This window comes from Leptodactylus fuscus, unplaced genomic scaffold (genome assembly GCF_031893055.1).
Source record: "Leptodactylus fuscus isolate aLepFus1 unplaced genomic scaffold, aLepFus1.hap2 HAP2_SCAFFOLD_174, whole genome shotgun sequence".
In the NCBI taxonomy this organism is placed as follows: domain Eukaryota; kingdom Metazoa; phylum Chordata; class Amphibia; order Anura; family Leptodactylidae; genus Leptodactylus; species Leptodactylus fuscus.
In genome coordinates this window covers 80,677-150,464 of record NW_027440196.1, presented here as the reverse complement: position 1 = coordinate 150,464, position 69,788 = coordinate 80,677, and the positions used below count along the sequence as shown (strand labels likewise).

General features: G+C 46.2%; 1 protein-coding gene across 1 annotated transcript; it reads left to right on the top strand.

Annotated features, from left to right (window-relative positions):
- Window positions 1-25,988: 25,988 nt before the first annotated feature.
- Window positions 25,989-39,483, top strand: LOC142187295 (uromodulin-like). Its single transcript, XM_075261518.1, has 6 exons — window positions 25,989-26,037; window positions 26,385-26,399; window positions 29,791-29,976; window positions 30,055-30,156; window positions 37,538-37,761; window positions 39,337-39,483. Exons 1-6 carry the CDS (start codon window positions 25,989-25,991, stop codon window positions 39,481-39,483), a joined length of 723 nt encoding a protein of 240 aa, XP_075117619.1.
- Window positions 39,484-69,788: the final 30,305 nt, after the last annotated feature.

Below are 69,788 nucleotides of genomic sequence, written 5' to 3'. Positions count from 1 at the left end.
AGTATCTACAAGTATCCACATATACATATAATACATACACATAGAATACATATACATATAATACATAGAACACATACACATAGGATACATAGAACACATATACATAGAACACACACACATATATACACTGTATATATATATATATATATATATATATATATATATATATATATATATATAATACATAGAACACATATACATATAATACATATACATATAATACATACACATAGAATACATATACATATAATACATAGAACACATACACATAGGATACATAGAACACATATACATAGAACACACACACATATATACACTGTATATATATATATATATATATATATATAAATACATAGAACACATATACATATAATACATATACATATAATACATACACATAGAATACATATACATATAATACATAGAACACATACACATAGGATACATAGAACACATATACATAGAACACACACACATATATACACTGTATATATATATATATATATATATATATAATACATAGAACACATATACATATAATACATATACATATAATACATACAGATAGAACACATATACACATAATACATACGCATATAACACACATAACACATATACATATAACACATAACACATAGAACACATATACATATAATACATATATACATACACATATAATCTAAACTCTATATAAATTGGTTTGACAATACTAGTCCAGATCTGTAGAATATCCATAAAAAAATTTAAGCCGGAAAGAAAGTCGCACAAACAGTTTTCCTATAATTTCACCCCAATTCTAAGTCTTTCTCCATCTTCCGTGTACATTGTACGGAATAATAAGTGTTAGCATTATGACGTGTAATTTGTTACGAAGTTATTGAGTCCTCCTTTGGGTCTGTGAAGGGAAAAATGTAAAAAGTTCTGGATTTTGGGAGGTACTGAGCAACAACAACACCAAATGGCAGTAGCACAGAAGGGGTTAATATGTTCACAATTAGAAGATCATGGCGTCATGTCCGTCGTCTCCTTTCTGTTCACAGTGTAACCTCGACCGAGCAACACAAATAGAAACATCACAAATAAGAATGGAATCCAATCTAGGTAATGTAAAAAAATTCTTAAGATGTTCAGTAAAAAAGTGTTGTCCGGGCGGATATATGGCGGCATCTATAGCGTTGTATCACAGGAGAGGTCACAGTATGGCGCCATTTACACCTGATAACAAGAGGGGCAATGGTGGGGAGAAGAAACTTCTAGAAGTGCATTTATTAGAGATGAGCGAGTACCGTTCCATCCAGTAGCTATAGGGGTGAGAAGGAACCTGTATACTGTCATCACCTGTACACATCTGAATATGCGTCAGGGTGGCACAAAGGGATGGGGACGGGGATGTGGAAATCCAGCTGGGGATACAGGCCGCCGTCGAGCTACTGGAGAGGGGCAGCCAGCAGTGCCACAACATCAAGCAGGGTGCAGGGTACAACGCTGACCAGGCCCGAGCACCAGGAACAGGTGTTACATTGGATAGCGGATATTGCTCCAGTGGTATTTGCACCAGCCAGTCGGCCATTACCTCCAGGCGTGCAGTAACACAAGAGTCTGCCCCTCCTGGCCATGTAGTGGCTGTGCACCCGCAACCAGCATGTCCCGTCCTCAGTGATAATGACCAGGCAGAGTTCCATGTTTCTGTGCCAGCTCACAAGTTCCTCGTCCTCCTCCAACACCACCATCACCATTAAAAAACAATTAAAATCACCCCATTAAGGCTCACCCCAAGGGCCAAAAACTAAAACACTGCCAGTACAAGGCTCAACTCACTTTTTTGATGATACAAGCACTAGATGACCGCTCCACCAAGGCTCACCTCACTCCAAGGGCCTCAATCTCTGCAGGTAGAGGCTGAAGTCACCTGAAGGGCCCCAATCTCTGCTGGAGCTCAGCTTAAGGGCCGGGAACTTCATTTGTACGGGCTCATGTTAAGGGCCATAAAAGTGAATTTTGGAAGGTCTCCCCACATCACACACATCCACATATACATATATAGATGTATACATATATACACATCACACACATATATATATATATACACACACACACACACACACATATACATATATACACATCACACACATCCACATATACATATATAGATGTATACATATATACACATCACACACATATATACACACACACACACACACATATACATATATACACATCACACACATATATATACACACACACACACACACACACATATACATATATACACATCACACACATATATATATATATACACACACACACACACACACATATACATATATACACATCACACACATATATATATACACACACACACACACACATATACATATATACACATCACACACATATATATATACACACACACACACACACATATACATATATACACATCACACATATATATATATATATACACACACACACACACACACATATACATATATACACATCACACACATATATATATACACACACACACACACACACACATATACATATATACACATCACACACATATATATATACACACACACACACACACATATACATATATACACATCACACACATCCACATATACATATATAGATGTATACATATATACACATCACACACATATATATATACACACACACACACACACACACACACATATACATATATACACATCACACACATATATATATACACACACACACACACACATATACATATATATATACACATCACACACATCCACAATGACAGGTCAGGGGGGGACTGAAGGATTTCCCATTGTCTATTCCATCTGTGGTTGTCATGGGGGACGTGATATAAAGGGGGGCTCGGTAATGTTTGTGGAGCTTACATTGGGGTTTGTGTCCCTCCATTTGGGGAGTAAAGAAGGTTTCCAGGTATTTCCCCCCACTGTGATAGAGGTTGTAGTGAGTGTGTAAAGTGTGTAGTTGTTAGGCTGTGATAGTGGGGTAATAGAGGGGCTTTGGGGTGTTAGATGCCCCCAGACATGCGCCCCCTGCTTGCCCAGTTACATTGCAGAGGTGTTGCATCATTTGCTGGGGTGTCATAGTGGACTTGGTGACTCTCCTGAGGTGAATGGTGGGATCCCCTGAAACGGAGCATTTTCTCCCATAGACTATAATGGGGTTCCAGATCCCTTCCAACAATTAGTAATATTCATCTGGTGACCGCGCTTTGCCCATCGCTAGTAAGGACATGGTTTCCGGCCTTGTTGATGGAGATTTCTATAAGATAATCCATTACTGGAGATCAGCGAGGACTTCAGAGAGTCTGAGCAGCGCTTCTAGTATAACATGGCTAGGCCAATGGTCTGGATGAGTTATATGATATCAGACATGAGGGAATATATTTCTTGTATTTCACATTTCTGGTAATTTCTCTTTCAGATGTGAGATAGTTCGGTAACTCTGGAGACCGCACAGGTAAGATCAATCCTACAAGTAATCCAGTGATATCGGACATTATATTCTCTACATTACAATCACCCTCCTCAGTGCATTTTAGGGCTCGTTCACATCTGCGCCCGGGGTCTCCACTGGGCAGGAGACAGAGACCTGCCGGCATCTTTCAAACCCATTCATTTGAAAGGTGTCCGGCCGTGAGTCCGATTCGCCACAGAGAGCATAAAACGCTCACCGGCGCTCACGTCCGGACTCGGCATGACAAGTTGCATGCAGAAGATGGAAACTGAAAGCGGAGACCTGAACACTGGTGTGAACCCAAACCCAGCGTCACCAGAACTAGAAACTCAGCACGAGGAGGGTTTGACCCGAATATTGGACAAATTAAAATTGCCACCACCAGTATGTCTTATACTCTCTTAAGACCCCAGAGTATATTAAGTGGAGGCCTAAGGGAGGTGTAAAAAATAATAAAAAAAATGATTCTCCCCTTTCTTTACCTCTTCTGAGCCTCCTCGTAGTGACCGCCAGTCTGTGATGCCCACTCATGGCGTCTGGCACTCTGCACCTTAAATCCAGACTATAATTGGGCCTCCGCGGTCACATCGTCAATCATGGTCTTAGAAAAGAGAACCAGACGCCTTGAGGAGGAACACACCGACCATGGACACCGCGAGGAGACTCAGAAGAGGAGATGGAAGCTGAGTGTGAATGTTTATACATTGTTCTCCCTCCCCCGGACCCTCACCGAATACTCTCCGAGAGCTAAAGAAACCCCCAAGTATATAATGTCACTTCTGGTTCTATCAAAACTTGTTCAAACTAAAATGAATCTGAGCCCGGAGTCACCTGAACCTGAAACAAACCCAATCATGGGAGGTGCGCCCATCTCTAGCCAAAAATACATCCCACAGTCCCTCATAGTAACAGGTAGACGATCACTTTATACAGCAGATAAAACCAGCAGATCCCGGGATTATCTGCGGCAGTGAGTGCAGGAGAATATCTATAGGGGTCACATAGGTTGTGGTCACACTCCGATGCCTGGGTGGGATCCAAGGGTCTCTCCATTGTAAGGGGTCTCTCCATTGTAAGGGGTCTCTCCATTGTAAGGGGTCTCTCCATTGTAAGGGGTCTCTCCATTGTATAGGGTCTCTCCATTGTAAAGGGTCTCTCCATTGTAAGGGATCTCTCCATTGTAAAGGGTCTCTCCATTGTAAGGGGTCTCTCCATTGTAAAAGGTCTCTCCATTGTAAGGGGTCTCTCCATTGTATAGGGTATCTCCATTGTATAGGGTCTCTCCATTGTAAGGGGTCTCTCCATTGTAAGGGGTCTCTCCATTGTAAGGGGTCTCTCCATTGTAAAAGGTCTCTCCATTGTAAAGGGTCTCTCCATTGTAAGGGCTCTCTCCATTGTAAAGGGTCTCTCCATTGTAAGGGGTCTCTCCATTGTAAAAGGTCTCTCCATTGTATAGGGTCTCTCCATTGTAAGGACTCTCTCCATTGTAAAGGGTCTCTCCATTGTAAGGGGTCTCTCCATTGTAAAAGGTCTCTCCATTGTAAAGGGTCTCTCCTAATCCTGGCCTGAGATAGCTTAGGGCCCAGTTATACATCTTGTATTGGGGCTCAGGAGCTTCATGTTACCAGTCCTGTATATATTAGTATACGGCTTATTGGTGGGCCCGGGATTTGGAGGCCGCTGGTTCTAGTAGTACAGAGAGTTGTAGAGAAGAGCTGAGAATGTGGTGTCCTGTATTAGTGACTAGTAGATGGTTTGCTGTGATATAATCTGCCGTGTATTCCTCTCTCTAGCCGCCTCCTGGCCTGTGTTGGCCACCGCTCTGCTTGGACTGACTATGAAGCTCCTCTAATAAGATCTCTGAGAACCTGGAGATGGACGACATCATGGACACTATGGCCACCACTTGTAGTTACCGATCATTTTTTTCTTTGTGAACTATGGACAATGTCTATTTATTAAGATATCCTTGTAATTCTCCTAAACCTCGCTATCCCTGTGCTGGTATTGGCTTCTTAGTCCTAGACATGGCTGCCATCTTCTACTCTTCTCACTAGTCCTGTAGACCTGGATGTATTTCTCCTGTAACTGTATATAATAAATGTATACACCTGTGCACAGTATATGAGGTCTGGTCATGGACAAAGCCAATGTTTGGTGTCACTTATTATTGGTATCACTAGAGATGGCTGCACTACTTCATTCTGAGCCGGGCTCGACCTGAATATCCCAAATTGTTCAGTTTTTAAATGGGATTAGTCTCGGATGAAGTGAAGTGGCCTCAGTGACTTGCATTGTGGTACATGATCACACTCTGGGGTCTCTGACCATTGATTCTCATCTTCCTAAACCTCTCTTGGACCTCTTTGTCCAGCACTTTCTCTCTCTCGATCTCCTTGTGACGTCATGATGGTCATCGTGCACATGTATCAGGTCAATCATGAACATTGCTGGTCCTTTTATTTGGTTTGGAAGCGCCGGAGACAGCTGAGGACTACACTTGGCTATGTGCCGACTACCATCAAGAATGAATGGAGCTCAGGGCGTATGCTCGGCCTCCTGTCCACTAGTTTCGGGTGACACAGCAGGAGGGTGGTGGCAGCCACAACCCAACGTGCAGCCCCAACACCCAAGAGACCTGGGTAGATCTCCGGCAAGCTTGGCTGGTGGCGGCACTGGCAGACACATATCTGGGGTTAGAATGGTGTTCAGGCAGATGACTACTGGTGGCTTCAATGATGGGTGCACGTACCATACACAGAGGGAACGGACCACACTTCCAAAATATTCAAAACAAAGAGGAGGATGGGACGGCAAACCAGATGTTCATCGTGAAATAATAGTTTTGTTTCCAATCCATTCACATTATGAGTGCGTAGATGATATCCACAATAGTGATCTAGATCTTATGTACAAATACAGAAGAAACATCTCAGGAAAAACCAAACATGGGTCTCGGTAGAAGCAGGGGTGCGGACCCAAACAGTCAAGACAGGGACACAAACTGTGCAGCAAAAAACAGGAAAATAACTAAACCTTGACTTCAGGCACAAATCAGCAAAACAAAAATACAGCCTTAAATTCAGGCAAAAAGAAAAAAAAATCCTGCTCGTCCGAGCGAATCACTAAACAGAAGTCATAATCGAGTTATACGGGTGGCTTACTACTGACCACATGAAAAAACTCAAGTACAAATTAGTGTCACCAGACTCAGGGTTACAGGACAGACCCAGCCACCCCCTCACTCCATGGATCTGCCCTGAAGTGCAGGCTCTGCAACCTTGTATGGGCCAGTAAGTATCCAAGGACTAACCCCTGGGACTGAAACCTATTCCAGACCTGCATTGGACCACACATACTCAGGAATCTGGGGCTGACGTAGCAAAACTCCAGCACTCTGCCTTTCACCTTCTCACATATGCCTCCCCCCCTTGTTCGGACCTGTAGGGGCGGACACTTTTGACCACAACAATAGGTCCTGGATAGGGCATTGGTATTCCCCTGCAGCTTGCCTGTCCTGTATTCCATCATGAACTTAAAATTTTACAACATTAGAAACCATCTGGTGACTCCGGGGTTCCTCTCCTTAGTGCGGCACATCCATGTTAGAGGGGAGTGATCAGTGACCGGCTTATAGTGTCGGCCAGGAGGTTGTACCTTAGGGATTCCCGGGCCCACTTATGGCTGAGCCCTCCCTCTCCACAATGCTGTAATGTCTCTCCGGGGGTGTAAGCTTCCTACTCAGGACTGGTGACTAGGTGTTCTTCACCACCCACCATTTGGGACAGCCCTGCCCCTAACCCTACATCAGAGGGTCAGTCTGTATCACAAACTCTATGGTAAAGTCAGGTGTGACCAAATCCAGTCCCCTCGGCCTCTTCACTCCATGTGACCATGACAGAATTAGCCCCCTTAGTCAGGTCTGTCACTGCGTCTGCAATAATTGCAAAATTTGGGATGAACCTGTGGTAATAGCCCACGATTCCCAGGAAAGCCCTCACTTGCTTTTTATTTTAGGGCCGAGGCCAATTTTGAATGGAATCCATTTTGTTACCCTGGGGTTTTATCGCCCCTCTTCCTATTACATTCCCCAGGCATCGCCCTCTTCCTATTACATACCCCAGGTATCGGCCTCTTTCTATTACATACCCCAGGTATCGGCCTCTCCCTATTACATACCCCAGGTATCGGCCTCTTCCTATTACATACCCCAGGTATCGGCCTCTCCCTATTACACACCCCAGGTATCGGCCTCTCCCTATTACACACCCCAGGTATCGGCCTCTCCCTATTACATACCCCAGGTATCGCCCCTCTCCCTATTACATACCCCAGGTATCGGCCTCTCCCTATTACATTCCCCAGGTATTGGCCTCTTCCTATTACATACCTCAGGTATCGGCCTCTTCCTATTACATACCCCAGGCATCGCCCTCTTCCTATTACATACCCCAGGTATCGGCCTCTTCCTATTACATACCCCAGGTATCGGCCTCTCCCTATTACATACCCCAGGTATCGGCCTCTCCCTATTACATACCCCAGGTATCGGCCTCTCCCTATTACATACCCCAGGTATCGGCCTCTTCCTATTACATACCCCAGGTATCGGCCTCTTCCTATTACATACCCCAGGTATCGGCCTCTCCCTATTACATACCCCAGGTATCGGCCTCTCCCTATTACATACCCCAGGTATCGGCCTCTCCCTATTACACACCCCAGGTATCGGCCTCTTCCTATTACATACCCCAGGTATCGCCCCTCTCCCTATTACACACCCCAGGTATCGGCCTCTTCCTATTACATACCCCAGGTATCGGCCTCTTCCTATTACATACCCCAGGTATCGGCCTCTCCCTATTACATAGCTCAGGTATCGCCCCTCTCCCTATTACATACCCCAGGTATCGGCCTCTTCCTATTACATACCCCAGGTATCGGCCTCTTCCTATTACATACCCCAGGTATCGGCCTCTCCCTATTACATACCCCAGGTATCGGCCTCTTCTTATTACATACCCCAGGTATCGGCCTCTCCCTATTACACACCCCAGGTATCGGCCTCTTCCTATTACATACCCCAGGTATCGCCCCTCTCCCTATTACACACCCCAGGTATCGGCCTCTTCCTATTACATACCCCAGGTATCGGCCTCTTCCTATTACATACCCCAGGTATCGGCCTCTCCCTATTACATAGCTCAGGTATCGCCCCTCTCCCTATTACATACCCCAGGTATCGGCCTCTTCCTATTACATACCCCAGGTATCGGCCTCTTCCTATTACATACCCCAGGTATCGGCCTCTCCCTATTACATACCCCAGGTATCGGCCTCTCCCTATTACACACCCCAGGTATCGGCCTCTCCCTATTACATACCCCAGGTATCGGCCTCTCCCTATTACACACCCCAGGTATCGGCCTCTCCCTATTACACACCCCAGGTATCGTCCCTCTTCCTATTACATACCCCAGGTATCGCCCCTCTCCCTATTACATACCCCAGGTATCGGCCTCTTCCTATTACATACCCCAGGTATCGGCCTCTTCCTATTACATACCCCAGGTATCGGCCTCTCCCTATTACATACCCCAGGTATCGGCCTCTTCTTATTACATACCCCAGGTATCGGCCTCTCCCTATTACACACCCCAGGTATCGGCCTCTTCCTATTACATACCCCAGGTATCGCCCCTCTCCCTATTACACACCCCAGGTATCGGCCTCTTCCTATTACATACCCCAGGTATCGGCCTCTTCCTATTACATACCCCAGGTATCGGCCTCTCCCTATTACATAGCTCAGGTATCGCCCCTCTCCCTATTACATACCCCAGGTATCGGCCTCTTCCTATTACATACCCCAGGTATCGGCCTCTTCCTATTACATACCCCAGGTATCGGCCTCTCCCTATTACATACCCCAGGTATCGGCCTCTCCCTATTACACACCCCAGGTATCGGCCTCTCCCTATTACATACCCCAGGTATCGGCCTCTCCCTATTACACACCCCAGGTATCGGCCTCTCCCTATTACACACCCCAGGTATCGTCCCTCTTCCTATTACATACCCCAGGTATCGCCCCTCTCCCTATTACACACCCCAGGTATCGGCCTCTTCCTATTACACACCCCAGGTATCGTCCCCCTTCCTATTACATACCCCAGGTATCGGCCTCTCCCTATTACACACCCCAGGTATCGTCCCCCTTCCTATTACATACCCCAGGTATCGGCCTCTCCCTATTACATACCCCAGGTATCGCCCCTCTCCCTATTACATACCCCAGGTATCGGCCTCTTCCTATTACATACCCCAGGAATCGGCCTCTTCCTATTACATACCCCAGGAATCGGCCTCTTCCTATTATATACCCCAGGTATCGGCCTCTCCCTATTACATACCCCAGGTATCGGCCTCTTCCTATTACATACCCCAGGTATCCGGCCTCTCCCTATTACATACCCCAGGTATCGGCCTCTTCCTATTACATACCCCAGGTATCGCCCCTCTCCCTATTACATACCCCAGGTATCGGCCTCTCCCTATTACATAACCCAGGTATCGGCCTCTTCCTATTACATACCCCAGGTATCGGCCTCTCCCTATTACATACCCCAGGTATCGGCCTCTCCCTATTACACACCCCAGGTATCGGCCTCTCCCTATTACATACTCCAGGTATCCGGCCTCTTCCTATTACATACCCCAGGTATCGGCCTCTTCCTATTACATACCCCAGGTATCGGCCTCTCCCTATTACATACCCCAGGTATCGGCCTCTTCCTATTACACACCCCAGGTATCGGCCTCTCCCTATTACATACCCCAGGTATCGGCCTCTTCCTATTACATACCCCAGGTATCAGCCTCTCCCTATTACATACCCCAGGTATCGGCCTCTTCCTATTACATACCCCAGGTATCGGCCTCTTCCTATTACATACCCCAGGTATCGGCCTCTTCCTATTACATACCCCAGGTATCGGCCTCTTCCTATTACATACCTCAGGTATCGGCCTCTCCCTATTACATACCCCAGGTATCGGCCTCTCCCTATTACATACCCCAGGTATCGCCCCTCTCCCTATTACATACCCCAGGCATCGTCCCTCTCCCTATTACATACCCCAGGCATCGTCCCTCTCCCTATTACATACCCCAGGTATTGGCCTCTCCCTATTACATACCCCAGGTATCGGCCTCTCCCTATTACATACCCCAGGTATCGGCCTCTTTCTATTACATACCCCAGGTATCGCCCTCTCCCTATTACATACCCCAGGTATCGGCCTCTCCCTATTACATACCCCAGGTATCGGCCTCTCCCTATTATATACCCCAGGTATCGGCCTCTTCCTATTACATACCCCAGGTATCGGCCTCTTCCTATTACATACCCCAGGTATCGGCCTCTCCCTATTACATACCCCAGGTATCGGCCTCTCCCTATTACATACCCCAGGTATCGGCCTCTTCCTATTACACACCCCAGGTATCGGCCTCTCCCTATTACATACTCCAGGTATCGGCCTCTCCCTATTACATACCCCAGGTATCGTCCCTCTCCCTATTACATACCCCAGGTATCGGCCTCTTCCTATTACATACCCCAGGTATCGTCCCTCTCCCTATTACATACCCCAGGTATCAGCCTCTCCCTATTACATACCCCAGGTATCGGCCTCTCCCTATTACACACCCCAGGTATCGGCCTCTCCCTATTACATACCCCAGGTATCGGCCTCTCCCTATTACATACCCCAGGTATCGGCCTCTCCCTATTACATACCCCAGGTATCGGCCTCTTCCTATTACATACCCCAGGTATCGGCCTCTTCCTATTACATACCCCAGGTATCGGCCTCTTCCTATTACATACCTCAGGTATCGGCCTCTTCCTATTACATACCTCAGGTATCGGCCTCTTCCTATTACATACCTCAGGTATCGCCCCTCTCCCTATTACATAACCCAGGTATCGGCCTCTTCCTATTACATACCCCAGGTATCGGCCTCTCCCTATTACATACCCCAGGTATCGGCCTCTCCCTATTACATACCCCAGGTATCGGCCTCTCCCTATTACATAACCCAGGTATCGGCCTCTTCCTATTACATACCCCAGGTATCGGCCTCTCCCTATTACATACCCCAGGTATCGGCCTCTCCCTATTACACACCCCAGGTATCGGCCTCTTCCTATTACATACCCCAGGTATCGGCCTCTCCCTATTACACACCCCAGGTATCGGCCTCTTCCTATTACATACCCCAGGTATCGCCCTCTTCCTATTACATACCCCAGGTATCTGCCTCTCCCTATTACATACCCCAGGTATCGCCCCTCTCCCTATTACATACCCCAGGTATCGGCCTCTCCCTATTACACACCCCAGGTATCCGCCTCTTTCTATTACATACCCCAGGTATCGGCCTCTTCCTATTACATACCCCAGGTATCGGCCTCTTCCTATTACATACCCCAGGTATCGGCCTCTTTCTATTACATACCCCAGGTATCGCCCTCTCCCTATTACATACCCCAGGTATCGCCCTCTCCCTATTACATACCCCAGGTATCGGCCTCTTCCTATTACATACCCCAGGTATCGGCCTCTTCCTATTACATACCCCAGGTATCGGCCTCTCCCTATTACATACCCCAGGTATCGGCCTCTTCCTATTACATACCCCAGGTATCGGCCTCTTTCTATTACATACCCCAGGCATCGTCCCTCTCCCTATTACATACCCCAGGTATCGGCCTCTCCCTATTACATACCCCAGGTATCGGCCTCTTCCTATTACATACCCCAGGTATCGGCCTCTTCTTATTACATACCCCAGGTATCGGCCTCTTTCTATTACATACCCCAGGCATCGTCCCTCTCCCTATTACATACCCCAGGTATCGGCCTCTTTCTATTACATACCCCAGGCATCGTCCCTCTCCCTATTACATACCCCAGGTATCGGCCTCTTCCTATTACATACCCCAGGTATCGGCCTCTTCCTATTACATACCCCAGGTATCCGCCTCTGGCTACTTGGAGGAAAATTAGTACGGCCTAAATTTTTGGCAAGTGACTCTCCCAGTCAGTACTAAAGATGACAATGTCCTCCAGGTAGGCTGAAGCAGACCCTCGATGGGGCATAAGGACTCTGTCCATCCACCTCTGGAAGGTTTCTGGAGCCCCATGAAACCAAAACGGCATCGTCACATATTGGTACAAGCCCTCTGGGGTGATGATTGCTGTTCTTTCTTCGGCCTCTTTAGTGAGCGGCACTGCAAGTACACTTTGGTTAAGTCGAGGGTGGAGAAATACACCCCTGTAAGGATTTTGCTTTTGTTCTCAGGTTTCCTTGGCTATAGCTAGGAGACCATGTGGGTGTCATACAACAACTTAAGGGTTTTATTGACCCTCTCCACTAGGCCATCTGTCTGGGGGGATATACAGAGGGTCGCAGGGGTACATATCTTTCATTATCTTGGACATAAAAGCAGTCCCTTGGTCAGTCGGGATCTCCTTGGGTAGACATGTCTGAGAGAACATATAAAAGAGCTCCTTGGCAATTACCGTAGCCGAAGTCTCAGGTGTGTGGCCTCAGGGTATTGTGTAGTATAATCTAACACCACTAGTATATACTGATGCCCCCCAGCAGACTTTACTACAGGACCTACCAGGTCCATGGCCACTCTTTCATAGGAGACCTCTATAATGGGTAGGGGTACCAGAGGCCTCCTGAAGTGTGACCCAGGGGCGCTTAGCTGACACTCGGGGTAGGAGTTACAATACTCTCGCACACGTCTATCTACACCCGGCCAATAGAAACGCTGTAGAATTCGCTCTTTGGTCTTCTCGTACCCCAGGTGTCCTCTTAACACAGGCTCATGTACCACATCTAACACCACCCTCTGATAGGGCCGGGGCACCTCCAATGGCTCCACAATCTCTCCCCGTATTTGGTTACCCCTATACAGTAGGTCCTGGTTCATGGACATATAGGGGAGCTCCTTATCACCCCCTGGATATTGGGGTTCACCATTTACCACTTTTACGTTTCCTCTGACATGACCCAGATCAGGATCTTTCATCTCAGCAGTCCCACCATTGTCCCGAGACACCTTGACCTCCGGCATCTCAGGAACTCCCTCCTGACCTTCAGCATCACCAGCTACCACAGACAGGGGGGATAATTACCATCTGGGGTCCCCCTACAGCTGGGGTGTCCCTGTCAGGATCAAACTGGTTGGGGCTAACCTTAGGTAAGAAAACATCAACATCTTCAGGACATGGCGGCTTCTGGTTTTTCTACATATCCCAAAATAGAGGAAAATCCCTCCCTATGATCACATTATTGAACAGGGACTTAACCACGCCCACTTTGTGAGAGGCGGAGCCTGAGGTAGTTGTTATGGAGACTTCTGCTATAGGACACCCCCTGTATCACCATGTATACACAAGACCCCAATAGTTTGTCCATTGTACAGTACAGGGTCGCCTAGATCATGGTGCACCAGGGTTACCAGAGTCCAGGAGAGCCAGTCCCGCATGCCCTGCTATAGGCACAGTGCACATCTGAGGTTCCATCACAGTTTCTGCTGAACGATTGGGCTGGGCAAACAAGGAGAACTGCTGCAGTCAATGGGCTCAGTTGCCAGGGGACAGTAGGCAGCAACGTGACCTAGTTCATGGCACCACCAACACCTGAGGCGATACGAGTCTCCATTCTGAGACCTGGTCTTCACACTTTCAGTCCCAGCTGCCTGTTCCTCCTCTGAGCGTTCTCCCACCACAACCTTCCCCACCCCTACAGTAGTAGATGCAGTCTTACCTGTCTTGGGGTTAGTAGATCCTGGAGACACCTTCAGTGGCTCCTCTGTGGCTCTATATCATTATACCAAACACACCAACTGGTCAGCTGTTGTAGGTCCTGCTAGTCCAACCTTGTGAACCTGGTGTATTTGTCAGGTATTGTCTCTCCACTATCTGTACCGGAGTGGCCTCCTCAGGCTGAAGCCATTTCTTTACCAGGTAAATCAAGTCATGCATCTGGGATTGGGGTGGGAGACTCTCAGAGAAAGTCCAGTGGTGCACTCTCCCGGGACGTACTTGCATATTCACACCAAGGCGTGCTAAGATCTCACCACTCAATTTAGAGTAGTCCTTAGCCTCCTGCTCACACAGGTCATAGTAGGCCTTCTGAGGTTCTCAGGTGAGAAAAGGTGCTACTACATCGGCCCACTGATCTCTCGGGAGCTTATCTCACTTTCCAACTCACGCAAAGACCTGAAGATATGTCTCCGCTTCATCTGTGGATGTCATCTTTTGCAGGGTACTCTGAACTACAGTTTGGGCAGCGGCCTGTACTCTTTGGTTCTGTCCTACACCAGCGCACTCTCTACTGCCGTCCTCTGGTTGAACAATGTCTGACTGAGCAATGTCAGATAATCCATCAATCACAAGTTCCTCTCCTGCTGCTGGGCCTGAGCTTCCTGCTGTCACCTCTCAGCTTCTATCTGGGCTTTTTGTTGCTGTGACAACATTTGCCGGTGCTGTAGGATGACCTGACAAAACTGTTTTACAAAGTCCTCCATGCTGATGGTCTCCTTTTTAATCCCTCCTGCAGCTTTCACCAAGGTCATAGGAGAGGGAAAAAAACTGGCGTATGTCTTTTTAAGACTGTTTCACTTGGGATGCCCGCATCCTCCACCATATGTGGGGAAGTTAGCTCAGTAGAAGCAATGGTGCAGACCCAACCAGTCAGAGACAGGGACATAAGTCTTGGAGCAACCTGATTTATTTACAAAAAACAGGAAAATAAATCAATCTTGACTTCAGGCACAAATGAGCAAAACAAAAATACAGCCTTAAGTTCAGGCAAAAATAAACAAATTCCTGCTCATCCGAGCAACTAACTAAACAGAATTTATAACCTAACTATATGTGTGGCTTACTACTGGCCACACGAGAAAACACAAGTACAAATTAATCTCACTGGATTCAGGACAGACCCAACCACCTCCTCTGTCACGAACTGAATTCACTGGGTTTTGAACCCATGACTTCCTGGCTATGTTCTGCGGCCTTAACCATTGCACTACTTGGAATCCTGTTTTGTTCTGTGCTTTACCTTGTCTGGTCTCTTCTGTTGGAGTAATTGGTTTATTAAGATCACTTGTTCTGTGACCAATCACAGTTTAGCCCGTCCTATATAAACTCACAGCTCACTCCATCCTGTGCCTGATTATTCTGGCTGTCTGCTTCTTGTTGCCCTGAACCTCACCACTACCTTGCTGCTCCTGTGTACCGAACCTTGCTAACGTCTGACTACGAGTGACCTGCTCCTCCTGTGTACCGATCTCTGCAAACATCTGACCACGGTTTCTTCTACCTCTGAGGTACCTTTCCTCCATTTATTACTATTTAAGTATTGTACCATTTGCCCCACCATTTGGACTCCAAATCCGATAACTAGCATCGTTACATCCTCACGTTTTGGATCTGCCCTGAAGCGCAGGCTCCATTTATGGGCCAGTAACAAGTCTATGAGCCACACTTGGGGCTGAAACAACTTACAGCTTTATACCTAACCATGATATGTTAATTATTCTAATTGCATCTTGTCTTTGTCTAGGCAATGTATAACCACACCTACAATGTATTTGAACTTCACCTTTCCCTCCATTAAACACAATTAGAGATGAGTGAACAGTGAAATATTCGTTTCAAGTAGAGCCTCAATATTTGACTACTTGAGCGAACCCCATTATAGTCTATGGGAAAAAATGCTCGTTTCAGGGGAAACATCTATTCCACTAAAGGAGAGTCACCAAGTCCACGAGTAGCAGGAGGAGAGTGTTTAGGAGGAGCGCTGTGCGGTTATTATAGTCTATGGGGTCCGTGCACTTTAACTGCACAGCGCTTGCAGTTGCGCTGATAAGAAGTAAGCTCCCTCATAACAGCAAGCTGCCAGCACTCCCGACTAGCAGCTGAGTGCACAGCAGCAACTCTGAGCTGTGTATGTCTCTGCCACAGACAAGCAACGGAGCTCCTCAGATAGGGGAGGGGAGTGCTCTGGTATTTCTGAGCTGTTTTATCACCTGCTCTTATCAGTCAGTTTCGTTGAATTTGGCTGATATGGGCTGAGATAGGGAGTCCGGTACCGCTCTATGTATTACAGACTGACTGAAATCCAGCTCTGCTACATCAGCTTCTACATCAGCTTCATACTGTGGTAATTCATTTGCAACCAATCCCTCATTACTGACTGCAAGCATAGAATGAATGGAAAAACCACAACAAAATCTGCAACAATAAGAGCTACGTACTCACAACATGGGGCATCAGCCTAAATTGCCCGATAGTGTTGAGCGAATAGTAGAATCGAATACCTCGCTCCCATAGGAATGCATGTTAGCGGCCAGCACAGACTCACAGCATTTAACCCCTTGGTGTTCATCCACTTACACGCATTCCTATGGGACTGGAGGTATTCGATGAATAGTTTTGAATACTATTCGCTCCTCACTATTGCCGGATGATCTTCCGACGACCTCATCATAAATATTCATTGGACTGAGGTGATGTCACTTTGCACAGACTACTATTGAGGCATCTACCTCTTGTCCTACTGTCTATCCTCTAACCTGCTCTAAGCTACACTAATGTTCAAAAGTTTGGGGTCACTTAGAAATTTCCTTAATTCTGACAGAAAAGCCCAGTTAGTTGTTTCCAATGCAGATACCAGAAAATGACTCAGACCTCCCCTCTATACAATGTTACTGGGGTCAGTGACTCAGCCCTTCCCTCTATACATTGTTACTGGGGTCAGTGACTCAGACCTCCCCTCTATATATTGTTACTGGGTCAATGACTCAGCCCTCCCCTCTATACATTGTTACTGGGGTCAGTGACTCAGACCTCCCCTCTATACATTGTTACTGGGGTCAGTGACTCAGACCTCCCCTCTATACATTGTTACTGGGGTCAGTGACTCAGACCTCCCCTCTATACATTGTTACTGGGGTCAGTGACTCAGTCCTCCCCTCTATACATTGTTACTGGGGTCAGTGACTCAGTCCTCCCCTCTATACATTGTTACTGGGGTCAGTGACTCAGACCTCCCCTCTATACATTGTTACTGGGGTCAGTGACTCAGACGTGTACATCTCATCTAATGATGCGTCTGCCCATTGTCCTCCTGTCTATCCCTTACCCTGCTCTATGTGTGTATATCTCATCTAATGATGCGTCTGCCCATTGTCCTCCTGTCTATCCCTTACCCTGCTCTATGTGTGTATATCTCATCTAATGATGCGTCTGCCCATTGTCCTCCTGTCTATCCCTTACCCTGCTCTATGTGTGTATATCTCATCTAATGATGCGTCTGCCCATTGTCCTCCTGTCTATCCCTTACCCTGCTCTATGTGTGTATATCTCATCTAATGATGCGTCTGCCCATTGTCCTCCTGTCTATCCCTTACCCTGCTCTATGTGTGTATATCTCATCTAATGATGTGTCTGCCCATTGTCCTCCTGTCTATCCCTTACCCTGCTCTATGTGTGTATATCTCATCTAATGATGTGTCTGCCCATTGTCCTCCTGTCTATCCCTTACCCTGCTCTATGTGTGTATATCTCATCTATATTTGGTTGCCACTTGGATATATTACTCATTATTACATACAGTCACTTCCATCTTTTGCTCCTCTAATAATAAACTTACGTAGGTCAGAAAGTTGTAAACATGAACTTAGTACACAACATAATTATGTATGGGAAACACAGAATTTCATCATCGGTGTCAGGAACAGATGGTGTCATGTAACTTTGGGGTGAGGAACAGCAGCGCTCACCTCATTGTCAGAATCCTCCTCATCTGTACATTCCTGAAATGAGCGGCTGTTACATTTGTAAAATTCGATTTGGCCGCTTCACCAAATTTCCCCAAATGATTCGATCCAAATTAATTTTTGGCTAATCGTATTAAATAACATGTCCTGTATGTTGAGCACTCACCTTCACTGGGTCAGGGTTTGGTCAGTAATCCAGTATTGTTGGACAGGCGAGTTCTCCTTGGGGTAACTCTGGTCTTTGCCGCACTAAACACCTGCTGTGATGCCAAACTACTATCCAGGCGGGACAGCCTTTCCAGGGCAAATTTGGCCAGTTGTGGCTACAAATCCAGTTTGGCCGCCCAGTAGTCCAGCAGATCTTCCACGATGGGTGGCAGGGAACACTCCAAGTACATCACCTCCTGCTGGTTCAGGTTCTGCTGTATTTCTAGCTGCTGGTGAGTAGTTTTTTCTCTCTGCAGGTGAATAAAGCTGCTCATTAACAACTCTAAGCTTAGGCTGCTGCTGATGGCGCTGATACTGCCCCTGCCCCCACCACTGCAGCCATAACAGTCCAAGGTGAGCACCCAGAGATTCCCCGGACAGACCTGCGAGAGGATGGATGACGGTGCAGATAGGCAGAGGCCGAATGACTACATAGGATGTCTCTATAATAGATCAGATTGTCTTCTCTCAGAATGACCCCCATTTTATCCCAGTAATGAGGGTCTAACATGTTGTAGATCCAGTAGTCATCCCTCTGCTGAACACGGACAATTCAGCTGTCACTACGCAAGAAAGTACGCCTGTATCAGGCCATTTGTGACTCAGAGGGACTCCCTGCTTCCATCTCCACTGCAAACTGTCATGGTGTGTCTGGGTCATTTGCCTCATCTTCCTCATCGCTTTCTTGCCATTCCGGATGCTCCTGCTGCTTCTCTCCTGTCACCTGTGTAGAAAAACCACCCGCTACACATTGCTTGTGCTCCATTGTCCTCCTCCTCCTATTCTTCCTGCAGTAAAGCCTCCAAAGGGCTCATGTGGCCGTGGGATGTAGGTGCCACGTCTCCAGTCCCCTGACCAGCCAGATTTACCAGGATCTTTTCCAGGATATGAAGCGGTGAATCCCGCAGTCCTTGCAACTGACAAATAAAGTGGCCTCCTCAAAGGGTGTGAGCAAACGGCAGGGGTCACGCATGAACTTCACTGGCTAACATTGAAGTTACAAAGGAGAGTACATGTGTCTGCTCGTATCATCAAGAATTCATTTATGGTCGTTCTCTGTTTGTGCAGCCAGTCCAACATATGGAGGGTAGAATTCAGATTGTGATTAAGTACATCATTAACGAATTCTGTTTCCACATCGCTGATGTCCTCCTCAATGGTCTCTGAGCCAGGAGCCTGACTGCTCTCAATGCCAACTCCCACGCCACTCTCCTCATCACTACTACCAGAGGAACCGGTGCATGTCTCCTCCAGGTCCTGGCTGTATAGAGGATCTGAACCCACAGCATAAAGTACAGTGTTAGCCAAAAGTATCGCCCCCTGCAGTCCTGTCAGATAATCCTTGCTGTCCCCAGATAATGATTACACAGCACAGACTCTTATATAGTATATATGTGACACAGGGTATATACAGTATAAGTATCGCCCCCTGCAGTCCTGTCAGATAATCCTCGCTGTCCCCAGATAATGATTACACAGCACAAACTCTTATATAGTATATAAGTGACACAGGGTATATACAGTATAAGTATCGTCCCCTGCAGTCCTGTCAGATAATCCTCGGTGTCCCCAGATAATGATTACACAGCACAGACTCTTATATAGTATATAAGTGACACAGGGTATATACAGTATAAGTATCGCCCCCTGCAGTCCTGTCAGATAATCCTCGGTGTCTCCCAGATAATGATTACACAGCACAGACTCTTATATAGTATATAAGTGACACAGGGTATATACAGTATAAGTATCGTCCCCTGCAGTCCTGTCAGATAATCCTCGGTGTCCCCCAGATAATGATTACACAGCACAGACTCTTATATAGTATATAAGTGACACAGGGTATATACAGTATAAGTATCGCCCCCTGCAGTCCTGTCAGATAATCCTCACTGTCCCCAGATAATGATTACTCAGCACAGACTCTTATATAGTATATAAGTGACACAGGGTATATACAGTATAAGTATCGCCCCCTGCAGTCCTGTCAGATAATCCTCGCTGTCCCCAGATAATGATTACTCAGCACAGACTCTTATATAGTATATAAGTGACACAGGGTATATACAGTATAAGTATCGCCCCCTGCAGTCCTGTCAGATAATCCTTGCTGTCCCCCAGATAATGATCACACAGCACAGACTCTTATATAGTATATAAGTGACACAGGGTATATACAGTATAAGTATCGCCCCCTGCAGTCCTGTCAGATAATCCTCGGTGTCCCCCAGATAATGATTACACAGCACAGACTCTTATATAGTATATAAGTGACACAGGGTATATACAGTATAAGTATCGCCCCCTGCAGTCCTGTCAGATAATCCTCGCTGTCCCCCAGATAATGATTACACAGCACAAACTCTTTGGTAATATCTTCATTTATTTTGCTTGCAATGAAAAAACACAAAAGAGAATGAAAAAAAAGTCACATCATTGATCATTTTACACCAAACTCCAAAACTGGTGCGGACAGAAGTATTGGCGCCCTCAGCCTAATACTTGGTCGCACAACCTTTAGACACAATAACTGCGCACAACCGCTTCCGCTAACCAGCAATGAGTTTCTTACAAGGCTCTGCTGGAATCTTAGACCCTTCTTCTTTGGCAAACTGCTCGCGGTCCCCCCTGAGATGTGAAGGGGGCCTTCTCCAAACTGCCACCAAGAGATCTCTCCCCCTCCCCCACAGGTGTTCTATGGGATTCAGGGCTGGACTCATTGCTGCCACTTTACAAGTCTCCAGGGCTTTCTCTCACCACCATTTTCTAGTGCTGACCTGAAGTGTGTTTTGGGTCATTGTCCTGCTGGAAGAGCCCTGACCTCTGAGGGAAACCCAGCTTTCTCACACTGGGCCCTACATTATGCTTAAGTCAACTCTAATCCATTTCAACTAGCTGCAAGTGTGATTTACTTATTGCCACCACCTGTTAGGTGCCTCAGGTAAGTAACAGGTGCTGGTAATTACACAAATTACAGAAGCATCACATGATTTTTCAGACAGTGCCAATACTTTTGTCCACCCCCTTTTTTATGTTTGCTGTGGAATTATATCCAATTTGGCTTTTTGACAATTATTTTTGTGGTTTTCCATTGAAGACAAATTAAATGAAGAAAATACCAAAGAATTTGTGATTGCAATCATTATCTGGAAGAACACGAGGATTATCTGACAGAATTGCAGTGGGCCAATACTTTTGGCCAACACTGTATTCTTCCCATAAGCTGTGTGTATATCTCATCTAATGATGCGTCTGCCCATTGTCCTCCCCTGTCTATCCCTTACCCTGCTCTAAGCTATGTGTCCCCTTGAGATACAGATTTGCATATTCTTCCCATAAGCTATGTGTGTATATCTCATCTATATTTGGTTTTGTCACATATTGTCACTTGGATAGTTGTGTATGGAAAACACAGAATTTCATCATCGATGTCAAGAACAGATCGTGTCATGTAACTTTGGGGGTAAGGAACAGCAGAGCTCAACCTCATTGTCAGAATCCTCCACATCTGTACATTCCTGAAGTGATTGGCTGTTAAATGTCAACACTGTAGTTGTAGAATGTAGTAGTCCATAGACACCCCAAGCTAGCGCCCCCCACAGGTTACATGGACTCTCCTCTAGTCTTTACATCATATTAAATCTCCAGTCCCCTGATGGTTTTGGCACCAAGAAGACTGGAGAATAGACCCCCAAACCTTGTTCCAGAAGAAGAACTCTTTCCAGGGCCCCCTTTTTGATGTAATGAACCCCACTACAATGACCTGCTGAGCAGCAGGAAGGGAACGGGTCACAAAAACGAACACAAAGAGGATGGAGGAGTTCTATAGCATACCCTCTCTCCACCACCTGCAAGACACAAGGATCTTGGACGTTTTCTTGCCACACAGATAGAAAATGAGATGACCTTCCACAGGAAAAATGGTCACAGAGAGCGCCCCCCCCATCAAAAGTTTCTTCTTCTTGACTTCCTACTTAGGGAATCTTCACCCAGAGCCTCTGGAGTGGAACTTAGGGCGCCATTGGAGCTGGGATCTGGACTGGGATTGAAAGCCACGACCTCGACCAGATGGTCTGGATCTACTTCTAAACGACTGAGCTAAACATTTACCCTTTGTATCCACCAGCCCTTCCATCAACTCATCGAGGCCCCTACCAAACACCGACCCTGGTTCGGTAGGAGTTATCTGCCCTCCAGGGCTTTGGCTATAAAGGTCTTCTGGCCGCAGTGGAAAGAGTCTTAGACTTAGACTATCCTCACCTAAAAAGTCATCTGCTAAGAAGATAGAATCGATATCTTTTTCCAATTGCGCTAGATGGACGTGCAAGTTGCCAGCGACCTCACTAAACACAATCGCCACCGAGGCTTGTGCAGAGGCTAGGACTTTCGCAAGGTCCCCTCAATACCATGGTTCATTGGATCTTGAAGGTTAGACCCGATGTCCACAGGCTCCACAGTATGGCGAGAAAAATTTGAAACCGCCAAATTAACGTTTGGTGGTGCGCCCCAACGGTCCAGCTGACTTGAAGAGATGGGATACACCAATTTGAAGCGTCTAGTATCAAAACATCAATCAAATTAACATCATGTTAGGTGTGTCCCAACGTGATAATGACATCCGCACATGTGCACTAAGGGACTGAGTTACCAGAGAGGGCGAAAGTAAGGGCAGCGCCATCCTGAAATCAGCAATAAGTAAAATCTATCCATAAGAAGTATGCTGAGACACAGAAAAGTCTACAAGAGTCTACAGTCACCTCAGCAGAAACACATGGCTGTAAGTGATCGGAAATAAGCAGAAAACTGAATCTATTATAGGAACTAATATATATATATATATATATATATATATATATATATATATATATATATATATATCACCGCCATCGGGTGATGAGATAACAATAGAGACAATGTAACCAACAGACAATACTAGAATACAATCTAGTGGTGACACAGCGGTGATACAACCAAATCAGTGACACAGTGAAAGCAGATATAGAGAATACAAATATGTGGATTGCAATGAGCACAGGACATAATAATACGTAATAAGAGTATAAAAGTGAGTACAACCAGCCTGGCAGGCAATGAAGCTGATGACTATACAATAATACCATATAGTAGTGATAATGTAGTCATATAAGGGACATCATGAATGCAGATATAGAACATTGTAAAAGAAAATAAATAGTGGAATGGGCCGGAGCTAAATAAGACAAAAATAAAGAAATAATTACAAAGAAATGAATACAAATCTATAGAGCGCACAAAGGGAAACTGCTAGGCCTGAGCCGATCTCCAGATTTCAGGATCAATTTTAAAATCCAATTTCCGATCATTTTCCAGCCGATCCCAATCGTAAAATTTGCTTGATCAACGATCAGAAACCGATCTTTTCCCATCCCGATCGCTCAACCCTAATCGTATTCCATAGTAAGGCTAGTCAATGGCAAAAACCATGAACACAAATGAGACAATAAATAAGGATAAAAAAACTGATACCAATAAAATATCCTAAATAACGAGAGAGGAGACAACACTACGGCCAATCAGACTATAGGACGGAAAGACATTGTATCCATAAGAGAGGAGCGAAACTTACACCGTCCTTCACACCCTCAGGTTGTGTCGTGTCCAAGGTGTATAGATCCAACGGCTCTCAAATTGGGCCAGCGCTTTCTTCCAGTTCCTTGTTCTTGGTCCTCTTGGGACCTGATCAATTGCTCGGACCTCTAAGGCTGTGGGGTCGCAGTTGTGCTACATTCTAAACTGGTTTGGTCAATTTCTTTAGCATTCCTAATTCCCAAGAGATGTCCGCGTCTTCTCTGCCGAATTTTCCTTGTGGTTAGCCTGATATAAATGAGATGGCACGTTCCAAAATAGATGACACCTATCGATTAAATTGTGATGAATAGAGAATTCCCGATTACATTTGGAATTCAAGAGCTCAGGAGTTTTTTGGATGTTCCTGAAGTAATACAGGGGCCTCAGGTTCACATCCCAGATCTAATTCTATGAATAAAACCACATGAATACATTAATAAAACACACATGTATATGGTATGATCCACCGCATGGACAACTACTTGTTATGTATCACATGCAGACACCTGAGGAAACCATTCATCCATCCCATTTGGTTTGTTTATGTGCTGAATCATATGGAACATTATTAAGGGAAGGTGATGGAGGAGACCATAGGACCTTGGGGCTATTGTGGGACTTGTATTTAGTTAAGGCTTAGGCACTGGAGAGACGTCCTTTGAGGTTCTGGTCCAAGAAGATGTTCTTAGGTAACATTGTGTTCTGCTGTTTGTACCACTTGAAGTTCTGAGACAGAGAAGTTAAGCAAATAATGGGAATTTTGGGGCTGATCCCAGAATAGAGGAACTCTAGCCATAGTGGTTGAGCGAACAAAACAGGGTGCGAATGCTGAGAAGTGGCGCTCTACTGGGAAAGAGAAAAAATTTGCAACAATTTGGATTTTTTTTTTAAAGGGGTTAAAAATATATAAATCTATATAAATTTGGCATCCCCGGAATCATACCGACCCGTAGATACAGGAGACAGGTCATCTTGGCTGCATAGTAAATGTAAGAAGGTCACACTATTGCACTATTTCTCCAATTACACCCCATTATGAATATATTCCAGCTCCCAGTACATTCTACAGAATAATAAATGGAACCATTACAAATTGTCCTGCAAACCCTAAGCCCCCTCCCCCATACTGCTCTGTGCATGGGAAGTTAATTGTGTTAGAAGCCTAGGCAGAGTGAATTCCAGCCGGAAGACGCTGCGGGGGACGCTGCGCCGGGAGAAGACTTCAAGGGGAATCCCGACCGTCACTCGTGGACTTGGTAAGTAGAATTGTATCAAATTTTGCCTACCCCTGAAACGAGGATTTCCCCCCATAGACTATAATGAGGTTCGAAATCCGTTCGAACAGCCGAACAGTGAGCTGCTGTTCGAATCGAATTTCGAACCTCGGACATTTTAGTGTTCGCTCATCTCTAATAATAAACTTACGTAGGTAAAGTTGTAAACATGAACGAAGTACAAGAGAAAACACAGAATTTCATCATCAGTGTAATGAGCAGACCATGTCGCGTGTCCTCGGGGGTAAAGGCAGGGCAGAGCCTTCTTTGTCAGACTCCTCTACATCTGTAAATACCTGAAATACACGGCTGTAAATGTCATCACTATAAGGTAGAATGTAGTTACCCATAGACACCCCAAGCTAGCGCCCCCCCAGGTTACATGGACACTCCTCTAGTCTGTACGTCATATAACATCTCCTGTGTTCGGCACCTGCTTAGTCTCTACCCCCTTCAGGGTAAATCTCCTATAAAACAGACCCCAAGTCTCTTCCTCGCACTTGTTAGCACTGCAGTGTCCTGAAGAAGAGGCGAAGACGACGGAAGACATGAGATCTCTTCTTGTGCTCGCCTTGTGCGCTCTGTTGGAATACGCAGGTAACATCTGATACTGAAGACGACTCCATTCTCTTGTGTATTGTAATGTATTTTGTGACAGTATTGGGGACACTGTAGGGACTGTAGGGTTATAGGTTGGATGGACTGATGTCTTCTTCCAACCTCATCTACTATGTAACTATATTGTCTGCTACAATGTGTTCCTTGTATTGTACAAGTAGTGACTGATGTAACAATACTGATCTGTCTTTCATCCCTTCAATGTCTGCAGAATGTATAACCTGGATGAGATGAATAATAACTTGTGTATGGACTTCTATTACACTGACTATATTCTATATGTGCTGGGGGTCACTTATATCTCTTATTCTCTCCTTCCATTACAGGGGCAGCGTGTTACAGTAAGTCATTTCCATCCTTCCATGCTTGCTAGTGATGTGTGCAGAGGGTTGGGGGTTTGCTCGGCCTTATGGCGTCCATATTGATAAGCGCTGTCATCCTTCTTCTGTATTATATTCTCTGTCACCAGTTAGAGGGGAGAGATTCCACCAGTGTGACCCGTCTATATAGATCCACCAGTGTGACCCGTCTATATAGATCCACCAGTGTGACCCGTCTATATAGATCCACCAGTGTGACCCGTCTATATAGAGCCACCAGTGTGACCCGTCTATATAGAGCCACCAGTGTGACCCATCTATATAGAGCCACCAGTGTGACCCGTCTATATAGATCCACCAGTGTGACCCGTCTATATAGATCCACCAGTGTGACCCGTCTATATAGATCCACCAGTGTGACCCGTCTATATAGAGCCACCAGTGTGACCCGTCTATATAGAGCCACCAGTGTGACCCGTCTATATAGAGCCACCAGTGTGACCCGTCTATATAGAGCCACCAGTGTGACCCGTCTATATAGATCCACCAGTGTGACCCGTCTATATAGATCCACCAGTGTGACCCGTCTATATAGAGCCACCAGTGTGACCCGTCTATATAGAGCCACCAGTGTGACCCGTCTATATAGAGCCACCAGTGTGACCCGTCTATATAGAGCCACCAGTGTGACCCGTCTATATAGATCCACCAGTGTGACCCGTCTATATAGATCCACCAGTGTGACCCGTCTATATAGATCCACCAGTGTGACCCGTCTATATAGAGCCACCAGTGTGACCCGTCTATATAGAGCCACCAGTGTGACCCGTCTATATAGATCCACCAGTGTGACCCGTCTATATAGAGCCACCAGTGTGACCCGTCTATATAGAGCCACCAGTGTGACCCGTCTATATAGATCCACCAGTGTGACCCGTCTATATAGAGCCACCAGTGTGACCCGTCTATATAGATCCACCAGTGTGACCCGTCTATATAGAGCCACCATTGTGGATTGTTAGATGACAGGAGTAGTAGAGAGCCCTGGACTCATTGTTCAGTCTCCGGATAGGCAGCACCTATGGACTGTGAGACATGTAGGGAACACAGGAGCGGGAGATTGGGGCCATAGAGAGTATGCAGGATATACCAGGGGGAGAACCATATAGAACTGCTGGATACTTTATATGAAGCTCTGGACCTATGAGAAACACCAAACCAGTCTGCATGTGTAAGGGATGGAGCGGAGATGGAACTGGCGGCAAATCTGAAAGACCCCGTGAGGTTCCCGGTAAGTCAGCCATGTTTGTATCCACTTGGTGATATAATCAGTTAGTCTTGCAAGCAGTTTGAAAAGCCAGAGGTGGAGCAGCAAAGTCCTAGTCATGTGCTGGAGGTTATTGGGCTTGTTTTTCATTACTCCATCATTTATTCCCGGGGCTTCTTCTATAAATCTCACTGTTACCACAATTATTTCTCTGGATTTCTTTTAGTGTTTCTTAAATCCAGAATGTTTCCCTATGAAATGTCTTTAGTTTTTTCCATGGCTGATTTTTATTTTTTATTTTTTATTTTTTCTACAAAATTCAACAACTGAAGGAACCTCCTCAGAGACTGGAGATTGCACCATTTTTTGCCAGGGGTTGTAGAAGTGGATAAAGGCAGGTTTTAGGGGTCTGGAAGTTTCTCAAAGGGTGTCAAAATGTTACGAAGATGAAATGTCTTCCAGAAGTCATTAACAATAAGTAATGGGTCAGGTGATACAGGTGAAGTGCAATGTGAAGTCCGGGAAAAGATCCAAGATGGGAGGTGAGTGATTCCCCAGTAGGCACTAAGTCTCTCGAGCACACCCAGTCTGTCCCATATAAAATTGTATGTCAGATGATCGACCAAGTAGAATCGGTATAAAGCTCACAGAGAACAGGGGATGGCAGAGGTGCTGGAGTCTGTCCTAGATCTTTCTAGATATCAGCTGGGCCTTTGAGTAGTGGATTTGGTTTGTAGTCGGGGGAAGCCAATGTATGGAGGTCATGGGAGCCGACAATAGAGCCTGAGTTAGTATATCCACCAGGGATGTTATTGTTGGTGCTGTTACGTTTGTCCAACAATTCAGTTGTAGTTGTATTTCTTCTTCTAATTGTCATCACGCCTCCACGTATTATATTGTAGGGTCTGACATGACGTCAGGGTATACTGATAACACCTCCAGCTCGTCTGGCCTAAACTAATCTCTGGACCGAATCACCTTCATTCCAAACAAATCTTCAGAATTTGTCTCATCTTTACTTGTTACAAATGTAACTATTAGCTACAATGTTCCTGCATTATATTGTGTGAGGTCAGGAGGTTTCGGCAGTGCCAGACCCGCAATTCCTTAATGATCAGGAGGAGCAGGAACAAAGCGCTCTGCCCAATCACTGAGAGAGATGAGGTCTGTACAGTGATCTGTGTTATAATGTGACCCCTCCCCCCCAGCACTGACATTTCCTCCTTACAGTCCCGTCTATCGCTATCTCCATGTATATGTGTAGTACGGGATGTTATTACTTGTATCTTACAGCAGATCAGGACTGGGGTGGGACTGAGTCCTTTAGCTTCATGTGTCGGTGCTGTTACCAAATTGGACTCTTTTGGTTACTGTAATTTGACTTTGTGAATTATTTGAGGATTGTGGGGGAGGGTCAATGACTGTACAAGTCTTCCTATCTGCTGTCCCCTTAGATTTTCTGTTTCTTACATTATGGCTGCAGCACATTTTACATTTGTCTTGGAGACAGGAAATGTACAATATGGAACAGTCTGCCCCTCCCCTATCCATTACTACTACTACTACTGGTTTCCTTCCATGTAATTCTACCAGGAATAACTGAATAATAGCGATAAGAGTCCCCAAATATAATATAAGAGATCCAGGGACACTGGACTGTAAATACAGGTTATTATGCAGCTAAAAACATCCCCCACACACAAAATGAGATATAAGCTCAAGAAGGAAAGCTGCTTACTGTCTATGTCTAACATCCCATCAGCAATAATAGAAGTAGCTAGTCAGAGGTATATAGAAGTAACTAGACCATCCTGAGAAGCTGCAGACTCCTCTCTGTGCAGTGTACAGGCTGGGAAAGCTGTATAGACATGTAGAGACTGTGCAGAGACACCTGCCCCTCCCCTTCCCATCTTCATCCTGCTGGTTTCTAAAGACTGAACCTCCCCGGGAGCAGCAAATTATCAGTCAGGGAGACACCGAGTGGTGAGAGATTATCAGGCAGAAAACAGCAACATCTTTCTATAAAGTATCTCATGTTGTTGCAGAATCACAAGCTCTATTATATGAATGTAAGTTCTGTGAGAAGTTCCCGACCATGTGCAGATGTTTTCTGTTCCCTGTATCATTTCTGCTTTGTTTCTGCAGGCGGCTCCGATCCGGTTCCTTGCTATTCCTGTGCAGGGTCTTGCACTTTTGATAACGGATGCCATTGTAGTAATGACTTTACTGGCTGTGTCCCCTCTAGTAACAGTGAATGTCCGATGGGAGACAACACGTGTTGTGGTAACCTTGTAGGCCGGTACTGGGATAGTAGCTTACACTGCTGCACAGGTAAGTGGGACTGTTGTATAATAGTGGCCCCACCATATTGTCTTGTGTTGTGGACTCATCTCTGTTTGTCTGTTGCAGAAACTCCATTCTGTTACCCGGGTTGTTCAGGTGATGAAGTTTGTGGCGTTGTAAATAATGCTGCAGTGTGTGTTTGTGATAGAAACACCTACCAGGGAATAAGTAAGTAATATGTAATAAGTAGTAATAATATGAAGCTTATATGTTTATTAGTCATTGCTTGATTTTTGGCTTTCATGTATTTCAGTGTATTTAAGCTGATTGTATACAGTGCATTACACGGCCTCATACACGGGGGGGGGGTCATCGATCCCCCTACTATGGGGTTCTGGTATAGACGGATGATATTGTGGGGTATATGAGGAGCGAGTCCCTTACTTGTGACAAATGTGCATCCAAAACTTACCTGACCTTCCGTCCCACCAGCAGCACAATACTGGGGATATCTCTGCCCCGTGTGCCAGTAGGACAGAATGGAATTGTTAATGAACAAACAAATGGTTAAATATTATCCCATCCCCCTCCTCAATATACGGAAGGAAGTACCAATACCTCAAGGAGTTTTTCCTGTCCTGCCTTGGTGGGACAGTCGGAGGGAAAGTGATTCCTTCCCTATAGTGAGGTTATTCAGATTTCGGGATGAATTTCCCTCCTCACTCCGGTTTGGGTTTGGTTCGTCCTCCTCTTTTTCTGCCTTTGGTTCTTGTTGGTTACACCTCCTTGTCTGTCATTCCTACCTCTGCGGCTTAGTCTGCTTACGGACGGGCAGACAAGTCCGCTGCCTCTAATGTCCGCACTGAGCCCTGGCAGCTTGCAAACCTTATATTGCTTGTTTTTTTGTGATGCCCGGTGTCTCCTGCCTCTTCTCCCAGTTCCCTTGTGTGGGACATCGGAGTCCAGAGAGCGCTGGCTTGTGTATGGGATGGCATCACTGAACCTTCTTCAGGTCTCCAAAGTCAGGTCTCTCCTTCCTGCCCCTACCTGCATTGGCAATGGAAGGGGTTAAACTGCTTTTGCACAGGACAATCTCCTTCTAGGACTGCCACCTGCAAGAGGTCACATGTAGGAACTCACACCATTGTTTTTTCCATAATGACAGGACAAGCCAGTTTTCTGACCATTACCTTCTCGCTCCTCCATGATAGTGGGGTAACAGTTTCATTGGTGTCATAATAAATATATTGGAGAGGTAGGTGTGTAGGTGGAGATAATCCAGTTCGGTTACGGTATAGATTTTTCTGTGCCTCCCGAAGATTTATACAGACCTGTCATCTCTCTGCTGTCCATTGCAAGGCTCCAGAGTCCTCAGTACTGGACCATTTATAAAGCAAGTCTCCGAAGACGTTCCAGTGCACCCTTAAGAGTCTGGAATTTATTCTCCAGTGTTCCTGGTTCCAAAACCTTCAGGAGACTGGTTGATGATAACAGGCCTACGATACCTCAGAAAAGCCATCACAAAAAAACTCTGTATGGAAACAGTGACGTCTGTGATATCCATTCTCCAGTAAGGAGATTTCATGGCCACTATGAACCTAAAGGACACGAACCAACATGTCCCTATTCTTCCTGCTCACAGGATATACCTAAGAATTGCAGGGGATGTAGAGGGTCGGCTGAGGCACCTCCAATTTACCGCACTTCCAGTCGGGATAATGTTAGCAGTGTGCACTCTACGTATTCACTAAGGCAGTATCCACAGTAGCCGAATCTCTGAGAATCCAGGGGATCACGATTGTTCCTTATCTGGAAGACTGGCTGCTAAAAGTCTTCAACAGAAGGCCTACTACATCTATCCATCTTGGTAAATTTTCTCCAACAGTTGAGTTGATTATAAATTGGGAATATTCCCAAATATCTGTTAGGATTGGGTCCTGCAGGTTGCTATCATAGCTCACAGCGCCACCTGCGGCTCAGTCTAACCATCCAGCTTTCACCTTACTGAGCATGCTCAGACGTATTGGAGCTGCTCACAAGCTAAGTGCCATTTCTCCCCTACTGAGCATGAGCGGTGAGGTCATGGCCACCGCCCCTATTGGGCGGGGACTTCCCTTTAAATAGTGTGAGCCGACACCCACCAGGTGCTGACACTTTGACTAAAATCTCCTCAAAGTCCACGGAGTGAATGACAGTAGTTTGCAGGGATAGGCTCCAGTACTCAGGCAGGTTTCAGACTAGGCCTCTGTGTGAGGTTTCTCTGCTTCTCCTGGGTGCTGTTAGGTAGGACCTGTAAACCCTGAACTGTCAGCTCTACACCAGGGCTAGGAGTAGTAGACGCCGTTCCAGTTTGTAGATCTGCGGCAGGTATGGTTTCTGAGTTTGCCTATGTGTACTGTCTGACTTCATGTATGGCTCCAAGCTGTGTGCGGGAGCATAGGTGTATGATGTCTCCAAGCTGTGTGCCAGAGCATGACAACCCCCCTGGGGGCTCCAAGCTGTGTGCAGGAGAATGTTCTAAAACTTCCGTGGTGGCCCCTAGCTGTCGCAGGGGTAAGTGTGTGTGTTTGCTGGCCTGGGGTGAGTGTTAACCCTTGGCAGCCGTTTGTGTTTCACTTGTACTGGTGCACCTGGCCAGTGAGCTAAACTGGCAGGGTTTTAGTTGCACCTTGTTCACATGGAGTGTCGCACAGTACACACTGTTCACATTGAGTACCACGCTGCAGTGTCTTTGCAGTAGTTCACATTGACTTTCAGGCTGCAGTGTCTTTGCAGCTGTTCACATTAAGTACCGCGCTGCAGTGTCTTTGTAATAGTTCACATTGAGTTCAGACATACAGCCGCCGACCATTGGGCCTGTGGACCTCGCTGTAGTGTTCTACAGCTAAGAGGTTCTGTAGTTTAAAAAAATTATATATATACACAGAACTGTAACAATATCTTATGCAATCCAGAAGACACTTCTAGGGTTCATTATGGATTCAGGCCTAATGAGAGTATCTCCTGCTCCCTCCGGAAGGAAAAGAATATTCAAGGCCGAAAAATTCCTATTGGTTCCTCGGCCACGTCACACTGATGTCGTCTGCTGCAGAGGTAGTTCCTTGGGTGCTTTGGCACCTTCATCCCCTGCAGAGTGAAGTCTTGACGGTCTGGAATCATAAAGCCAGTGAACTAGACAGAAGTTTTTTCCTGTCTCAGAAAGCAAACTCGTCCCTAAGGTGGCGGATTCTGCTAAGGCCTGGTTCACATCTGTGTTTGGTATTCCGCTTGGAGACCCCCCGATTGGAATACCAAATACATTAAAAAGTGGTTAGCTAAGAAACCACATGGACCCCATAGACTATAATGGGGTCCGGGTGTTTTCCATGCGGTGTCTGCATGAATCATATGGACAGAATGGCGGTGCTTGCCGTACTTTTCTCTCTACATGATTTGTGCAGAGTCCTAGAGTGCAGTTTAGGTTTATGCCAGGGCTCCTTCCTTAGGGTTCCCTCATATTCCAACCTGAACCAAGTTCTTTCTATATCAGTCTTCTATCCCAGTCTGTCAACCCGAGAGGAATATAAAATTCATGCCCTGGATGTTGCCAAATGTCTCAGAATTTGTATTCAGAGATCTCTGCCTTTAAGGAGTCGGAGAACCTCTTTGTCTTTTGCTGGGATAATAAAGGCCTCAAAGTTTCTAAGACCGCTTGGCCCACTGGTTTAAGGAAGACTTAAACTTGGCTTTTACTTCACAGGGGTTAGACCCCCCCCCCCCACCAATTAGTCTGTTGGGCTCATTCTAGAAGAGCCACTTTCACCTCCTGGGACTACGTTCGTTTGGAACCATTCAGTCCTGCTTCTTCTTCTCTGTGCCTTTGTAAATCATTATAGATTTCATACCGGGATACGGAGGCCATATCATTAGCTGTTCTGTTTTAAGTTCTCCTCTTCCAGAGGGTCCTAGCTAAGGTTCTTCTTCCTAGATCCCCAGTATTGTGCTGCTGGTGGGACAGAATGGAAGAGTAGATTATGATGTTAATCTGTTTTCCTTTAGTCCCAACAGCAGCACAAGCTCCCTCCCTATGTGTTATTCTCTTGTCTGTATAATTACACGTTGGTGGGGGGGGGGGGGGAGGGTACTTCCTTCCTTATATTGAGGAGGCGGAAGGTTTAATATTTAACCATCTGTTTGTTCATTAAAAATGTCATTCTGTCCTACCAGCAAACGGGGGCAGAAATACCCCATTGTTGTGCTGCTGTTGGGAGTAAGGGAAAACAGATTAACATCATAATCTACACTTATGTAGGTGGAGCAGGGGGCGGGGGACCTGGGAGGGCGGGGCTGCCTTGTCTTAACATATTGGAAATTGTCCATCAAAAAAAACGAAAAACAGAAACAAACTAATCAAGATAGGCAGTGAATAGTGACATGTACATCCATCACAGCAGCCATTAGATCTCACACAAACCTCACTGTCTTGTACCTAAATCTATATTCACACACAGCGAGTAATGGCCGTGACGTCCGTCTCTGATATGTGACCTTCTGATAACAAGTAACCTACAGGCTCAGGGGCTTATCGCTGTTTTGCATCTGTTCCATCCAATAGAATTGTTACGTAGAAAAGTAACTCCTCCCCTGTAACGTTTTCTACAGTCAGATATAAGGTAAAGGGATTGTCCACGTTCACACCAGCACTGACAGTGATGTGACTGGTTATCAGGAGGACACTACATGTATGAGAAGATAACCCGACCACAATAAGGACATCATGGCTGGTTATCAGGAGGGGACACTACATGTATGAGAAGATAACCCGACCACAATAAGGACATCATGGCTGGTTATCAGGAGGACACTACATGTATGAGAAGATAACCTGACCACAATAAGGACACCATGGCTGGTTATCAGGAGGATACTACATGTATGAGAAGATAACCTGACCACAATAAGGACATCATGGCTGGTTATCAGGAGGACACTACATGTATGAGAAGATAACCTGACCACAATAAGGACATCATGGCTGGTTATCAGGAGGACACTACATGTATGAGAAGATAACCCGACCACAATAAGGAAATCATGGCTGGTTATCAGGAGGACACTACATGTATGAGAAGATAACCTGACCACAATAAGGACAGCATGGCTGGTTATCAGGAGGACACTACATGTATGAGAAGATAACCCGACCACAATAAGGAAATCATGGCTGGTTATCAGGAGGACACTACATGTATGAGAAGATAACCTGACCACAATAAGGACATCATGGCTGGTTATCAGGAGGACACTACATGTATGAGAAGATAACCCGACCACAATAAGGAAATCATGGCTGGTTATCAGGAGGACACTACATGTATGAGAAGATAACCTGACCACAATAAGGACATCATGGCTGGTTATCAGGAGGACACTACATGTATGAGAAGATAACCCGACCACAATAAGGAAATCATGGCTGGTTATCAGGAGGACACTACATGTATGAGAAGATAACCCGACCACAATAAGGACATCATGGCTGGTTATCAGGAGGACACTACATGTATGAGAAGATAACCCGACCACAATAAGGACATCATGGCTGGTTATCAGGAGGACACTACATGTATGAGAAGATAACCAGCCATGATGTCCTTATTGTGGCCAGGTTATCTTCTCATACATGTAGTGTCCTCTCCTGATAACCAGCCATGATGTCTTTATTGTGGTCGGGTTATCAGGAGAGGACACTACATGTATGAGAAGATAACCTGGCCACAATAAGGACATCATGGCTGGTTATCAGGAGGACACTACATGTATGAGAAGATAATCCCACCACAATAAGGACATCATGGCTGGTTATCAGGAGGGGACACTACACAGGGGCGTAACTACCGTGGTAGCGGCAGTAGCAGCTGCCACAGGGCCCGGGTCATTAGGGGGCCCGGTGACAGCCGCTACCGCTGCGTTTTTTTTTTTTTTTTTAAGTCCGTTACGGGCCCCATTCACTTGCCGATCCTGGCTGGGCCGGGATCGGCAAGTGACACCGCGGGGCCCACAGAGGCTATCATTATACTCGGGGGTCTTTGCAGACCCCCGAGTATAATGATCGGCGGACCGGAGAGGTAAGGTAACATAAAAAACAGTGTTACTTACCTCTCCACGATCCTGCCAGGCCTCCGTCATTCGTGTCTGACATCTCTGACGTCACATGACCCAGGCCAGCTTCCCAGGTCATGTGACGTCTGACGTCATTAAAGCTGGACAAGAGCCGAGGCGGCCGACAGGAACAGGTAAGCAACTGAACTGTCTCTGTTCTTTTAATGGTTTTAATCCCCCGGGTCTCCGATTATTATACTCTGGGGTCTTTTCAGACCCCAGAGTATAATAAATGTTTATAGGTGTCCACAGTGGGACATATGGGGACACTATTGGGGATAATACTGTGTGCAGGGGCCACTATGGGGTATAATAATGTGTGTAGGGGACACTATAGGTGTTAATACTGTGTGTAGGGGACACTATAGGTGTTAATACTGTGTGTAGGGGACACTATAGGTGTTAATACTGTGTGTAGGGGACACTATGGGGGATAATACTGTGTGCATTGGACACTATAGGGGTTAATACTGTGTGTGCAGGGGACACTATTGGGCTATAATACTGTGTGCAGGGCTTACTAAGGGACATAATAGAGTGAAGAGGAGGGGGTCAGTTGAGGTCTTCGGCAACGGTTTGGGGAGGGGGGGCCCATGTCAAAAGTTCGCCACGGGGCCCCGCCATTCCTAGTTACGCCACTGACACTACATGTATGAGAAGATAACCTGACCACAATAAGGACATCATGGCTGGTTATCAGGAGGACACTACATGTATGAGAAGATAACCTGACCACAATAAGGACACCATGGCTGGTTATCAGGAGGACACTACATGTATGAGAAGATAACCCGACCACAATAAGGACATCATGGCTGGTTAGCAGGTGAGGATACTACATGTATGAGAAGATAACCTGACCACAATAAGGACATCATGGCTGGTTATCAGGAGGACACTACATGTATGAGAAGATAACCCGACCACAATAAGGACATCATGGCTGGTTATCAGGAGGACACTACATGTATGAGAAGATAACCCGACCACAATAAGGACATCATGGCTGGTTATCAGGAGGACACTACATGTATGAGAAGATAACCCGACCACAATAAGGACATCATGGCTGGTTATCAGGAGGACACTACATGTATGAGAAGATAACCTGACCACAATAAGGACATCATGGCTGGTTATCAGGAGGACACTACATGTATGAGAAGATAACCCGACCACAATAAGGACATCATGGTTGGGTTTCTAATAACCTGAACACCAAAGAAAGTTCCTACATTGTGATCAGATGGACATAATGTCACCACTAACATGGTCTTTAAAATTTAAATCTGTTTCTGGGAAACTCCTTTAGGACCTGACACATGATGGGGAGACTCCGCTCCACCAGACAATCTGTGGCTACATTTTCACTGAAAGACTAGACAACCCCTCATGTCATTATCTGTTCTGTGACATTGAGTATTTGGGAAATGTTAACTCTAAAACATCATTTTGTATTTGTCTGCAGAGATTTCAGATTTGAGGGCTTCAGTGGATTGTGACGGCGGGCTAATGACAATCTCTATAAGTCGGTGCCAACTGCAGCAGCTGGGATACGACGCCAGCACCCTTCACTTTAATGGTGACTCCGCTGAGTGCAAAGCTTCTTATGGAGAGTCTAGAAACAATATCCGAGTACAAAGTATTCAATTAAGAGCCGTCTCAGGATTGTGCGGAAACGTTGTCACTAAGGTAAGACTATGAGCAGGACATGGAATATCACTCTAAGCTCAGTTCTCATGATTCCATTAGTTTGGTACAAGTGTCCCCGGATGTGGCGCCATCTGCATTCAGTCCCTAGACCGCCAATACTATCACTGCTTATTCACATGTCAGTGATTTGTTCAGCCATTTTTATCTGAGATTGTCAACCAAAAGCAGGAGGGGAGACCACAGAGAGTGTAGGTATAAGGGGAAGAGTCTGTTTTTTTTTTTTTTTTCCAATCTGCACTTGGTTTTTGCACGCGATGATTTATGCAAAAGACTGATCAAATACTGACTGTGTGAATAAGCAACAAACAATTAGATCCAGCTCACCACCTTTAAACTTCTTTAGTAACGTGTATCCAGGAGCATGGAGACTCTCAGGAACTCCAGAGTCAATAGTAACTGTAGTATGGATAAAACTCCAGCTCCAACCGAATCACGGATCATCCAAATTCATGTGGCATAAAAACTTTTTCTTTATTAAATATCCAGTAAAAAAGTCATATTTCAGCTTATAACGACAAGCTACGTGTTTCGGGATAACTTCCCTTCCTCACGGCGGGGCACAGGGGTCTACTGTAGGTGAAAAAACATAACAAACAGCGTTACTTACCTCCCCCGGGCTCTGGAGCGCCCTCTACAGGCTTCTTCTGACCTCTGACTGACATCATGTGGGTCACACCAGAATAATGAGGACTTTACATGCATCAGAAGCCCAAAGAGCAATGGCCGGTGTCCAGGGGAGGTCCCCACCAATTGTACTCTGAGGTCTGAAGATAATGTGGCTGTATCTGAAGAGACCCCAAAGTATAATAACATTTCCTAGGTAGAGAGACCCCAAAATGTTGTGCTGGATAAACACCAAAAGCTTAAAAAAATATAGGGGACAATATACTGTCTGGGGGCCACTATGGAATATAATTTTGGCACAGGGTACTATGAGGGGGTGTCCAGGTTTTCTGAACAGGTACGTTGCATGGCATCACTCTTAGGGTAAGTTCACACAGTTCTTTTGTAGATTGGAGTCAGAATCCACCTCAGAATTTCCCTCCCGACTCTCCCAGTCATTTCTATAGGAGTCAGTTGCTGATTCTCCTGGTCTGTCTTCAGGCAGATTCCGCAAAGTAAATGCCATTGAAATGAATGAGAGACAAAAAAAAAGCCAATAAAACTCCTGGAACCCCTTTATATTTGTAACATCAAGAACAGATTTTATTATTATATTATTATTTTATTATATTATTATTATTATATTATTTTATTATTATATTATTACTATTATTATTATATTTTATTATATTACTATTATTTATTATTATTATTATTATTATTATTATTATTATTATATTATTATTATTATTATTATATTACTACTATTATTGTTAGATTATTATTATTGTTAGATTATTATTGTTATTATTATAGTAATGGGCCTTTTTTAGACTCTTGATAGACCGCATCATTACTATATTATATATCCAGCACAACCTCCTAAGACTCTGCCTTTACACTACATAACAGGACACGATAACCAATAACTTCTTGTATTCCCTCACACAGACTGATTCCAAAATCTACTACTCCAACACCCTCTTCATCACTCAGAAGCCCGGGCCGATCATCACCAGGAATCCCATTGTCTTTAGCTTTACCTGTGAGTACAGCCTGGACATGCAGATCGGCATCATGCTCTCCCCCCAATCATAAGAAGGTGAGATGTGAAGGTCCAGCGCACTGTATATATATATATATATATATATATATATATATATATATATATATATATATACAGTATCTGCAGGGTCGTACACTGGACTTTGTTGTATCCTGATAAACATAACGTCACCTGAGAATATCTGAGAACAATCTCTGCTGGAGGATTCCGTCACATCTCACAGCTGTCTTTGGAAATTCCATCACAAGATTGTCCTGGTTGTCCCATCGCTTTCCCATTCACATGTCTGTTTTTAATCTCCTTGCAGATGAATGGCCGTCTGTTTTTTTTTTTTTTTTTGTTTGTTTTTTTTGTTTTAACCTCACCGGCAGCAATGTTGGACATACAATCCGATCTGCGATCCATCTCATGACATCGTAGCCAGGCTATAGGTCATCACACAGCTCAGAAAATGCAGGAATTCCAGCAATTGTCATAGGAAGACTTAGAGGATCAAGAAATTATTAGTCAGGGCTAGAGAATTCAATAGACATAACTAGGAAAGGTTTGGCTTTGGCTTACACCGGCGATTAACCCTTTCATGGCCAGTACTTTATATTTCCTTACAGTACTTACAATAGAGTAACTTCTACAAACGTTTTGTTACAGAATGTTTGGCCAAGTGTTACATTGTTCATTAAATATATACGGCTTTTTTAACAACAAAGTGCTATGGCTATGGCCTGTGCAAAAAACCAACTAAATAACTCCAATATATACAAAGAGTGTCTTGTTGCTCACACAATATACAGTCTATCATAAATAATCTTTGTTTCTTAAAAACAAACATTTGGGAATGTATTTATTTCTTACTGCTCCGCTCTGGTGTCTGACCTGTATTGTTGTTGATCTGAATAATATATTGTAAGTGTTTCTCTGTATGTACTAGTGACCGTATATAAATAAACATATTAATTAATCACTGCATATCTGTCTGCATATAAAAAAAATACTGCAAAAAAAAAAGGATAGGGAAAAACAAAAGGAAAGGGAGAAGGAAAGACTTGTGTAAGCACTACTACTAAGAGAAAGACTATGGGTGGCAACAGCAACACTGCTTCTTGTACTGGTGCAGCCTCCAGTAGCTGCGGGATTATTGTACTTCTTCAGAACAAAGATGACATTTTTGATTATTTAGCTAACTATGATACCAGGATATTGTATCGGAGAGCGATGTGATCTTGAGTCAGGCTTCGGTGTGTTCCTCATTCTACATAATATGTATTTTACCGCAGGACCTTTTTGGACTGTCCACTGTGTCTCCATCACGTTCTTCACTGACACAGATCCCTGGTAGTGATGTGGTACCTGCTGAGCAATCTATTTCTCTATTTCTCCTAGTTAGAGCACTTACCCTCCTCTTTTTGATGAGCTGCATAGGGTGGAGCTGATCTTGAGATTTCAGGATCGATTTAAAATCTGATTTCCGATCATTTTCCTGCCAATACCGATCGCGGTCGTGAAATTTGCTCAATCGCCGATTGTGATCCGATCTTTCCCGATCCCAATCGTTCAACCTTAATTACATTTAATATACATACAGTATACTACATGTATTACATAGAACACATATAATATACATGTAATACATGGAACATTATATACATTTAATATACATATACTACATACAGGTAATACATAGAACACATATAATACATATAAAAATGAGACAAGAAATCTAAAAAAATATGAGGTTTTAATGTTTATGGGGCAAATTGTTCTTGATATTGGCCCCAGTAATAGGGCTGAGCCGATCTTAAAATTTCAGGATCGATTTTAAAATCCGAATTCCGATCATTTTCCAGCCGATCACGATCGTGAAATTTGCTCGATCGTTGATCGGAATTCGATTGCTCGATCTAATTCTAATTCAAACTAATTTCTAAACGGCCAAGAAGGCAAATCTCCAGGTCACTTTATTGAAAGTCTTCTCGGCATCAACTGTAAGGAAAGTAGAAGGGATTGACAATGTTGTAGGAGAGAAATGAAGTGTCTGGTATTGTCAGGGGCCTTCCATAAACCCACCCTGTCTGGTCAGTTATAAGGAGGGAATTATCTTCATTAGGCAAATTACTAAGAGTTTGGAGTAAATTTTCACAGAATGGAGATGGGAATAATGTTCTCCAGGTCTATCAGGACTCCTACTGGGTTAGATATAGGGACTATCAGGACTCCTACTGGGTTAGATATAGGGACTATCAGGACTCTTACTGGGTTAGCTATAGGGACTATCAGGACTCCTACTGGGTTAGATATAGGGACTATCAGGACTCCTACTGGGTTAGATATAGGGACTATCAGGACTCCTACTGGGTTAGATATAGGGACTATCAGGACTCTTACTGAGTTAGCTATAGGGACTATCAGGGCTGTGAACCTTTTACTTGTTCAGCCGAAGTAAATACTGAAGACAAATAAGGAGCTAGGTTATGGGGTAAATGTCAGTAACAGGCATTGGTAGACGTGTGGGCTCGGCCTTAAAAATACAGGGATAGCTTTAATAGCAGCAATGACGTCTTCAGGAACGATGAGGGACCTCAAGGCATCTAATTAGTCCAGGGACAGACACGGAAGATGAATTTTATCACAGAGGTTATATAAGTTTCTACAATAGTCCCTGAAGACATTGACTATACCTATAGGAGATACAACATTCTATATACTGGTAGTTGTATCAGGGGAGCAATTCTCATCTTCTCAGCTCTCTGCTTCAGTCCTAGCAAGAAAACCTCCCACTTTATTATCTTGAACATAACCCTTACATTTTGTTTTCTGAGTGGCGGCTTCTTATTTGTGGAGGAGCAGGTTGTGCAGGCGCGTTCCCTCATTGTCTGGCTCAGCTTTAAAGCGGATCTTGCACCTGCGGTTTTATGTTTCGCTAGAAAGCCGTGCGCTGAATTCAGGGCACCACCGACGTTCCTGACTGGACTGGAGATATCGATCCCCCCGACTGTACTCTCACATAGCCTTGCACTATCAGAGGGGACGTTCGTTACCACCCAGAGATGGTGCTGAGCAGTGAGGAACACCCATCCCCCCCCCCACACACACCACCAGTACAAGTCTATGGACGAGTACTGTCAGGAGGGGGCGCTCACACAGCCCAGCTAGACTGTTATGAACGCCCTTCTGACAGTGGGCAGAGATCAGTGCTGAAACTAATGGCACCGATATGTCCAGCCTCGGGGCACATAACGGGAAAGCCAATGGTGCGCTGCCTTCAGAGCATTGTTGGCTTTCTATCAGTATATAACACCGCACACGCAGGAGGACAGGCAAGGTCTTCTTGTTTGGATGGTTGGAGGTTTTGCTTTGTCCTTCTCATAGTCTAGTTTTATTGGAGGATTCAGCAATCTGGGCTTCAATAATTTTCTTTATCTTATTGCCCAGGCCAATGAGAGTCCTCCTAATGTAAGTCCTCCTCCTTGTGGGCTCTCCATAGTGTAACAGTAGTCACCTCTGGGGTTTCCTTAATGCAACAAAAAATATCTCTCTCCTTACGACACCAATCATGGGCCAAGATATAAGTATTCGCCCTCCACACAAATGGTGTTATTGATAGGAGAGCGCCCTGATAGTGTTACAGGAACGGGATCGCGGTGAGACTGATAATAATACAAGTGTCCTCATCTCTCTGTATAGTGTGTGCCGGGCCCAGAGAGATAGAAGGAGTAATCCCTATCAGACATAGGTGAGGCCTCCAGACACAGGGAGTCATTCCATATATACCAGTATAAAGGGAGTCTGTCATTAGATGTAAGAACATTAGATGTAGCGGCATGTTGGAATAGCCTTTACAAAGACGAATCTCGCCCGACCCGCCTTTATCTTTTCTTCAATGCCGTTTCTGGAATAAACCCTTTATTTTAATATACCAATCCCGCGGATACGCTGTCATGAGAAGAGCTGCTGTGACGCAACGAAGAGTAAGGATCCATACACCTGTAGTTTTCTGGCGCGGATTAGACGCGGAATCTGAGTCAGAATCTTCATGTAAATCAAGTCTCCCATTCACTTCAATGGTTTCCTTTTTCTACGAGGAACCCACTAAAGTCAATGGGAGTCTTTTTTTCCACACTGATTCCCTGTCAGAAAGTTCTGTGTGCATGGACCCTCAGAAGAGGAAGATGCCTTCATATGAAGGGGCATATAACAGCAGGAGGGGGCAGACAACTAGGGATGACGGTGCTGTGCTCGGAGCACACAGGACGCCCCTATAGATATTGTATAGAAGAATAAAGGTTTTATCTCAATAACGGTGTTGGAGAAAAGTTAAAAGAGGTCGGGCTGCAATAATCTCTCTAAAGGCTAATCCAACATGTCGTTAGGGAAATCTAATGACAGACTCCCTTTAAAGGCCCTACGGGGGGGTTAGATCAGTGGTGTCAATTTGGGGGTTATTAAGAGGGTTGTAATTGGCACCAAATTTAAGACCTTTTTAAATAGTTTAAGGAAAGGACGTTGTTTTGTATTTGGGGCATCCACATTTACAGCCGTATATACAATACTACCACAATAACAAACCTTAGAGGGTCAATAAACCTATCACTTATAGTCATTAGAGAGGAGCGAGTATTATGCGAAACGGCCGTAGCACACACCCATAGGAATAAATGGACACACCAGCATGCAGGGGGTTAAGCGGCCGACTGCCGGCAAAGTATGTGTGCCGACTGCTTCCATTCATCCCTATGGGTGCGTGCTATTTGACACGGCTGTTTCGCATAGTACTCGCTCATCTCTAATAGTTATGGCCCGAGTAGACATAGATACAACTCTAGGTTTGTTCTTAATAGAGGGCTGAACTACTTCAGGGACATTAGAATGTGAGAGATTAGGAGGATTGTTATCACTTACACCAGTCTCCAGGATTAGCAACAGATCGGCCTTATGGGCCAAAGACTCAACCAAACCCTTCACAATCAGTGACATGACTCTAATCCCCACAGATCAGAACATGGGATCATGGAAATCCTTCAACCACATCGGTAAGTGCCATAAAACTCCTGATATCATAGTGGGGTATGGGAGAGGAATCAGCCTTCAGACTCCTGTCAAAAACAACATCACCTGTAGAAAAACACAACAATAAAAAGAACATGGAAGGGGGCCACACGGTGGCTCAGTGGTTAGCACTGCAGCCTTGCAGCGCTGGAGTCCTGGTGTTCAAATCCCGCCAAGGGCAAAAAAAACATCTGCAAGGAGTTTGTATGTTCTCCCCGTGTTTGCATGGATTTCCATCCCATATTCCAAAAAGACATACTGATCGGGAAAAATGTACATTGTGAGCTCTATGTGGGGGGAGGGGCTCACAATCTACATTTAAAAAAAAAGAAAGAAAGAACATGGAAAATATCGGTGTTGTTCCTGTGATTGGCGCCTACTAGTAAGGGCTCTTAGACATGAAAATGTGATCGGAGAGGAGAGGAGGGGAGGATCACAAGTCATCATCACTTATGCCAAAAATATGGAAACAGGAGAAGTTCAGGTAGTTGTAATGGTGGGCCACTCTTGGTCAAAGTGTGTTGGAGAAGGTTTAGGCACCGAGATTGGCCATTACTGCGGAAATTTCCCAGGAATTGAGCGAGGCCATCCTGTCTTGAACCGTTTTAATAGGATTAATGGGGCCATTTCTAGTAAAGTTCTTTGAGATCTTCATGAGGGAATTCCACCTGTACAGGTTTGTTATGTTGTCAGACTAGCTGAGCGAGGGGTTCCGCTCCTGTCTTGCTTGCAGGGTTGCTGCAAATAGATCAGTGAATAACTTTACTAATGTAAATGGAGTGTGATGAGGTTGGTGCTTAAAGGCAGGAACTAAAAGCTGTTCTTTAACTTGAGTAACCTGAGCCAACACATCCCAAGATACTTGGTCAGGTAGGTTCTTTGCTTTGGGAACTCTGAGAGCCCTGTCACTGCTCAAGTCATAGTCATCCAGGTCTGGAAGGAGCACTTTAGTCAGGTCCTGTAGGTATTGCGTTGAGGCCATGTACAGTATAAGAGCTGTCCATACATTTTTTGTTATTGTGTGTGGTTTTGTCCTCAGAGTCAATCAGTTTAGTCTACAGATAAGAGATGTTGTCATCAGTATCATTAAAGGCATCAACTAAGCCCACTGAGACAGACATGGCAGGATTCAATACACAGAAGGAATAGATCAGCCGTGGTCAGACGTGTGCAGGACTTGGTTTACAGGAGCAGTAGATTTGTTGTGAAGCTCAAGGGTAACAGGAGGCAGCCAGCCAGAATAATCAGGCACCAGATGGAGTAAGCTGTGGATTTATATAGGGGTTGCTATACTGTGATTGGCCACAGAACAGGTGAGATACATAAGCTGATCACTCCAATGGAAAAGACCAGGCTAAGCAAAGCAAAGAACAAACAGACTGCTTCAATGGCAAAGTGCTGAAGGTTGCAGAACATGGGCAGGAATGCAAGGGTTCAAAAACCAGTGAGCCGAGCTCCTGACATTACTCCCCCTTCTCCAGGAGTGTCCTCTGGACGGGACTTGCCTGGGTGGTGCTGATGACATTCTCTTACCAGTTGTGGAGCATGGATGTTGGTTACTGGTTTCCGCGGATTATCTTCAGGACCATATCCTTGCCACTTTATCAAGTAATGTAACTGATTTACAGAAATTCTAGAATCCGCAATACTTTCTACTACATATTCCTCTTGTCCTTCAACAATAACCGGGTCGGGTGGAGGCCGGTTACGTCCGGGGAATGGATATTACACAAAAGGCTTAAAAAGGAGAAACAGAGGGAATCTGCCTAGAACTAAACACTACGAGATTAATATGAGACACAACGTCTAAGGGACCAATACATTTCTGACCTAGGTTGGCTGAAGGTATCTTGGGCTTCAGGTTTTTTTTCGTACAGCTGATAGACCTTGTCTCCTATACCAAAGGAAGGGGAAGACTTGCGATGTCTATCAGCAGTCTTCTTATAGTGATCCTGAGCTTCATGCAGAGCGTTTGTCAATTTATTTGGCTTCACAGTAGACAGTCTGTCAGTGACAGCAGGAACTGAAGAAGAAATTGGCAGATTAGGAATGAAGGTCGGATGGAAACCCAGATTGACAAGAAATGGTCTCTGAGACGTAGAAGAATACTGGGAGTTCTTATGAGCAAATCCCACCATAGGGAGGAAATGAAGCCAATCAATGGGATTGTGGCCACCCATTATTGTAGTTACATGGACAGTGTATGTATTTAGTTGAATCATTTCCTTGTGGTGGGTGTATAACCGGTGTGGGGATACTCCTAGGCTCTGATTCCTGTTGGTGTGACATTAGGCCAGTATCCTTAGGATAGGGGCCTGGATATCTCCACGGTACATTGTGATACAGGTTGACACATCACATCTATGACCACACTGTAAATAACTCCGACATGTCTCTTTGGTATAGGGAGGTAGACATTTTAGGTTGAAGGATATGATATCAATTAGAACTAGTAAAGGGTTTCCTCTTTATCCCTACCCCCACACCATTGGGCACCACTTAGACATGTCTGGTTAGTATATTGAGGAAACTCCATAGCAATCCAGAAGAATATTTGTGGCCGCCGGTAACAGTGAGATTTATAGAACAAGCCCCGGGAATAAATGATGGAATCATGAACAAACCCAATACCCCTTCAATATATCACTAGGACTTTGCTGCACCTCCTCTGGCTTTTCTACCTGCTCGCAGTCTCTGAGGCAGTGACTACATGAGTGATACACAGGACTCTTCAAAGATGGGATTTACATACAGAAAAGCTACAGAAAGCTCACTAAGACCTAAACAGAAAAAAAACAAGGGCCAGGTGATGATGATGGAACATTTGTTTGGTCCTTCCAATGAGATTTATGCAGACGACTAAAGAAAACCTGTAAATGTCCCCAGTCATTGCTGATCTGGGGCTGCCTGTCAGGTAACGGCCCTGGGGAGACGGCTGTTAGTAAATCTACAATAAATCCTCAGGGTTACAGGTTGGGCACTTGTTATCCCATCTATGGAAAGGATGTTTGGGGAGGATGACATCATCTTTCAGAATGATAATGCATCTTACCATAGAGCAAAAACTGTGAGAACATTCCTTGAAGAAAGACACATAAGGTCTATGCCATGGCCTGCAAACAGTCCGGAGCTCAATCCAAGGGAAAATCTGTGGTGGAAGTGACAGAAAATGGTCCCTGACAAGGCTCCGACATGCAAAGCGGATCTGGCAACAGCAATGAGAGAAGGCCGGAGCCAGACTGATGGAGAGCAGAGATGAGCGAGTAGTGAAATATTCGAGATTCGATATTCATTTAGAGTAGAGCTTCAATATTTGACTACTCGATCGAATATCGAATCCCATTATAGTCTATGGAAAAAAAAATACTCGTTTCAGGGGAAACCACTATTCCACTAAAGGAGAGTCCCCAAGTCCACGAGTAGCAGGAGGAGAGTGTTTAGGAGGAGCGCGGTGCAGTTATTATTGTCTATGGGGACCATGTGCTTTAACTGCACAGCATTTGCAGTTGCGCTGATAATAAGTAAGCTCCCTCGTAACCACAAGCTGCCAGCTCTCCCGACTAGCAAATACGAGCCTACGGCAAATCAATGCTGGTTCTGCAGCAGGCTCGTCCTTGCTAGTCAGGAGAGAGCTGGCAGCTTGTGGTTACGAGGGAGCTTACTTTTTCTCATAGGAATGAATTGACCAACGTTGATTGGCCAGTGTACAGCATTCGGCCAATCAATGCTGGTTCTGCCGGAGGCTCGTCTGTGAGGAGGCGGAGTCTAAGATCGGACCACAATGGAGACTACTGTGGTCCGATCTTAGACTCCGCCTCCTTACAGACAAGCCTCCGGCAGAATCAGCATTGATTTGGCAAATGCTGTACACTGGCCAATCAACGCTGGTCAATTCATTGCTATGAGAAAAAGTAAGCTCCATCGTAACAGCAAGCTGCCAGCTCTCCCGACTAGCAAGGACGAGCCTGCTGCAGAACCAGCGTTGATTTGCTGAATTCTATACACTGTATAGCATTTGGCCAATCAACACTGGTTCTGAATCGAATCTTTACTAGCTTTTTAATAGCTAGTAGTATTCGATCGAGTACGAGTATTTCGAATACTGTAGTATTCGATCGAATCCCTACTCGATCAAATACTACTCGTTCATCTCTAATGAAGAGTCCTATCACACATATAGTCACTGCCTCAGAGACTGCAAGCAGTTAGAAAAGCCAGAGGTGGAGCAGCAAAGTCCTAGTGATGTGCTGGAGGGTATTGGGTTTGTTTTTCATGATTCCATCATTTATTCCCAAGGCTTTTAGTGTTTCTTAAAGACAGAGAGTTTCCCTATGAAATGTCTTTAGTTTTTTCCGTGGCTATGATCTGATTTTTTTCTACAAAATTAAACAACTGAAGGAACCTCCTCAGGGACTGGAGATTGCAATTTTTTTTTGCCAGGGGTTGTATAAAGAGGTTTGTTTGTTTATCGTTAGAAATTAAGGTGGTGTCATTTATTCTTCTGTATGTGCATATAAGTATACATAAGTCAGTAGAGTCACATCCTTGCATCTTCTGTCTCCTGGGTTCAAATCCCGGCTAACAGCAAATGAAAAAAAAGGAATAAAATGACACATGAAAATTGCAGGAGGATCTCGACAACCTCATCATTAATGTATATATATATATATATATATATATATATTTTGTAAATATTATTTTATTGAATGTTTTACATTTTTACATGCAAAGAACAGAATTCGTAAAAAGAACAAAAACATTATTAAAAAGAATAACATCATATATTGCCAGAATAGTTGACTGGTACATTGACAATCAAGTACAAGAGATCGAGATGGCATCATTGGAAGATTGGAACCCAGAGAGTCTCTTAAACAATTTGAGAATCATGACGTTGAGAGTATGGAGCTTGAGGGGTTCGAGGAGACAGCCAAGAACGCAAGTGGTATTGTGAAGTTAAAGGGGGGTCAAGATATCCATCTCTACCAAGAAGGTAATGTAGTCAGGATGAACAATAATGAACAAACCATAAAAGAAACTATCTGGCAAGAAATCTATCCATGCCTTTAAAGGGAAGGTGAGTTGTGGTTGCACAAGAGGAAGGGGCCAATGGCCTCGCTAGTATGATAACAAGTGTATCTGATGTTACAGAGTGTATGTAGAAGAATGTATACTCGAGAAAAGTTGAATGGAGAGAGTCTTGGTAAGTGGAGTCTACATCCAAAGTTAGGTCAAGTAGATAAAGTAGATAAAGAAGGATTATGAATGATAATCTGTTTTCCCTTAGCCCAAACAGCAGCACAACTGGGGTATTTCTGCCCCTATGAGCTGTTAGGACAGGTGGAATTTTTAATTACCTAACAGCTTTGACCCCTATAAGAAGCCGGAAGACATGCTCCTCCCTTGTGTTAGTAACAAGTATAGCATACAGAGAGCAATTACAAAGTGGTACACACATAAAGAATCTGTACAACAGTACCTCCTAGGGAGGGAGACTTGTGCTGCTGTTTGGGCTAAGGGAAAACAGATTATCATTCATAATCTTTCTTTTCCCCTAAGCCCAACAGCAGCTCAACTTTAGCAAGTATTGTTTCCCCTAGGGCGGGTCCTCCCAGCAGTCTGATGTCAAGACGGAGTGCCCAAATGCTGTAGCATCGGCCGTACGCCAGTCCAATCTGTAATGTTTGGCAAAAGTCAGCTGTGCGCTCCAAGAAGCTGCTGCACATATCTGCTCCAAGGAGAGGAACCGTGTCTCTGCCCAAGATGTCGCCACGGCCCAGGTGGCATGGGCTCGTAGGAAATCTGGAACAGGAAGATCTTGGGCCCGTAGGGAACAGCTAATGGCCTCTCTGATCCATCTTGACAGCGTTGCCTTTGATGCTTTAGAGCCTCTATTGTGGCCAAACACATTGACTAGAAGATTCTCTGATCTTTGGAACGGTGCTGTACGATCCAGGTAGATACGTAGTGCTCTTACCAGATCCAGTGTGTGTAGCTTCTCCTCCTGCTCTGAAGCGGGAGAGGGAAAGAAAGCCGGCAAGGTGATCCCTTGATTGGTATTCTGAAGTGTGGGTACCTTTGGCAAGAATCCTGGGATGAACCTTAGCTGTACTCTGTCAGGAAAGAAGGTTATGAAGGGTTCGGAGGCCGCTAGGGCTTGTAGTTCACCAACCCTCTTAGCGGAGGTTATTGCCAGCAGGAAAGTCACTTTGAATGACAGGTGCTTCCAGTCCACTTCAGATAAAGGTTCGAATGGGGGCGCACAGAGCCCTTGTAGAACCGCGGCCAGGTCCCACCTTGGGACAGGGGGCCGTACCTGGGGGCAGAGCCTGGCATCCCCCCTAAGGAACTGTTTGACGAGAGGATCTTGTGATAATCGTGTCTCCAGGAGAGCAGATAGAGCTGACACTTGGACTTTGAGGGTGGCAAGTGCTAGTCCTCTCTCCAGGCCGTTCTGTAAGAACTCTAGGACTGCATCTCTGTCTGGATCGCGGTGGCTGCCTGTACACCAATCTCGGAATATCCAGGCGATCCTCAGGCAATCCTCTGTCTGCGCGTATGGCGCGGTTAACCTCCAGGCAGTGAGGTTGAATTTGTCTAGGCCCAGGCAAGGCCGACTGTTCAGTGACACCAGGTTCCTGACTGGTGGAAGCCTCCAGTAGTTCCCCCGACTCATAAGGATAAGGTCGGTGAACCATGTCCTTTTTGGTCAGAACGGCATGATCACTACTAGCCGAGGTCTGGTCCTGCCTAAGTTTCGCCAATACCTTCGGAATCATCGAAATCGGAGGAAAAACGTATGCCAGCTTGAACCTCCATGGTATTGACAGGGCGTCCACCGCCAAAGGGTTGTCTTCCCGGTACAGGGAGCAAAACCTTTCTACTTTAGCGTTGTATTGGGTGGCCATCAGATCCACCTCGGGGAGACCCCACCTCCTGGTCAGGTAGTGGAAGATGTCCTGATGTAAGGACCATTTGCCTACGGTTGGGCGGCCTCTGCTGAGTTGATCCGCTAGGATGTTCAGGCAGCCCTGGATATGTACCGCGGCCAGCTGGGAGAGGTTCCGTTCTGCCCAAGAGAAGATCTGGTTGGTGACTTGCAGGAGCGAGGGGGACCTGGTTCCTCCCTGCTTGTTGATATAGTGGACTGTCGTCAGATTGTCTGATCTTACCTTGACCGCTTTTCCCTGCAGAACTGGTGCAAACGATAGAAGGGCTCGATGAACTGCGGTAAGCTTGCGCCAGTTGGATGAGTGCGGCCTCTCCCGCTGATTCCACGTACCTTGTACCGGGGTCTCCCACAGATGAACTCCCCAGCCTGTGAGGGAGGCATCTGTAGTCAACAGGGTCCAGGCGGGCTGGACCGAGGACTTCCCATCGCGCAGATGGGTCCACCAGGGCAGTGTTTGCCGGGTGCTGATGGTTAACTGGATAGGCTTCTGTAATCCTGTAGGACTGTGGTTCCAGACTCTCAAGATCTCGTTCTGTAGTGGGCGCATGTGCCATAGGGCCCAAGGAACTGCTTCTATGGTGGCGGACATCAATCCTAGGACCTTCATGGCCGTCCTGATGGTGACCCTCCGTGTAGTAGATAAATGATGCATCGCCCGAGCAATCTTCCTTTTGCGAGAGGAGGGTAGAGAGATCGTCATGTTGAGAGAGTCTAGGATAAGTCCCAGGAACTGAACTTGAGTTGATGGCACCACCACTGACTTCTGCCAGTTTACCAGCCACCCCAACTTGTTTAGTAGAGCTACGACGGTCTGCACCTGTGTGGTAAGAACCTCCTTTGAATGAGCCTTGAGAAGCCAGTCGTCCAGATACGGGACTATGAATATGCCTTGAAGGCGCAGGGTGGCAGCGACCGGAGCTATGACCTTTGTGAAGGTGTGGGGGGCGGAGGATATGCCGAACGGGAGGGCTGCGAACTGGAAGTGCGCCTCTTTCCCTTCTATGTATACGGCAATCCGTAGGAACTTTCGGTGTGCCGGAAAGATGGGTACGTGGAGGTAGGCGTCCTTCAGGTCCAGAGTGACGAAGTGATCTACAGGCTGTAGAAATGGCAGCACTGATCTGATGGTTTCCATCCGGAAGCGCACCTTGCGGATGAAGCGATTTAGGTATCTGAGATCGATGATCATGCGCCACTCGCCTGATGACTTGGGGACCAGGATGACTGGAGAATAGACGTCTGTGCCTTGATCTGCGCGGGGTACCACCTCCAGCGCGGCCTTGTCCACATACTCTTGAATCGACTTCTCCAGATGAAGTTGTTTGGAGCCCTGAAGAGGGCGGGTTCTTACCATCTTCTCTGGCGGCTGGGAAATAAAATTGATTTTATAACCCTCCTGGATCGTCTGGATGACCCAGGGGTCCCGAATCTTTTGGCGCCAGGCATCCACATAGTGGGAAAGACGGCCGCTCACCACAGGGGAGGGGGGGAATGGGGGGGGGGGAAGAGGTGGGGAAATTAGAAGGAGGCACGCTTACGCCCACGAGAGGAGCCCCGACCCCTTCCTCTGCCGGACCGCCTCTGGAGGAGGAGCTCTCCCTCCATGATGTGGTCGAGCTCCTTCCCGAACAGCCGGCCGGGTTCAAAGGGGAGGCTGCATAGGCTGTTCTTGGAGGTGAGGTCGGCCCTCCAGGGCTTCAGCCACAGGGGCCGGAGAGCGGCAGTGGACAATGCCATTGATTTGGCGGCCAATCTGGTTTGAAAGTGGGTGGCCTCGGTTAAATGATCCACCAGCAAGGTGATGTCTGACATCGCCGCCAGGAGGTCGTCCCGATCCACTCCGGAGTCGATATCCTTGGAGAGAGACGAAAGCTCTGCCCGCAAGCCAGTGACCACCTCATTGGCAACAATACCAAGAGAGGCTTGGGCAGAGGAGGCCGAGTAGATTCGTCTCAGGGATCCTTCCACCCGTTGATCCATAGGATCCCTCAGGCTCGACCCGTCTTCAGTCGGGAGGACCGTGCGTCTGGACAACTTCGCCACTGCCACATCCACCTTGGGCGGGGGACCCCACGATTTCAACTGGGCCTCAGAGACGGGAAACAAAGCCTTGAACCGTCTAGAAGGGGCAAAAGGTTTCTCTGGGCGCCTCCACTCTCCTTCCATCAGGCAGAGCATCTCCGACGTGGGTTTAAAGGTGCGGGACCTGCGGCTTGAGCCTTCTCCGCCATCCCGGTCTCTAATCCTGAGTGTCTTGAACACCCTAGACATCTTCTCCATGGGGAAGATCTCTTTCTCATCCTCAGTGTCGTCCTCCGAAGACTCCATATCTCTGAGGCGTAGGTTTTCCAAGGGTGGAAGAGACAATTCGTATGGTTCCAGGCGTGGTCTTTTGGCCAGGTGGGAGACGGTCGTTTCCATTCTATTCATGGAATCCTGGACAAATCCCTTCAACCAGGATAACATCTCTCGCATGGGGGTCGCCTCAGAGGAGGGGGCTCTATATCCTCAACAAAAGCGGTATTGGGAGTCATCAGGAAGCAGAATCCTGCAGGTGGCACATGCAAGGTGCTTCTTTTTCGACGCCGCTTTTCTCCATGGTGGAACAACAGAGGAAGAAGAAGACGACATTCTGAGGAAGAAAGGAGATACATGGCACTAAAGAAAATTGCCCCCATTGTGGGGGACACTCCTACCCCCCCTTCCCCCCCCGGCCACCTCCACCAAACCTCAATAGACGTAGAAAGGACAATTCTTTCCACTGGACACGAATCACTGCAAGAGCTTCTCCGTGCTGCTTGTAACCGGAGCGACAAGCACTGAATGGTGGGTGGGGGGGCACTGCTTGTTTCTAGGGGAACGGGGCTGTTGCGGGATTCGCGCTACTGCGCATGCGTGGCAGACACCCAAACCTGATGGACCCGGGAAACTAGAGAAAGGTTCCTAGGTCCGGAAGTTCCCCCCTAACCAGGGAAGCCCCGGCTCAGCGCGGCAACCGCCGACAGCGTGCGCACGGCACAGAGGACTCCCCCGGTGGGGGGAGAATGAAGCAGGCAGCAGAAGGAAAAAGAATGAAAAAGAAAAGGTCTTCCACTGCTAAGTAACCCAAAAGGGAGGGGGGAGAGAAGCAGACCCCTATGAGAGGTCAGAACCCCTTCTCCCCCCTTGACCACCTGTCCTGTCCCACAGGACAGAAAAAAACACAAGGGAGGAGCAGGTCTACCGGCCTCTTATAGGGGTCAAAGCTGTTAGGTAATTAAAAATTGGAAGCCTGATGAAGTGCGTGTAGCACGAAACGGTCGTCGCTTCATTACTACAGTCATTCCACTCAGGGTCGGACTGGGGTGCCTAGGGCCCACCAGTGGGATTATTTCCAGGGGCCCACCCTACTGCCATATGTAATATCGCCCGTCCACTTTTTGCCATTATACTCGTTTAAAGTGCAATTTCACGCACAATACAGTGTGCAAAACAGCTATGGCTACACTAATACTTCCTTCATGCAACCAAAGATCGCAGTGTCCCTTTGGGACTCTTTCACATTAGTGAATGGAGTCGCATTGGGTCCCTCAGGTTGCAATGTGACTCCATTCACTAACATGAGTGAAAGAATCACAGGGCGACACATCTTTGGTTGTATGACAGAAGTTATAGTGTAGCCATAGCCTTATGCTAGGTTCACAACAGCGGCAAGCTCTCCGTCATACAGGTCCACCATGGGACCAGAATGACGGAGAGGTGGACTATCAAAATGGCGGTTACACCCAGACAGTGGCAGACCTCATTAACATAATGAAGTCCGCCAGGTGTCAGCCATTTTCAGGCAGATAAGGGTATGTTCACACATCAGTATGCCATCCGTCCGTTTGAATTCAGTTTGACACTTCAAAACAGACTGATGCACATACTGATTGTATACTGACACCGGACTGATGCACATACTGATTGTATACGGACACCAGACTGATGCACATACTGATTGTATACTGATAGCAAACGCTCTCCGACCCCTAGAGGACAGATAAGGGGATTACAAGTAGCAATTGTAACCAGAGTAGAGATCAGTATGTGTATCAGTCCCTTCTGAAGTGTCAAACTGAATTCAAACGGACGGATGGCATACTGATGTGTGAACATACCCTAAGTCCTCAGCGGTTTCTGAAATTTGGATATTGTTATGCTGGAGCTCTAGAAAAGGGCACCAGCATAACAATAGAGTGGGACATCATCTATGGGGTGGGTGGACTACAACTCTCAACAGTTCCAGGGCATCTGGAGCTGCTGGGAGTTGTAGTAATTGAAAGATTTGGGGGCATCTTTCGATTGTCCACCTCAGACAGCGGGGGGATTGGGGGTGCTAGCAGTACCATTACAATAAATCACAACATTACAATAAATACAAGGCAGTGATATTTTGTGCAGTAATACTCACAGGAGACGTCTTCCCACATTTCCCGTCTCTTCCCTTTGGACCGCCATGACCACTTCTTCCAGCTGTGACTTGACTCTGTAAAGTTTGAAACACAGACACGTCTGACTCCTCACTTCTCCACACATCCAGACCATATATATATATATATATATATATATATATATATATATATATATATATATATATATATATATATATATATCACAGCAGCCCCTGCAGCCTATATTATGCCCCACGGTGGCACAATAGACTGTGGGGCATAATAGAGGTTGCAGGGGGGCCACTGTAGGGCATAATAGAGGTTACAGGGGCCACAGTGGACCTTTCAAGCTCTATTATGCCCCACAGTTGCACACCCATGAACTATTATTATACTCGGGGGTCTTTTCAGACCCTGAGTATAATAATCGGAGCCCCAGGAGAGGTGAGAGAACATAATAAACACTGTTACTCACCTCTCCGGGATCTGATTTTACTCCTAGTAGGCTTTGGGCCTATATGGTAATGTGTCAGACGTCACGTGGCCTGGGATATTACCATATAGGCCCAAAGCCTATACTAGCAGTAACATATAGGCCTAAAGCCTGTGGTAGCAGTAACAGCCTGTTACCATACAGGCCCAAAGCCTGTGCTCGCAGTAACAGGTTATTACTACTACCACAGGCTTCAGGCCTATATGTTACTGCTAGAACAGGCTTCGGGCCTATATGGTAATATTCCAGACCACGTGACGTCTGGGCATTAACATATAGCCCCGAAGCCAGCTAGGAGTAACACCGGATCCCGGAGAGGTGAGTAACACTGTTTATTATGTTCCCTCACCTCCCCTGGGGCCCCGATTATTATACTCGGGGGTCTGAAAAGACCCCTGAGTATAATATTAGCAGCAGTGGGATCGCGGCCTGGCCCGGGCCTATTCACTACCGCCCGCCGCGGCCTAAAGTACAAGGGGAAGAGGGAGCGGCAGTGAGCAGGTCCGGGTTGGTAAATAGGCCGCTGCCTGCTGGTAGATACTCCAGCAGGCAGCGGCCTATTATAAAAAAAAAAAAAAGTTATTATACTTACCGACCGACCGACCGACCGACCGCGCGCTGCTGCTCCCGCTGCTGCCGCATCCTCTTCTGTCAGACGTCTGTGTATCAGCGTAGGCGGCGTGATACGCTGATACGTAGATGGCTGAACAAGCGCAAGGAGATCGGTAGCTCTCCTTGCGCTGGTTCTTTGGATTAGGGGAGGGGCCTCCCCTAATCCTCCTCTGACATGGGCAGGGGCCCGATTGAAATCATTTTAGCATAGGCAGGGGCCCGATCATCAATGGGGTGGTTAGGGGCCCGATCGGGCCCCTGCCTATGCTAAAATGATTAGTAGTATAGTCCGGGCCCGGGGGCCCACCGGGGGATCCCCCGGTGCTCCGGCGGGCCAGTCCGACCCTGATTCCACCTTACCTGACCCCCATTGTGAACACTGTCAAGTTCCTATTTTTAAGGATGAAAATAAAAGTTTTTTGAAGTTTTACTAATGGCTGGTGAGTGCCCTGTTTTTCTACATCATTGCTAATTAAAAATTCCACCTGTCCTAACAGCTCATAGGGGCAGGAATACCCCAGTTGTGCTGCTGTTGGGCGCAGGGGGAAAGTGTGAGCAGATGTGGAGAGGGGATGCAGGAAGACATAAGAGAAACGGGATTTAGAGAAGAGGGTGGGGAGAGGGAAAAAACACCTTATTGATTTCTCTTTCTGCAATGATCTTATCGGACATCTGTGGATAGGTTTGTTCCATGATATTAGAGCCATGGCGACCAAATTTTTAGAAATTTGTCATGTGTGCCTGTGGACCAACTGAGTAACTCCTCGAATCGAGGTGTACTTTTTCTATCCAATGAGCAAGTGGTGCGGTTACAGATTGTTTCCAATAATGCGGGATGATAGTCTTTGCGGCTTCTATTAACAATGTGATCAAATTCGACCTTTAGGGACGAAGGTCGGGTTGGGGGAGAGAGAGAAGTATGAATGCTGGTGTGAGTGTTGTCGATGATGAAGTGATTTGATTGATAAGATCTTGAACTTGTGTCCAGTAAAGTTTGATCATATCACAAGACCACCGAAGGTGAATAGAAGAGCCTGTGTGGGTTAGGCATCTCCAACACGTCAAGATTGTAACCAAGTTGAAGATCTATACCACCTGGATAAGGTCTTGTAATGTGACTCCTGCAACTTCATACAGGTTGAGTAACCATGTGAGTTTTTCAGTACAAATTCTACTTCTTCATCAGTAAGAGAAAGGTCTAACTCCTTCTCCCACGATATCAAATAGGCAGGTTTATGTACTGGTTCTGTGCATAGTACAGTCATGGCCAAAAGTTTTGAGAATGATACAAATAGTAATTGTTACAAAGTCTACGGCTTCAGTTTTCCTAATGGCAATTTGCATATTCTCCAGAATGTTATAAAGAGTGATCAGCTTAACAGCAATTACTTGTAAAGTCAATATTTGCCCAGAAAATGAACTTTATCCCCCAAAACACATTTCAACATCATTGCAGCCCTGCCTTAAAAGGACCAGCTAACATGGCTTCAGTGATTGCTCCATTAGCACAGGTGTGGGTGTTGATGAGGACAGGGCTGGAGATCAATCTGTCATGATTAAGTAAGAATGACACCACTGGACACTGTAAAAGGAGGCTGGTGCTTGGCATCATTGTTTCTCTTCTGTTACCCATGGTTCTCTCTAAAGAAACACGTGCAGTCATCATTGCACTGCACAAAAATGGCCTAACATGGAAGAGTATCGCAGCTAGAAAGATTGCACCTCAGTCACCAATCTATCGCATCATCAAGAACTTCAAGGAGAGAGGCTCCATTGTTGGCAAAAAGGCTCCAGGGCGCCCAAGAAAGACCAGCAAGCGCCAGGACCGTCTCTTAAAAGTGTTTCAGCTGTGGGATCGGGCTACCAGCAGTGCAGAGCTTGCTCAGGAATGGCAGCAGGCAGGTGTGAGTGCATCTGCACGCACTGTGAGGCGGAGACTCTTGGAGCAAGGCCTGGTCTCAAGGAGGGCAGCAAAAAAGCCACTTGTCTCTAGAAAAAACATCAGGGACAGACTGATATTCTGCAGAAGGTCCAGGGAGTGGACTGCTGAGGACTGGGGGAAAGTCATTTTCTCTGATGAATCCCCTTTTCGATTGTTTGGGACATCTGGAAAACAGCTTATTGGGAGAAGAGGAGGTGAGCGCTACCACCAGTCTTGTCTCATGCCAACTGTAAAGCATTCTGAAACCATTCATGTGTGGGGTGGCTTCTCAGCCAAGGGAATCGGCTCTCTCACAGTGTGACCTAAAAACACAGCCATGAATAAAGAATGGGACCAGAATGTCCTCCAAGATCAACTTCTCCCAACCGTCCAAGAGCAGTTTGGCCATCAACAATGCCTTCTCCAGCATGATGGAGCACCTTGCCATAAAGCAAAGGGGAGAACTAAATGGCTCAGGGAACAAAACAGAGAGATTTTGGGTCCATGGCCTGGAAACTCCCCAGATCTTAATCCCATTGAGAACTTGTGGTCAATCATCAAGAAACGGGTGGACAAACAAAAACCTACAAATTCTGACAAAATGCAAGCATTGATTGTGCCAGAATGGACGGCTATCAGTCAGGATTTGGTCCAGAAGGTGATTGAGAGCTGCCAGGGAGAATTGCAGAGTCCTGAAGAAGAAGGGTCAACACTGCAAATATTACACCGCTGCAGTAACTCCTTCTAACTGTCACTATAAGCTTTTATTACTCAGAATATGATTGCAATTCTATTTCTGTATGTGATAAAAACATCTGAGAAACACAGAAACCAGAGGGAGCAGATCATGTGACAAGAGAAGATTTGTGGCATTCTCTAAACTTTTGGCCATGACTGTAGAGCTTTTTAAATAACTTTTTCTCTTGCCCGGGGATTGGGAGAGTATTAATCTCTTGAATTGTGTGAAAGGTCTCTTCAATTCAGAAACATTGGTTAGGGAGGAAGCACACCAGCTAAAGTGTTCATAGTGTAAGTGAGTTATGCGAGTACTTGGAATTAAAGGGGTATTCCCACGTCACATACTCAACAGTCTTTGCTGCTGTAAAATCTTCCTTCTTCCTGCTTTGTTGCATCATTGGTGGGCGGGGTTACATATGCAAAGCCAGCAGCAAGATGACATCGCTTCTATGCCACTGGCCCTGTGTGCACGCTCATAGATGGTGAGACCAGTCAGTTCTCCAGCCTTCAAAATGCCAATACAGACCCGGCATCTGCTGTAATAGAGAGACGGATGCCGGGGAGGGTTAGACACCAGCACAGGTGCCTGTGACATCGCTACGCTCCTGCCCTGCATGAAGCCAGCAGGAGCGTAGCGATGTTGCAGGCACCTGTGCTGGCGTCTATCCCTCCCCGGCATCCGTCTCTCTATTACAGCGGATGCCGGGTCTGTATTGGCGGCCCCTTCCCCCAAAGGGTAAACTACCCCCCCCTCCAGGCTCGCTCCCGTGCACTTAGCCCCTCCTCCCTCCCCCCTCAGAGCAGCAGATACATCACTTGACTTATGACCAGATAAGTCAAGGGATGTGTCAACAAAGAAAGGAATAAAGTAATATAGTGGACACACAAAGCAATTTTGCTGAAGCAATGTATTTAGGAAAAGTCTTACATTCACATTAACAAGCAGTATAGAGAGGATCCTTGTGATGGGACAACCCCTTTAATTGTTGGCGTGAATCCAATGAGAGTGGTTGGTCTCCTAAGAAGAGAGAGTCTCGCCTATTGCCTTTCAATCTCTTCCAAAAGTCTTCTTGTGCTGTAACTGTTTTTGGGAGTATGTACGGTAAAACCTCTGCTGGGTATGCTTTGGAGGGGTGGGATGCCAGCTTGTTTCTCCGTCTGTGCCAGACATCACATGGTCCTTTCAATAAATATTTGTCAGTTGTATGTTGGAGATTTTTGTATGTGGGAGCCCAAAGAATGTGATCTAAGGAGGAACCACACTCATATTCTGCCATGTGTCGTATTAGTGAGTCAGGTTTGGGAGAAGTCAGTGACAGCCACCTTGTCAACATGTTTGCATGGTAGTACAGCGTCAGCGTTTGTAGTAAAAAATTTTGGCTGAACCACGATAAGAAAGGCAGTTCATAGGATTTAAGAGTGTTCTGTAAATCTTTAAGCAGAGGATACAATTTTCGTCATACAATTTATCTAATCTACTGGTTCGCTTGATGCCAATGTATTTAATGTGATCATGTCTTAAGTCATTTTTGTGTCGTGTTCGAGAGTGAAATATCATCATTAATATTCACTGTACTGAGGTGATGTCACTCTGCTGTGACTACTAATGATGCGTCTCCCCATTGTCCTGCCCCTGTCTATCCCTTACCCTGCTCTAAGCTATGTGTGTATGTCTCATCAATATATGGTTATTTTTTACCTATTGTGTAAGGTAATTGCTAGTTATGCAATTCCCCAGTGCTGCTGCTGAAACCAGGGAGGGAGGAAAGGACAGAGACAGTGAGTCCTAAACTCGACCCATCCCCTGTCCCTACCTACTTGCCACAACTGTGCTAATGACAGGGACAACTGGGTGACAGTCCCTTATGCAGATAAGTGAAAACACAAAATGTGGACAAGACAACACAGAAGAGGAGTCAGCAAGCCAAGGGTCAAAGCCAGAGAGACAAAGCAGTACAAATAGCAATCCAAGAGAGTAGTCACAAGAAAAGCAAAGGCCAGAAGTCAGTAAGTACAATAGCAAGGACAGAGTCACAATGGCCAGCCCATATGTGTGATCCGATGACCTGTTTATAGGAAGTCCAGTACTCACCCCAGGCTTCATAGGCTGTAAATCACACAGGTAAGGCTTAGATGAGGAGCAGAGGGAAACAAAGGTGCAAGAGATGAGTGTGGTGGGAAATCAGTTACAGAGATGAGGGAATAGGACAGTGTTCAGACAGAGCAACAAGAACCTAAAGCAATGAATCATAACTGAACACGTCTCCTGCACCGCATTGTGTGAGCGGAGGATGACGCAGAGACCCGCACAGGCAGAGACATTACAGTTTGTCACATAGATATACATTATTCATTATTACATATAATCACTTTCATCTTCTGCTCCTCTACTATAATGTTATACAGAAAAAAAGATTTAAGTATGAGCTTAGTACAAGAGATAATTATGTAAAAAAACTGAATTTTATCCTCAGTGTCATGATGGAGAAGCTGAACCTTGGTGGAGGGACCATCACCTGTCCTACTGGATCCTAGACTACCTGACACCCTGCCCTCAGTATGTGAGAGCCCGGGACTACTGAGGGAGAAGCTGAACCTTGGTGGAGGGACCATCACCTGTCCTACTGGATCCTAGACTACCTGACACCCCGCCCTCAGTATGTGAGAGCCCGGGACTGTGTGTCTGACACTGTGATCTGTAATACGGGGGCACCACAAGCTCCAGCTCTCGCCCCTGGTCACACTGTACACGGCTGACTTTAGGTGCAACTCCTCCAGCTGTTACTTACAGAAGTCCTCCGATGTCTCTACAATAGGCGACCTCACTACAGACTGGGACGACAGCGAGTACAGAGACTTATACTGGGACTTTGTGGACTGGTGTCAGCGGAACCAGCTCAGGATTAATGCTGGGAAGACCAAGGAGATGGTGGTGGACTTTAGTAAACGGAGAGGTGCTCCGACCCCGGTGGAGATCCAAGGAACATGTACTGAGATAGTCAGGACCAATAAGTATCTGGGCGTGCTCCTCAATAATAAACTAGACTGGGCTGATCACCTGGAGGCGCTGCACAGAAAGGGCCACAGCAGACTTTACCTGCTCAGGAGGCTGAGGGCCGGGGGTCCAGGGGACACTTCTTAGGGGCTGTGGGGTTCAGGGGTCACTTCTTAGGGGCCGTGGGGTCCAGGGGTCACTTCTTAGCGCCAGTGGGGTCCAGGGGCCATTTCTTAGGGCCTGTGGGGTCCAGGGGCCACTTCCTAGGGCCTGTGGGGTCCAGGGGCCACTTCTTAGGGGTTGCGGGGTCCAGGGGCCACTTCTTAGGGCCTTTTTCATCTTCTTTTTAGTGGCCTGCTGGGGGCTCTGTATACCAGCCAGGGACAGGAATAGACTTGTCAGACTGGTTAGAAGGGCCAGCTCTGTCCTGGGGGGCCCCCTTGGTCCCAGTACAGGTGGGGGGTGACAGAAGGATACTGTCCATGGTGACCTCCATGCGGGAGAACATCTCCCACCCCATGTATGAGACCGTGATAGCACCGGGCAGTCCTGTCAGTGACCGACTGCTGCACCCCAAGTGTGAGAAGGAGCTATTGGAGACCCCCCCGCGGTCAGGCTGTATAATCTACACCAGGCCGAGCGCAGACACTCCGCACACAGAACTACATGCTCCGGAGTCTTCTCTTCTTAGTTGCTCTGACTCCCGGGATCTTCTATCTGCTCTGTGTCTGTCCTGTAATCTATCACTGTATTATCTGTAACACTGGGGATCTCCATGGTAGGACTAGTACAGGATTATCTTATTGTATCTTATCTTATCAACAGACCATGTCGTGTGTCCTCGGGGGTAAGGCAGGGCAGAGCTGACCGACATTCTCAGAATCCTCTACATCTGTACATTCCTGAAATACATGGCCACTTAATGTGAATACTATAAGGTAGAATGTAGTTACCCATAGACACCCCAAGCTAGCGCCCCCCCAGGTTACATGGACACTCCTCTAGTCTGTACGTCATATAACATCTCCTGTGTTCGGCACCTGCTTAGTCTCTACCCCCTTCAGGGTAAATCTCCTATAAAACAGACCCCAAGTCTCTGCCTCGCACTTGTTAGCACTGCAGTGTCCTGAAGAAGAGGCGAAGACGACGGAAGACATGAGATCTCTTCTTGTGCTCGCCTTGTGCGCTCTGTTGGAATACGCAGGTAACATCTGATACTGAAGACGACTCCATTCTCTTGTGTATTGTAATGTATTTTGTGACAGTATTGGGGACACTGTAGGGACTGTAGGGTTATAGGTTGGACTTGATGGCCTGATGTCTTCTTCCAACCTCATCTACTATGTAACTACACTCACCGGCCACTTTATTAGGTACACCTGTCCAACTGCTCGTTAACACTTAATTTCTAATCAGCCAATCACATGGCGGCAACTCAGTGCATTTAGGCATGTAGACATGGTCAAGACAATCTCCTGCAGTTCAAACCGAGCATCAGTATGGGGAAGAAAGGTGATTTGAGTGCCTTTGAACGTGGCATGGTTGTTGGTGCCAGAAGGGCTGGTCTGAGGATTTCAGAAACTGCTGATCTACTGGGATTTTCACGCACAACCATCTCTAGGGTTTACAGAGAATGGTCCGAAAAAGAAAAAACATCCAGTGAGCGGCAGTTCTGTGGGGGGCGGAAATGCGTTGTTGATGCCAGAGGTCAGAGGAGAATGGCCAGACTGGTTCCAGCTGATAGAAAGGCAACAGTGACTCAAATAGCCACCCGTTACACCCAAGGTAGCCAGAAGAGCATCTCTGAACGCCGCACAGTACGTCCAACTTTGAGGCTACAGATGGGCTACAGCAGCAGAAGACCACACCGGGGGCCACTCCTTTCAGCTAAGAACAGGAAACTGAGGCTACAATTTGCACAAGCTCATCGAAATTGGACAATTGAAGATTGGAAAAACGTTGCCTGGTCTGATGAGTCTCGATTTCTGCTGCGACATTCGGATGGTAGGGTCAGAATTTGGCGTCAACAACATGAAAGCATGGATCCATCCTGCCTTGTATCGGTAACGGTTCAGGCTGGTGGTGGTGGTGTCATGGTGTGGGGAATATTTTCTTGGCACTCTTTGGGCCCCTTGGTACCAATTGAGCATCGTTGCAACGCAAAAGCCTACCTGAGTATTGTTGCTGACCATGTCCATCCCTTTATGACCACAATGTACCCAACATCTGATGGCTACTTTCAGCAGGATAATGCAATGCCATGTCATAAAGCTGGAATCATCTCAGACTGGTTTCTTGAACATGACAATGAGTTCACTGTACTCCAATGGCCTCCACAGTCACCAGATCTCAATCCAATAGAGGAGCATCTTTGGGATGTGGTGGAACGGGAGATTCGCATCATGGATGTGCAGCCGACAAATCTGCGACTGCAACTGTGTGATGCCATCATGTCAATATGGAGCAAAATCTCTGAGGAATGCTTCCAGCACCTTGTTGTATCTATGCCACCAAGAATGGAGGCAGTTCTGAAGGCAAAAGGGGGTCCAACCCGTTACTAGCATGGTGTACCTAATAAAGTGGCCGGTGAGTGTATATTGTCTGCTACAATGTGTTCCTTGTATTGTACAAGTAGTGACTGATGTAACAATACTGATCTGTCTTTCATTCCTTCAATGTCTGCAGAATGTATAACCTGGATGAGATGAATAATAACTCGTGTATGGACTTCTATTACACTGACTATATTCTATATGTGCTGGGGGTCACTTATATCTCTTATTCTCTCCTTCCATTACAGGGGCAGCGTGTTACAGTAAGTCATTTCCATCCTTCCATGCTTGCTAGTGATGTGTGCAGAGGGTTGGGGGTTTGCTCGGCCTTATGGCGTCCATATTGATAAGCGCTGTCATCCTTCTTCTGTATTATATTCTCTGTCACCAGTTAGAGGGGAGAGATTCCACCAGTGTGACCCGTCTATATAGATCCACCAGTGTGACCCGTCTATATAGATCCACCAGTGTGACCCGTCTATATAGATCCACCAGTGTGACCCGTCTATATAGATCCACCAGTGTGACCCGTCTATATAGATCCACCAGTGTGACCCGTCTATATAGAGCCACCATTGTGACCCGTCTATATAGATCCACCAGTGTGACCCGTCTATATAGAGCCACCAGTGTGACCCGTCTATATAGATCCACCAGTGTGACCCGTCTATATAGATCCACCAGTGTGACCCGTCTATATAGATCCACCAGTGTGACCCGTCTATATAGATCCACCAGTGTGACCCGTCTATATAGATCCACCAGTGTGACCCGTCTATATAGATCCACCAGTGTGACCCGTCTATATAGATCCACCAGTGTGACCCGTCTATATAGATCCACCAGTGTGACCCGTCTATATAGATCCACCAGTGTGACCCGTCTATATAGATCCACCAGTGTGACCCGTCTATATAGATCCACCAGTGTGACCCGTCTATATAGATCCACCAGTGTGACCCGTCTATATAGATCCACCAGTGTAACCCGTCTATATAGATCCACCAGTGTGACCCGTCTATATAGAGCCACCATTGTGGATTGTTAGATGACAGGAGTAGTAGAGAGCCCTGGACTCTTTGTTCAGTCTCCGGATAGGCAGCACCTATGGACTGTGACACGTGTAGGGAACACAGGAGCGGGAGATTGGGGCCATAGAGAGTATGTAGGATATACCAGGGGGAGAACCATATAGAACTGCTGGATACCTTATATGAAGCTCTGGACCTATGAGAAACACCAAACCAGTCTGCATGTGTAAGGGATGGAGCGGAGATGAAACTGGCGGCAAATCTGAAAGACCCCGTGAGGTTCCCGGTAAGAGTCAGCCATGTTTGTATTCACTTGGTGGTCTAATGTCTCAGATAACTCTGATATATGAGGTGTGAGGTTATACTGGGCGGATGAAGAAATGGGGAGTCTTAGACTCTTTGCAGTGTTGTCACTGGAGCTGAATCTGTCCTGTAAAGTTGGAAGCGACTGTAGGAACAGTGCGAGGGTTAAAGAAAAGAGTGGGGGAGGGGTAACGATTTAAGATTCTTGGACTGTCAGACTTCAAAAGAGATCAAAGTGCTTTGAGATAGACCTGGGAGCCCCCCCCCCCCCCCCAGACCTCTTGCCTCCTCAGGCACATCCCCCAGGCCCCTCCCCCATCAGTTCCCTCCCCAGGCCCCCTAGCCGTTGTCTACCCCTCCGCCATGCCAGTGTTCCAGAAGGAGTACCAGATAGTTTTCTCTACACAAAGTTCTACATCTTAACTCAAAACAAATCTAAGTTTTTCCCTTCCTTACTCTTTAGCAAAGACACATCTTCATAAATTGTTTCTGCACCTTATAGTGTGAAGTCAGGTGAATTTGACCCCCCCCCCCCAGTTCTTTAATGGTCGGGAGGAGCATGGACAAGGCGCTCTGCCCGATCACTGAGACAGATGTATATACTGATATATACAGAGCGGAGTCAGGGAGGAGAAGAGACTGGATAGAGAGGACTGTGGGACAGAGTCGTCCTCCTCCATACAGGGAGGGCCATTATACTGGGAGGGGAGGGGGCAAATGGGAGGTATTAAACTGTGTAAGGAATAAGTGGGCCATTATACTCTGTGGGAGGGCTTATATGGGGCTGTTATACTGTGCAAGATTAAAGAAGGCCATTTTATGTGGTGAGAGGGTAAAAAGGGACCATTATACTGTGTTTGGAACAAAAGTGGACTATTATACAAAATGTGGAAGCAAAAGGGGGTCATTATATGGTGTGAGACGGAAAAGCGGAGCTATTAACTTGAGTATGGGGGCAATATGAGTCATTATACTGCTAAGTTCAAGACTGGTCATCTAGTAGAAACAAAGTCTAGGACTAGAGATGAGCGAACAGTAAAATATTCGATGTTCGTTATTTGTTCTGAATATCATCTCAATATTGGACTATTGGAAGGAATCTGGAACCCCATTATAGTCTATGGGAGAAAATGCTTCGTTTCAGGGGATCCCACCATTCACCTCAGGAGAGTCACCAAGTCCACTATGACACCCCAGGAAATGATGCAACACCTCTGCAATGTAACTGGGACAGCAGGGGGCGCATGTCTGGGGACATCTAACAAGCCCAAGTCACTGTATTATGTCGGGATCCCTGTCAGCTTGTGATATGCAGGAGCTGATTTTTTCCCATAGGAATGCATTGTCCAGCTGTCACGGGATGGTTAGAGTCTATACTATAGGCAATGTGTAATATATATTTCATGTGGAATGTATTCTCTAACCTGTTGTAAACATCAATGTGTAGTTGGCTGATTGGGGTCTAGTGTGTTAGCACATTGTATGCAAATACCTCTAACTAGTGAGGACCAGTGAGGACAATGGGTGGAGATAATCTGATCAGTGTCTCCAAGAAGATGTTGGACTGTGCATTGTTCAAAAGAGACAGGGAGTCTGCTCTCCTTGGTATAGGTGAGGGGGGAAGGATCTGTGACTCAGCCCTTCCCACCCCCAGGTATAGGAAGTAACAGTCTTAGTATATAGATGTAGCTAGCAGTTAGTATGTGTTAGCCGGCCTGTGCACAGCTCTGCAGAGAGCCAGGACTTAGTTACAGGACCAAGGAACCAAAGTTATCATTGGATTGTGACTTCTGTGGACTTATTGTTATTACGGTTGATGTGACCGCCACCGGCTACTAACTTTGTGGATTACAATAAATTGCTGTTGTCTCCTGACCTCTTGCGTCCGTGTTGATTCAAAAGACCATCCGGAGGAAGACGTATACCTTTGCTCCGTGACAACTGGTTGGCAGCGGTGGGATCAACAGCGGACAGCGAGATGGACTACAGCAGCCCAGCGATTAATGGAGCCACAACCTCAGAATACAGGAACTGGACTATGGCAAGTCTACAAGTAAGGGCCCAGGAACTAAACCTGAGTTACCAGGGAAGAACGAAAGAGCAACTGATCGAGGCACTGGAGGAGATGACCCTGCAAAGCGACCATGAGGAGGGCTGCCCCCAGGAGACTGGAGAGATACGGGAGTGGCAGGTACAGACCGAAAAGAGCAGATGGGTTGTTTTGTATGAGGAGGAATTGGCAGTGCTGGGGCTAGGAGCAACTGCAGAGCAAAGGAGTAGAGCGTTACAGAGGGCTCAGGAAACGGAGAAGGAGATACAGAGAATGGCGCATGAAAAGGAAAGAATGGCGCATGAAAGGCGAATGGCTGAGATAACTAAGAGGAATTATAATCAAACGTCGACCCCCAGCCCAACAGTGAGAGAACCACCATATGTCTCCCATAAACACTTCAAGACCTTTGATGAAGCGGCTGGGGATGTTGATGGATATTTTCAGGACTTCGAACACCAGTGCCACCTGATGGAAGTCCCAGAGAAGGATTGGGTCCGGTATCTGGTGGGGCACCTACGAGATGGGGCTGCGGAAGCTCTCAGAGCTATGGACCCTAGTGATCAGCGGGACTATGAGGCCATTAAAAGAGCGGTGCAGAAGTATTATGCAGTCACTCCAGAGACCTACCGAGTTCAGTTCCGCTCTTTGTCTTACAATGGGGGAAGCTCCTTCCACATGTTCGCCCACAAGTTGAAGCAAGCATGCAAGCGCTGGCTAGAAGGAGAGGAGGCTGTCACAGTCGATAAGATCCTCCAAGTCATACTTAAGGAACAGTTCTTTTCCCAGTGCCCCGCTGAGATCCGTGAGTGGGTGCTGGAACGGAACCCAGCCACAGTGGAGCAAGCTGCTTCTCTTGCAGATGAGGGCCTGACCATCAAGCCACAGTGGAAGAGGTTGTTTGCAGAGGAGCGGAAAACTACCACAGTCCGCCAGACACCCTTCAGCCAGCCACCCACCTTTCGTGTCCGGCCTCAGGATTACAATTCCCCCTCTACCCCTGCCCCAGCCCATCGGCCTCCAGCTATGAACAACCCTGTCCCTAGACAACGACCCACTGGAAGAATGCTAGAGCGCAGATGTTTTGGGTGCGGGCGGCCTGGACATTTGCAAGCTAGTTGCCCTGCTAACATGGGGGCACGGGCCACCGTGGCATCCCGGCCTATTCACTACCTGGGAACCACCCCTAGGACAGAAAGTTTGGCCCCATTTCCAGATGACTCCATGAATGACCC

Coding starts and splice junctions, on each gene's coding strand:
- LOC142187295 (XM_075261518.1), top strand. CDS start 25,989: ATGAGATCTCTTCTTGTGCTCGCCTTGTGCGCTCTGTTGGAATACGCA. Junction 29,977..30,054: donor TAGCTTACACTGCTGCACAG/GTAAGTGGGACT, acceptor TGTCTGTTGCAG/AAACTCCATTCTGTTACCCG. Junction 37,762..39,336: donor GCGGAAACGTTGTCACTAAG/GTAAGACTATGA, acceptor TCCCTCACACAG/ACTGATTCCAAAATCTACTA.